The sequence below is a fragment of the Mustela lutreola genome, chromosome 3, assembly GCF_030435805.1.
Source record: "Mustela lutreola isolate mMusLut2 chromosome 3, mMusLut2.pri, whole genome shotgun sequence".
Lineage (NCBI taxonomy): Eukaryota > Metazoa > Chordata > Mammalia > Carnivora > Mustelidae > Mustela > Mustela lutreola.
This window is the reverse complement of record NC_081292.1, coordinates 41241067-41312971: the sequence shown is the minus strand read 5'-3', so window position 1 is coordinate 41312971 and position 71905 is coordinate 41241067. Positions and strand designations below refer to the sequence as shown.

The 71905-nt window shown below is 43.8% G+C and overlaps 1 protein-coding gene, 1 non-coding gene and 1 pseudogene across 2 annotated transcripts; 1 reads left to right on the top strand and 2 right to left on the bottom strand.

Annotated features, from left to right (window-relative positions):
- Positions 1–38998: 38998 nt before the first annotated feature.
- On the top strand, positions 38999–41273 carry LOC131827822 (RNA-binding protein 25-like; annotated as a pseudogene).
- Positions 41274–41398: 125 nt separating this feature from the next.
- On the bottom strand, positions 41399–69200 carry CFAP418 (cilia and flagella associated protein 418). The gene is made up of 6 exons (XM_059165982.1): positions 68712–69200; positions 65733–65820; positions 62567–62631; positions 61956–62021; positions 47035–47130; positions 41399–43749 (listed from the first exon to the last, which is right to left on the bottom strand). Exons 1-6 carry the CDS (start codon positions 68864–68866, stop codon positions 43596–43598), a joined length of 624 nt encoding a protein of 207 aa, XP_059021965.1. The 5' UTR covers positions 68867–69200; the 3' UTR covers positions 41399–43595.
- A 143-nt stretch (positions 69201–69343) lies between these two features.
- On the bottom strand, positions 69344–69425 carry TRNAS-AGA (transfer RNA serine (anticodon AGA)). The gene has a single exon. It is a non-coding gene; the product is annotated as a tRNA-Ser (tRNA).
- Positions 69426–71905: the final 2480 nt, after the last annotated feature.

The following is a 71905-nucleotide window of genomic DNA, read 5'->3' as shown; positions in this document are numbered from 1 at the left end:
GCTCTTTGGGACTTATAGATGCTGCTGCCGGCCACCCTCTCTCCCCACACAGATTGTGAGAAAGACTGGAAGAAACTAGAAAGGGGCTGGTTGCAGGAATTTAGCAGATGTGTCTATGCACGCCCCCTCCACATCACCCTCCTACTGGATATTCCCTCCTCTCAGTGTTTCCGAATAAATCTCCAACCTATTGTTCTAGGGATCTTCATCATTGAACTCTATTATTCTCCGTTCTCCAGAGTTTCTCTAAAATTACCATTGCTTTGCCAGACCTCCCAGAGTGAATCTCCAAGTAAAGAGGCAGAGCATTACTCCAGGATCTCTCTGCTGGGGCCCTTCCAACAGCCAGGCAGAGGGAGCTGGAGGGAGGGATAAGGTGGAGAGATTCACGTTTTCCTTCCTGCAGGGCTCGGCTCTCCTCTGCTGAATGGGCCACCCTCTCTGGGAGCCTGGAAGTGTTGCCTCCCATGAGCCCCTGGCAAAGTCTCCATCCATCGTTACATGACTGCCTCTCCTGATTTACACCCCGGTAGGCACCAAGAGCCACTGTGGGCTGCAGGCAGAGTGCTGAGTGGAGAATCAGGCGGTCTCAAGGGGAATTCTGCTTCAGATGCTTGAGTTCTTCCGGACAGGCTCTTGGCCTCTGTCTGCTATTCTAAACTGGGACAGGGTGACACAGGCTGATCGCTGGGAGCTTCCCAGTGGTGCCACCCAGACTCTGTGGGGTTAGGATTGGCTCCAGGACTCCGTCTGGATCTTGGAGTCTAGGTTTTGTTCCATCTGTATCTGTAGCCTTCTTTGAAGAGGAGAGGGGAACACGCTTCATGGCCCAGGGCTCTGTGTCTGTCTGGATTTGTAGTCATGGTGTTTAATTCGTTCCAGGACAGGTGTACGCCTAGGCCTTGTAGGGGGACCAGGCTCTCTGGGTGCCCTCAGCAGGGATGGCCGGGCAGCAGAGCTGAGGGAGAAAGGCTGGTAGGAAGCCGCCAGTGTCCTCCCTTTCTGCACAGCCTTGCTGGGTGGATCTGCGGCGGAGAAAAGCCTGAAGGGGTAAGCCAGGAAGTAACAAATCCCACAGAATGGGGGAGCTTAAATGAAAGAAATTGACTTCTCAGGGTTCTTGAGGCCTGCAGGTCTGAGACCACAGTGCCAGCACACGGTCAGGTCATGGTAAGGGCTGTCTTCCCAGGTCACAGACCATCTCCTTTCCTCTGTGTCCTTGCATGGGGGAGAGAGAACATCTCTTCTGTCTCTTCCTAGAAGGGTGCTGATCCCATTAATGGGGGCTCCACCCTCATGACCTTATCTAAACCTAAGCACCTCCCACAGTCCCCAACTCCAAGTGGGAGCGGAGGATGGGGGGCATATAGCAGGTGTTCTTGAGGGACAGTGATGTCAGCATCACTCCTGTTGCCCACAACGTCAGGTAGCTGCTGGCAAGTCTGAGCATCGACATGACGGTGGGTATGAAGGGGGCTTCCAACCCCCAAGCCCTTCCCTGGGGTTAGGCTTGCCTGGACAGAGAGTCTCCCATTTTACACATGACACACTCATTACATCCATTCTCTCTCCATGGGCCTGAAAACCCCTGAACGCTACCTGTGTGTTGTGTCCTGCAGAAGTAAGAGGTGAAGGCCGGTCAGATGTGGAGCCTGCCCTCTCTGTGCTCCCCTCCGTAGGGAAGACCAGCCAGTGAGCCTCGTGTGGGGGGTCCAGCAAGAGAAGCCTCTACAAGACTTAGACTTGACATCTCATATTCCTTCTTACCTCCAGGCCTTGACATGTTTCTTCTGCCTGAATTACTCTTTCTCCTTCCCCTATTGAGCTCCTATCACCCTTCAGGTGCCCACGAAAATCTTCCCTGAGGCCCTTTCCCTCATCTTTCCAATTCCTTTTGACATCTCAGAGCTTTGGTTCCTTTTCCTCTCCCTTCCTACAGGGCTGTGACTGTGTCAGTTGTGTTCCTTGCTGTACCCCAGGGCCTGGTCCCTAGTTAAGTGCTCAGTAAATATTTATTGGACCATTGGAAAAAACGTATTGCCTAGAAGAGGCACTGGTTAATTTTATTAGAAAGGAATCAGGGACAGCTTTCTGGAGATGGGGATGAGTAAGCAGGGGTTTAAGAAAGGAGTTTGCTGAGTTGCAGTGGGAACAGCATATGCAAAGGTCCAGTGATATTGTATGGAAGGTCAATATTGTTGGGATGTAGAGTGAAGGGGGAACAAGTGAGATGATGGTGCAGTAGAGGCCTGGGTGTGGAAGGCCCAGAAGGTCTATTCAGGAGGTGGGTGACGTGGATAAGAAGGAGGATAATGGGATTTCTGGGTGAGGTAGATTGAAGGCTCTCAGACTGGAGCTAGGAAGTTGTATGCTGGTACAGGAGGAGAGATACAATGAGGCCTGAACCCAAGCCATAGCTGCGAGGATGGGGAAGAAGAATGCATTTGAGATTTTAGGCTGGAGTGCCAGGGCTTGATGACTAATTTGATGTGATAGAAGAAGTAGTGGAAGGTAGTTACATGAGTCCACTAACCCAAACCACAAACATGAGAAGAAGAACAACTTTGAAGAAGTTGAGAAGGGAAGATCTAGATCAGTTCCCCTTTAAATACATTCAGTTTGAGGATCCCTTGGGACTTCAGGGAGCAAACAGTTTTCTATTTGGGTCTAGAGCTCAAAGGACAATTCAGAGCAGAAGGTGCAGGTTTGGATTCCTGGACATATGTGTGGCAGTTGAAATCATAAGGATGAGCAAGACTTCTGGAGAGAGGGTGTGGAGTAGAACCAGAAGTCTGGGCATACAATACTCAGGGAAGTAAAAATTCAAGGAGCCTTCAGAAAAGGGGACTTGGGAGTGGACACCAAGAAAGAGTGGCAGAAGAGTGAGAGAAACAGCAAAAGGAGTGTCATGGAAACTGCTGCAGGGACTCTGGGTTGTCTAAGCAACACAAGTCCCTCCATCTCCCTTGATAAGCATGTGGGCCTTCCTGCTCCAGAGACTGGATCATGATGGTGGAAGCCAGCAGTGGTAAACCCATTCCCTTCATCAGTGATTAGCTTAGGAATAAACATGTGATCCATTCTGACCAATGAAATGTGAGTGGAAGAGTTCTAAAGGGTTTCAGGAAAAACTTTTCTATACTTCAGACAGAAGCCAGGATGAGATGGTTCTCTTTAAACTTTGAACTTGGTTGAGTTGGCAGGTTCTAGAATAGTTGCAGTTCTCTTGTGACCACATGGAAAAGCAGCCTAGCAATCAAGTCAACACACCGAAGCTGATGGAGAAGAGAAGTGAAAAGAATAGGGGTCGTTGATGACATTGGCCTACTGTAGCAACCATCCCCGGATTCTACTCCTTCACTGAGCCCTTTCTTATGTGATTATAATGAAATGTATGTTTGTTTTAGCCAGTTTGGATCAGGTTTTCTGTTACCTTCCATTAGGGTAACCAAGGAAATATTTCAGCAGAGTCACACTCCTCAGAAATTCAGTTATGAAGATAATAGTGTTGATTGGATTTGGCAACATGGCGGTCATAGGGCACATTCAGTAGGGAGATGGATGGGCTAGAAGACTGGCCATAGAGACTGAGGGTGACTGTGATGTGTAGAAGTAAAGACCAGAAGTGCAGACAACTCTTGTAAGCTTGGTTGAGGAAGGGTAATGGAAAAGCATCTTGTCAGAAGACTTCAATGTTTAGTCAGTAATGGTTAGGCTTTGCTGTGCTAACAAACAGACACCAAATCTCTGTAGTTCAACATAAACAAGTTTTATATTTTGTTTTTGTTTCTCACTTGGAGGCAGTCCTCTGAGGATCACACAGGGATTTCTAGCAATGACTCAAGGATCTGGGTTGTTTTGTGTTGTGGTTAAGCCTTCTCAGTGTGGGAACTTCACAGTCACCATGGCAAGTGAAAGGGGAGCTAAGGAAACTTGCTGAGGTTCTTTCCTGCCTTATCCTCCTTATAACATTTGGCATTTTGGCTCTGAGTCCATTGACCAGGCTGGTCATAGACGGGATCCTCAATATGCCTACTTCTTAAATCCCTGGGACCTCTGATGGTCCCCTTGTATGGGGGAAAAAAAAAAAATGATGTTGCTATCATCCAGATGAGATTAAGTTAGATTTAATCCAGATGTGGGTAAGGATCTCAAAATGGGAAGGTTATCCTGGATTATCCAAGTGGGTCCTGAATGCAATCACACAGTATTCATGGAGAGGCAGAGGAAGATTGAATACAGGGAAAAGAAGGGATGCCTGACTGGTTTAGCCAGTAGAGCATGCAGAGCTTGATCTCAGGGTCATGAGTTCAAGGCCCACTTTAGGTGTGGAACCTACTTTAAAAAAATGAATTAAAAACAAAACAAAACAAAAGAGAGGAGGAGAAAGCAATATGAACACGGGTACAGAGATGGAAGTGATGTGGCCACAAGTCAAAGAATGCCCATGGCCACCAGAAATTGGAAGAGGCAAGGAGTGGATTCTTCCCTTCCCGAGAGCCTCTGGAGGGTGTGTGGTTTTCCCAATTCCTTAATTTCAGCCCAGAGATACTTATTTCAGACTTCTGGCTTCCAGAACTATGAGAAAATAAGTTGTTGTCCTTTGTCGTGAGTTAATTTATCGTAATTTGTTATGGGAGCCACAGAAAACTGATATGCCAGATTTCAGGGGATGGCCCAGGAACACCTCAGTCTTTGGTCCTCTGACTTTTCCCATTTGGGAGGTCAAGAAGAGTTCCTATGGGCCCTTGTGCCCGTGGCAGACGGGAGGAAGAGGCTGAGCTTCACTGTTGTTGGACTGAAGGAAGAGCTTCAGAAAATGGCCTTGAGACACACAGGAATCCTTTATGCACCTGCTATGTGGCAGACCGTCTTGGAATACAGATATGGTAACACTGGGAGGTGGGTGTGGATGGATTCCTGTTGTCCAGGCTGAGGCTGGTCTATCCCCAGGCCCAGCTGTGGGCTGGAGCTGTTGGAGCACAGGACTTACCAGGCCCATCCTGCTGGCCTTGCTAAGCAGTCAGGTGCCGCAGTGGGAAGGGACTGGAATCTGGAATGTCCTGCACCCCGAAGAGGATGTTAGGAGGGTGCCGGTCCCAAGGGCACATGCTGGGCGCAGGTTTCTCCAGGAGGCAGGACCAGGGCAGTAGAGTCCTGCCACACCTGTGAGGAAGTTCATGGGGTGAAGTGTGGAGCTGCCAGACCGCGGGGGGCCTGAGAGGTGTATAGCCCAGGAGTGGAGCTCCAGGGCTGGAAACAGCCATCCAGAGGGCTGCCAGCCACGACAGTTTCCAGCAGCTCTCTCCAGGGCCAGAGGTAGGCCTCGATGGGAGCTGTGGTTTGCGTCACTTTTGTGCCTGCTTGGCCCGAAGGAAGGGATGGATGTCTCTGGAGGACAGAGGGGCCTTCGGCCTTTCTACCACTGGTGGGACTCTGGGCAACTCTGACCTTGGGCGCGAGGGTTTCTGGACCTTGGCTTCCGTGTGACATTCCACTGTGGCGAAGGGGCACACTGAACCAGAGGGCAGTACCTGCCTGACTTGCTGAGCCAGCTGATCGGGGTCATGGCATCTCATCTTCAACTTTATGGATGAAACAGAGTGCAGGGAAGAGGGAGTGGTCCTGTCAAATCAGGGAGAGAAAGACTGAGGGAAGTTAGCCAGGAATGGGAGCTGGGGATGCCGGTCAGCCCTCAGCAACCAGAACGTTCTGGCGCTTCCTGAAAAGAGGATGTCCTCCTCAGAGGAGAGAAGTAAGTACTCCATTCATGTTTTGAGGGGGCAGGGCACTTTGAGAATCTGACGTGATGAAGATAGTGGCAGCTTCTGTGGTGTTCTGTGGCTCCCTCTTCTCTCTCCATTTCTGTGTTCCCTTCCCATCTCCTCTCTTGGCTGCTCTTTTCTCTTTCCATCCCTTGTTTTGTCTCTGTGTGTCTTCTGACTCTTCCTGGATCTCTTTCTGTCTACTGCTGCTGTGACACACATCTGCACACACTCCCACCCACCCTGGCTTTATTCGGGTCACTTGGGCTCAGGGGCCAGAATGTGACAGGAAGCACCTGTGCCCTGACTCGACCCAAGCACATTTTATTTTCCTCATTTATACTTCCTCATTCATCCTTTCCTTTACAAATACTTGGTCACAATGTCATCTGTGACTTTCTGGGTCCCATCACATATCTTCATCTGTTTTTATCACCAAACAGCCAAACTTCCTAGTGTCTTCCTGGTATCCCCCAAACCCCAACCCTTTGGGCCCAACCAGCCCAGCAGAGAAGCCTCAGCTCCTTGGGGCCCAGGTTAGGTCAGGACCCTACTGTGGGGTGGGCCGCAGGCAGGCATGTCCAGAGAGGTCTAACTCCTCACCTTGACTCCTGAGAAGCCACTCAAATAAGAAGAGGAAATACAGCCTCCCCTCAGCTCTTAGCCTCCTGGGGCTGCTCCCCCAGCAGAGCAGAAGAGCACCTAGGTGAAGGCTGCAGAGATTCCCATTAGCACATGACTTAGAGCTAGGACACCAGACCTTGGTGACCTCTGGCAAGTTCCATAATCTTTTGGAGCTTCAGTATTTTTTTTTTTTTTAAGATTTTATTTGACAGAGAGAGATCCCAAGTAGGCAGAGAGGCAAGCAGAGAGAGAGGGGAAAGCAGGCTTCCTGCGGAGCAGAGAGCCTGACGCAGGGCTCGATCCCAGGACCCTGATATCACGACTTGAGCCAAAGGCAGACGCTTAACCCACTGAGCCACCCAGGCACCCTGAGCCTCAGTATTTTTAATCTGGAAAATGGGTATTTTGTCATCACAGATGCCTTCATGTATAAAGTCACTTAATTCTACCACAATCTCATGAGAAGCTACTATCATTATCTTTGCTTCACAGGTGAGAAAATAGAAGTGCAGAGAGGTTAAGCAACTTGTCTAAGGTTGCACAGCTGCTGAGCAGCTGAGCTGGGATTCAGACCCAGCAGTCTGGTCCTGACCTCACACACTGATGAATGCACATTTTCCTGTGGGCGGGGCAAATACTGTTCCTTTCCTATACTTCAGTAGCCTGGGGGAACACTGGCGGTGCCCCTCTCCCAGGGGCCCTGAGAAACTCTATATACAGGCCTGGCTCTGGGGACAAATGCCTGGGAAGAAGTGACCCAGTCTGCATAAGTGATGGTCCAGCACCTGAGGGCATGTGGCCATCTCCACCTTGGCCTTGTGAGGGATGTGCAGGGGAGGGGGGCATCCTTGGGAGGAGGGGGTTGCTCCCAGACTTCAGGAACCAGCTGTGTTTTTAAGCGAGGTTGCTTCAGGCTTTGTCACCACAATACGTTTATTTTTGGAGAATTACTATTCCCAGCTTGGCCTACCAGGCCTCTTATTCATCAGCCCCATCCCTTCTGGTTTCTGTGTAAGTGCATTGTGAATCAGCTTTGCTGCTGCTAACTTTGCTTCTCTTCTAAAAACAGTATTCGTGTGGGAAGCTCTGTGTATTTGCTCACTTCAACAAACATGACTTCCGCCTACAGGACACCATGATGGCTGCTCTGGGGACATCAAAGATGAGATCAGTGTGGCCTTTGCCCTCAAGAGTCTTACAGTCCACTCACAGCACTATAACACGCACAGAGGTCCCTGTCATGGAATGTGAGTGGCCTCCAAAGTGCCACCAGGACATCCGACAGGGCTCTCAGGGAAGCTTCCACAGGGAAGACTGTACAAAAGTAATTCATGCTGCAGAGATTCCAAGACACTTTGACTCGTACAAGGACAGTCTTAAGATATAATTTTATTCCTCTCTCCTACGACAGTGCAGATATTGTGGTGGGACAACCTCAGCTCCATGAGGTCATTCAGGGACCCAGTTCTGCTCTATCCCATTGCTTTGCTCCATTGTCCTGTTGGGTATCCTCTTCAACCATATGGTTAATGCTTGGTTGTTGCCACATGAATGTTCCAGCCTGTAGGAAGGGCAAAGAGTTACAAAGGATGCTGGGAAATACAGTCTATAGCCAGGTAGACAGCCCAAAATGTAATGTGGAAGAAAGGGACGATGGGATAAAGGCGTGGGCCTTGGCATATGGATAGGATATGCTGGGTGGAAATTAGAGGGGGAGGATATTCTAGACAGAGAAGATGGCAGAAGCTTGGGAAGGTGCAGGGTGGATTAGGGGCAAGTGAGTAGCAAGCATAACTGAGTGTGGGGTTTAGGTAGAAAAAAACTGGGGTTTAGGAAGAAGAGATTGTGGCCCACCTATGGGCCACCTATGGCCATCTCTTTAACAGGCTAATCAGTCTTCCCATAGAAGGTGACCCTTGTCACCTGCTAGCCAAAAACAAATCTTTGATCAACCACACAGGATGTGTGCATTTGGGGCCTGACTCAGGAAATTTAATCTTGAACTGATAGTGATCTAGATCCTATCGATGGGGCACCTGGGTGGCTCCGTCAGTTAAGCGTCTGACTCTTGATTGCAGCTCAGGTCATGATCTTGGGGTCATGAAATGGAGCCCCGCATGGGGCTCGGCACTTAGTGGAGTCTGCTTAAGACTGTCTCACCCGGGGCGCCTGGGTGGCTCAGTGGGTTAAGCCGCTGCCTTCGGCTCAGGTCATGATCTCAGGGTCCTGGGATCGAGTCCCACATCGGGCTCTCTGCTCAGCGGGGAGCCTGCTTCCTCCTCTCTCTCTCTCTGCCTGCCTCTCTGCCTGCCTCTCTGCCTGCTTGTGATTTCTCTCTGTCAAATAAATAAATAAAATCTTAAAAAAAAAAAAAAGACTGTCTCACCCTCTGCCCCTCCCCCCATCCATGTGAGCTTGTGCGCATGCTCATGCTACATCTCCCTCTAAATAAATAAATAAAGGCACCTGGTTGGCTCAGTTGGTTAAGTGTCTGCCTGCAGCTCAAGTCATGACCCTGGGGTCATGACCTTGGTTTTGGCATTGGAATACATGCATTTTAATCATGATGTTATTGTTTTAGCTCAAACCTTGTTTTTGTCTTGCTTTCCCAAAATGGCCATGCTGTCTTTGTGAGCTTTCACAATTTCTGGATTTTTTGTGTGATTTACTAAACAAAGGAATTTTTTTCATGCATAGTTATCCCTCCTTCCGATATGAAATGCCAAAAGCAAACAAACAGAAATCATGAAGAAAAATAATCACCAACTAGGTATATCTCTCTATATCACGCTGTTCTGTCTTTGGCATTCGACACTTCAACAAATGCTTATTAAGGCGTTATTGGCAGGTACAGTGCCAGGTGCTGGAAATACAGAGAAGAGAAACAGTCCCAAATATCAGGGAGCTCAACAGTCTGGGGCAGGGTGCAGGGCTGTGTGGCGTGTGGCATAGATAGATAAATAATTATTTATGATTTAATCTAATTTATGTATTTATTGTGTATAACTTAACAAGTATATATTATATAATCCACAAATGTTGCAAGAGACATAGGACAAGACCATATGGGACCCCAAGAGAGAAGCCTGAAGGGGCCTCAGAAGGGGCTGATCTCGAAGACAGAATATGGGTTAATAACGTGAGGAATGAATAAAAGAATGCTCCCGGTGACGGGAACAGCTTATGCAAAAGCTTGGAGAAATGAGAACGGGTGGGGCAGGAATGGTTGGGGAACTTCTGGTAGCTCCACGGGGCTCTGGCTCAGGGGACCAGGGGCATTGGGCTAGGGAAGCAGCTGGGGCTATCCACACGGGCTTTGCAGCCACGCCAGGCAGGTGGGTTTCAGGCCCAAAGGCTCTGTGCAGTCCTGCACATGATCAGGGCAAAGGCTGGGAAACAGCAGCCTTGTCAGCACAAATTGGGAAAGGAAGAGACTGAGAAGGGAAGCTGTTGCATTACTTCAGGTGGGACATGCTGTGGCTTTCAGTGTGTGCAGACGAGGTAGACATAGGGAGGCCAAGAGAGATCTGGGGGATATTAAGGAAGAAGCACCTCTTGCATTCGGTGACTGGTTTGGAGAAAAGGAGTGGTATCTGTAGATGTTTGGACGGGAGTGGCCGCTCCCACAGATGACATTACAGGAGGAGGAGCAGGTAGGAAGTGGATGGTGTGGAGTCTGACCCTGGCCACTTTGAGATAAGGGTAAGCAGTCTGAGACGCAGGAGGAAGTTGGAGGTAGAGGATGTACCAGTGTGGTGATGCTGGTTGAAGACAGGAGTGTGTTTAAACCTGGTGAACACTCAAGGACGCACCTGCTGTGTTGTCAGCTACTTTCACTCAATTAAAAAAAGCCTTTGAGATGTCCGCTGTGGTCCCAGAACCTCTGCATTGACTCTGTTAGCCCTCTACAGAAGCCTGCAAGGAAGCGTTTGTTTCCCGCTCACGGGCCAAGCTGAAGAAAGGGTGTAGGTACGGGGAACAGTCCGATTTTACGGGAAGGTGCCGGGAAGAGCAATGAGCTTGCTCAAGTTGAGACAGCACAGAAGGTAGCAGAGGGGGGATTTGGAGCAGGTCTTTTGCAGCCTGGTCTTTATCACAACTGCTTTTCATGCTGTGGGTGAACTTGGAGCAGAAGGCGCTCATATTGGGGTAGGATGTGGTGCCCACAGGGGGTTGCATGAGTAGGTGGGATGAGGGCGACCTGAACGTGGCCTTGACTCACGTTCGGGTACTGAATTCTGTGAGGGCACATCCCAGGGAAGACTCACTCAACCCAGTGATCTGGTAACCTTCGCAAAGGGTTTGGCTCTCCTTTTATTATCCTTGCTGGAGCAGGAGGCTTTCTGCCTCTCAGGCCTCCACATCTGCCATCCAAGTGGCTAGAGGTGAGGTCTGCAATGAGCCAAAACAGACCCCAGGGCAGGCCTGTCTCTGGTGAGAGGAGACGTTCCCTAGCATGAGGTTTGAAAAGGTTTGCACAAAGGGGATGAGGGGTAGGGGGCAAAGTGGGAGGAGGTACTTAATCACCCACATTTCTTTAGCACGAGGCTGAGGTAGTGGGTTGAATTGCATCCCTCATCCCCCATAAATATGTCCAAGTCCTAACCCCTGGTACCTGTAAATGTGTCCTTCTTTGGAAAAGGGGTCTTTGCAGATGTAATGACCTTACTGAGTGTGAGATGAGATCATCCTGGATTCAGGGTGAGTGCTAAATCCACGAATTGGTGTCCTCATAAAAGAAAGGGGAGGGGATCTAACACACGGGAAGAAGTCCCTGGGAAGCTGGAGGCAGAGAGCGGAGGTCTGCTGCAAGCCTGTGGCCAAGAGCATTTAGAAGGAGCGTGGCCCTACGGACATCTCGATTTTGACCCAGGAAGACGAATTCAGATTTCTGGCTTCCAGAACTGTGAGAGAATAAATTCCTGTTGTTGTAAGCCACCCAGTTTGTGGTAATTTGTTGTCATAGCCCCAGCAAAGCAATTCAGCCTCAAACAACCGGGCAGGCAAGAGCCTCCTATGCCCGAGGCAGGCATCAGTAATCACTCTTAGCATTCTTTCCCTTGGAAGCTGATGGAAGCAGACCCTGCCCCATCCCGTCCAGCTGCAACCCTGTGACTGGAGCTGGCAAGCCCCGTGAAACCCATCGGCATCCTTGGTTTGGTGCCTACGCCTGGGTGACACCCTGGCAGTTTGGGAAAGGGTCTGGCAGGCCTCCTCCAGCTCGCTGGCTGCCCAGCTGTGGCCCTGCACACGGCAGCCCAGCAGCTGTGGCTTACCCCCACGAGGTGAGTAAGTCACCCACCAAGCATTCAGCAGTGAAAACCACGTGGTAAATAAAATGCACCAGTGCCTAGATTTAAGGGCTATGAAATTCCCAAGGAGGCCTCCTTAACTTGGAAAGGAGAGAGCACAGAGGAGGCGTGACCTGGGAGCTGGGAGCTGGGTCTTGAAGGAGGAGGAGAAATTTATCCAGGTATGGAGAAAGAGACAAGACCTCGTTAAGGATAGAGGCTTCCTTACGCATCATGGCGGGCATCTCTTACCCTTCTGTCAAGGGCGGATTGCTCACTCAGGGTACATTCCTTCCTTCTTCCCTTCCTTCTCTCCCTCCTTCTTTCCTTTCTCTTCTTCCTCCTCCCTTTTTCCAGCATACCGATGAAGCATTACTTTCCTCAGAATCACTGACTATAGTTACAAAAATGCAGATTTCCTGAGCTGTAGCCCAGACATTAAGGGTTGGAATCTCTAAGGATAGACTTAAAGATCTTCGGTATCTGCATTTTTAAAACATTTTATTTATTTATTTGAGAGAGAGATAGCATGAGCAGGGGGAGTGGCAGAGGGAGAAGCAGGCTCCCCACTGAGCAGGGATCCCCAACACAGGATGGGGATCATGACCTGAGCCAAAGGCAGATGCTTAACTGACTGAGACACCCACGTGCCCCTTAGGTATCTGCTTTTTTAACCCTCTTCCCAGATTACTCTGCTGCACCATCACCTGGAAATTCTTGACCTAAAGGTACCTCCAGTGCAGCCCACAGTCGATGGACTGATACAAAGCAGGCGTGTGGGCCTTTGTCTGGAGTTCCATTCTCTCCTCCGGAAACTGGTCGTGGGATATGGAGGCTCCTTGGTTCAGAACAGCCCTGAACTGTGGACCAGTCTGGGCAGGCCCTGCACAGGGTTGTAGCACTTAGCGGCTAGCCTGTGATCCAGGGAGAAAGGCTTTTTGCTACTTATTACCTGGGTGGTCTTAAGCAAGTGGGTTCACTTCTATCTCAGTTTGCACATCCTGTAAAGTGGGGCTACCAATAGAACAAACCTCAAAGGGCTGTTGAGAGGACTAATGAGGGTGTGTACGTAACGTGCCTCACCCTGGTAACACTGTAGAGTTTAATAAAGCAGAGTCTTTGTTTGTGTTTGTTTTTAAATAGTGGTGATGAAGAAAAGTAACTCATATCTAGGAGAGAAAACTTGATTGAAATCATCATTACAGACCCCAGGTGAAACTTAGCTGTTTAGGAGCTACTACTGATCAAATTGCTGAAAATAGTGTCAGTGATGCCTGAAGATAAGCAATGATTCTCAACAGACAGCACATCAGATCCGCTGTGTTCAAGAACAGTCTAACCTTGACCCTGCCATGCCCACTCTGTGGAACTGTAATCTCTAGTGAGGAGGCATCTGCATTTAAAAAAAAAAAAAAAACAAAAGAAAAGAAAAGAGGGGCACCTGGGTGGCTCAGCCTGTTGGTTAATGGTCTGACTCTTGATCTGAGCTCAGGTCTTGATCTCAGGGTTGTGAGTTAGAGTTAGCCCTGAGTTGGGCTCCTCGCTGGGTGTGGAGCCCAACTTAAAAAATAGATAGATAGATGATAGATAAGTAGATAGAGCAGGCAAGCTTTCCTACAGTAAGTGTCAAGTGAAGGCACTTGTTGAAAATCTTTCCTGATCTTTCATGATTGCTTGACTGTTCCAGGAAATCTTGCTTCAAGGCATTGGGGATGGGTTCTGGAATTTGCATTTTTTAACAGGGGCTTCTTTAGAGAAGTTAGGGAAGCTCTGGTCGAAAGCAAGTTTGACCTTCTGTAGCAGAGAGAACTTTTGGTGTTATCTGACTGGTCAGAAGCCTCCTCCTTGACTAACCACACTTCTTTGTAATGGTCTTTCCCTGCAACCAGGACTCCGGAAAGTGCTCAGGACAGGGAGAGGGAAGAGTTGTCTGGAGGTTACAAAGCAGAAAACCTTAGTCAGTGCACGTATGTGTTTGTGCAAACCCGTGCACACTCAAACACACTTGAGGAAACTACCTAAGACGATGGTAGAAAAAAGAATTGGTTAAATCATTGAATTTGGGCACAGAGACTGTGCTCAGAGAAATATTACCTCTAATTTTCAAAACAGAAGGATGAAGAAGGGATATTCCCATGGATAGCTGGGGAGAATTTGGGTCTCAGCCCTGAATGGAAGGTCCTGTCCTGAAACCCAACAGTCTCTGCCTCTGTCACTTTCCAGGATGGTTACAGCTTCACCGACCGTTTCCTCCTGGGAATTCCAGGAGGGCTAACACCTGTGTGCTTTATGCCTAGAAAATGCTAGAACCTGACCTACTAATGGTGCAAGAGGGAAAGGGGCTCTTAGCCAACCTCAGTGAGCCAGGAGTCAGGATAGGCAAAGGCTCTGGCTCCCTGCCTCCCCATTGTATAAGGCACTTTTAGGCAATAGGCTTAAGCAATAGAAACCAGAGTAGGACAAAAGGGACCACAGTGACCACTGAGCTGAATGCAAACAGTCTCACTGAGCGGCCGACTTCAAAATAGCCATAGGCCCTAACTAAGCGATGGGCCACCTGTAACTGGTAATCCTAAGATTACCAAAAAAGGGAAAATTCCATAGGTCCCCATACTCCCTCAGTATGGACCCTCAGCACTGCCTCATGGCCAACAATCTCTCCTCTGCTGTTCTGCCCGCTGCTCCCTGGCCGTGTTTTCAGAAAACTTCTGGCTCTTTTGTTCTGCCTTGGGTAAATTCTTCCACAAACTGCGCTACTGGCCCCCAACCCATCAGAGCAACCCACACCCACCTTTTTCTAAGGGACACTCTCCTCAGTCTAGACTCTCCTGTTTGTTTCCTCCCCGAGGCGGGCTGCCAAGAGGATGGCTTTGCTTGCTGAACCCCATGCGGCTGGTATGGTAGCTTTTCTGTGACTTTTCTAACAGGAGCTTGGAAATAGTATTTTGAACGTATCATGCTCAACTAGTCCCATTTTGAGGGACTATCCCCAGCAGACATGTTGAAGTTTGGGATGAACCAGTGCTGGATTAATAGACCAGACCAGGAACCACCGGACATGGCAGGGATCGAACAAGGCCTGGAAAATGGTTTATGAGAACAAAACAACAAACACGAGAATATGCGACTCTGAGTGTACCAAAAAACACCCAGTTGTCCTCTGTAAATGGGTGGATTATGTGGCATAAAACTGCTGCCCTCTCACCACCCCCCACCCCAACAATAATTAAACACTGAAAAGTAGATGATTTCCTGGAAAGGTAGTTTCTCATTTAAGACCTACTGACCAGCCTATGTGAGGCTTGGTTTTTCTATCCCGAATCCTATCCTGTTTAGAAATCAGCCTGTGTTATCCACCAGCATCCCAGAACCGGACCCATGCCCACCCCACAAACCATGCCACTATTAAAGAGAGTGAGATTTGAAAAATCCCGAAACAGCTAGAGAGGCTAACCATGGTGTTTCAGGTTTGGGTTTACAAGCTGAATCCTGACTCTTCCTGCTACTAGCAGCACTCCGTGAAGAATGACTACAGGCCAGGCGTTGAACCCTATAAGGCAGCAGGAGCTGCATTTCACGCCGGAGAAGACTGAAGCACGGGTTCCGGAAATTGCCCGGAGTCACTCAGCCGCTAAGTGGCTGGCCACAGCTCAACCTCAGGTTCTAACTTTGGTTGCACATGGGAAACATCTGGAGAGCTTTATAACCCACTGGTGCCTGGTTCCTGCCCCCACAGCTTCTAATTTTATTGATTTGGGGTGTGGCCTGAGCATCAGGCTTTTTTTTTTTTTTTTTGGTTTTGGTTAGAGCACACCAGGTGATTCTAATGAGAACCTATCTCCAGCGTCGGAGGACTACAAGATCAAGGCTGTTCACCCCTTGCAGGCGCCGCACCCACAACTTGAGTAGCTGATACTGACACAGCGTGGCTCAATTCCTCCATCTGGGGTTAATTCAGGGAAGAAGAATATAAGTTTCAGACCAGTGGCTGTGGCTGCAGAACCCCGCAGGATTCCTTAGGCCGTGGCTGATCCTTGACCTTTGTTAGCCTCCCCTCCCCACAGCAGGAGACCAGGATCAAGTCCAGTCCCACTCCACCCCAAGCCCTCTCTGCCCACGTCTCACCCTGGGTGGGGCGGGGTGGGGGCCGGGCAGCTCTTCAGCTCCAGAGCGTGTGTCCATAGCAAGAATTCTTGATTGTTAACCCACCTAACCCAGTGCCAAGTTTCAGTAACTGGCTTCTGGACTCGGTCCTGCGTCAGCCCTTGTAAATCTGGCTAAGGTGACACTGCTTCTGCCAGCTTCTTGCAAAGTTCCCATCAGGAACACTGCTCCTGTTTGCATGTGCTGCCCTTGTTTCACTTAGCAAGGGTCTTGGACCCAGAGCTGCCCCTTTGTAGTAACGGCCCCAAATCCCTATCCTGCCACCATTCCTGAGTGGCTCTCCCTCCATCTAATTTTGTGCTGGCTTCCTTTCGAGTCCTGGCAGTCTGCTGCCTATTAAACGGTCCTCTTAAAGACCCCACACTTGCCCAGGACTTATACTTTCCATGGTTTATGGGTCTGCCCTTCAAAAATAGAGATTAGAGTCCTCTGAATTTAATATGGAGATTTGGTTGGAAACACGCAGTTGAAATACTCAAGAAGACAAAGCGGGAAATGAGCCCGAGAAAATGATGGCCCACCCTTAGGACCTCTCTGCTGCGGCCAGGCGGTGGGGGAGGGGGTCCTCCTCTTCCTACCCTGTCCTCAAGGCTGGACTGGCCCTGCCCCGCCCTCCCAAACCCGGGCTGCCTTTCTGCCCACCCTTGCCATCAGGAGGCAGCTGCTGCAGGGAACCTTTGTCTCCCCAAACCTCACAAGTTCAGCAGGACATTGGCTAAACTCGATTGAACAATGTGAGACCCCTGACTCTCATCGTTGACCTCTGTCCTGAGTACGGACCCCTCCTGTGGTCTAGCACAGGATGCTCTGACCTGCAGACTCCCAGCTTCTCACGGCTGAGCTCCCCCTTCTCAAGGCTTTCAGGTCTGACTTTTAGAAACACTTCCGGTACTGACACCCTCCCCCATGGCTTCAAGCTCTTTGCAGAACCTCCCTCCTCCTCCTCCTCCTCCTCCACCCTTCAGCTGAGGAGCACAACTGCCTAGAGCCCATGTGAGTGGAGGCGCTTTGTTCTTACACCTCCAATTTACCTTAGGCCTAGAAGCCACTGTTGATGTTCTTGTAGCTTCTTGCTGTTGACAGGCAAATACGTGCTCACCTTCCTTTGAAATCTGTGCCATCCTCCTACGCCATCTATAATGTGGAGGCTTAGCTCCTCTACTGACAGAAAACCTAAAGTAACCATGTCTCAGCCACACAAGATTTTTATTTTTTAAGTCAAAGAAGTCTCCGAGGTAGACAGTCCAGGGCAAATGAGTTGGCTTTGTGAGGTCCTCAGGGACCCAGGCTTCCCTCTGCTCACTGGTCTGCCATTGCTAGGTTGGGACCCTCATCCTCACGGCCCAAGATGCAGCTCAAGCTTCTGTCATTCCACGAGATTTCCAGGTTGGCCGTAGCGCGAAGGAGACGAGAAGGCTTCCAGAAGTACCAGAGAGCAGGCCCATGGCCACCCTGAGCTGCCAGTTAGGCTGGGCAATGTGTTTAAACAGTCTGGGTGACAGTGATTCCAGCTAAAAAATCAAACTCCTTATTGTTGAGGAAGAAGGGGTGGGTGTGGGTTTGACAGCAATTTTCTGTCCCTTCCAGGCCCTTCCCTGCCAGCCTTGTTGTGCCCTCCATCTACCGCTTGGTTCTTCTTCACAAGCTCTGAGGGCTTTAATGCTTGCATCATTTGGGGAGTCCTCAGCACCCCTGACCCACTCTGTGACCTTCCCAGGCCAATAGTCGTGACCTCCCTCCAGCTCCCATCCTGGCGGCCACAGCATGGGGCTCGTCGGTCTACCTGGGTGAAGGGTGCAGTGTCCTCTCCATAACCCCTTATCCTTCCAGCTCCCTCCTCCCTCCCACCGATTCTATTCTGGGACCTCGTCAGGATCTTGAGTTCTCTGACTCTGCATTTTTAACATCGTCAGTTTACCTCCCAGGGCCACATGGTGTCCTGCCTTTCTTCTGCCCAAAGTCCCAGTTCCCTTCCTCCCTGACGAACCCAGTCCTGTCTGCAGAGCCTGCCCCTATGGACACCACACAGTCCAGACTCGTGGTGTCCAATGGCAGCTGCCTCCACACACTGCTTTCAAAGCCTCTTCCATGGGCTTTGAATTTCCTTTGCAGAGATTTCAAACCCTGATGACTCCCTTAAGCCCACCCTGCCCCCCAGTAATGACTCTGCTTCTTCTCTTTTATTATTATTTTTTTAAAGATTTTATTTATTTGAGAGTTTGGAGGGTTGGTAGGGGCAAAGAGAGAGGGAGAGAGAGAATCTGAAGCAGACTTGCAGCTGAGTGTGGAGCCCAACGCGGGGCTTGATCTCACAACCCTGAGATCATGACCTGTGCCGAAATCAAGAGTTGAATGCTTCTGATCTTTCAGAAAAGGGGTCCTCAGGTATAGTCTCCTCCATCTCCTTCCCTCTCCTCACACCTGCAAGCTTCTTCAATCCAACCTTTTCCTTCTGCCCCCATCACCAAGGGGGAGGGATCTCCTCACCGAGCCAAGGCCCAACCAGCTACAGATAGCTCCACCTCTCATCTTCCTTTGAGTAGCCGCTCCATTTCCTGTACCTTCAGTTTCTTTGTCTTCCTTGGCTTCTTCCTCCCTGTACAGAAATATGAGGCTCTCTTCCAAACTGAAAAAGCCCTCGTGTATCTCACTCTACTGATCTCTACAGAGACCCTTCCACAGCCCGGTTTGTGGAAAAGTTGCCCACCCTCCCTTTCTCCACTTCCTCCCTTTTGGACTTCTGCCCTTTCCTGTCTGGCTCCTGCTCTTACTATTTTTCCTGGAAACTAGGCCAAGGTGCCCACTGATAAGGCTTTTTTGGGCCTCTCCTTGGTGGCTGCCTTGGGGCAGGACTCACTGTCAGCCACTCCCTCCCTCCTCGGAAATTCTCTGTCCTCTGGCCACCCTTTCTCTTGTCACCGCGCCCCCCCCCCCCCACCATGGTCATCTGTGCCAGCTACATTTTCTTGGGGCCTTGATACCGGTAATTCATCCATCCCAGGAAATGGAGGCTGCCCCCATGGCCTTGGCCACCTCACAAGTCTATATCTGCTGAACTGACAGAAGCGCCTCCCTTTGAGGGAGGAGATGTGACATGCAAAGTCAGCTTTCATTTACCTTTTCCTAGAAAACAGGACCTGCTGGCCTTGTAAGGAAGGCTCTGACCTTCCAGCCAGTCCCGCCCTGTTCCCCAGTTGTTGCTCTAGGAACACAAGCTCCCTCGGGAGAGTTCTCCAGTGCCTGAGAGGCACCGTGTTCCCCAAGCCAGGGGTTGTTTTCCCTTGAACAAAGCACATCATGCTCCTTACTGATTGTTTTTATTTTTGTCACTTGACATCATCTTGAGAACGTTGGATTTTCCCAGCGCTCCTCAGCCCCACTGCTCTGCTCAGGGGCCGTATCCCTGTGGGGAAAGAGAGTTGGAAGAAAGGCAGGCAGGGATGAGGGGTCCCCACTCTGAGAAACCACCCTGAATGGATTTTTATACCACCCTGGAAGGAGACCTCTACATTTTCCTGCCTGATAGGTAGATGACAAAAACCTCATTGAGTGACAGGCATGTGGAGTGTTAATCAGATTAAAACAGCCCACCAGGGAGCCCATACAAACCCCTAGATAAACTCCCCTGGCAACCCTCTCAGGTCCACTTCCTTGGGTCCCCTCCCTCTTCTGGGGGCTTTGTACTATGGGTCAATAAACTTTACTTTGCTGCTCACTGCAAAGTGAGGTCTCACTGCAAAGAGGTCTCTTTGCTCACTGCAAAGAGGTCTACCTCTTCATTCTTCCAAGCGCCATGACCAAGAACTGAGGGCACTGAAAGGGAAAAAAAAATCCTGTAACACCCAGGGATCTCTTTCATACCCAGGTTTCGACTGCTTCCTACATTCCAGCAGGACTCTGGTTTGAACCAAACAAAGTCCCCCAGTTCTCAGGCATGTTTGGACATGTCTGGGGGCCCACTGAATGGGATCGGCTCGGGTGTGTTTATCAGTGGTCTAGATGTCTCCTGGGGAAGAACACGGCTATTGTTTCAGTTCCCTCCATCGCAGATCAACAGAGGGATCACGGAGTTAATCCAACACCCATCTACAAGCACTCTTCTAGCGCTGGGAGGTGGGGTCAGCAGGGAAGGAAAAAGACAAAATCCTGTCTTCATGGAGACAGGCAGAAACAGCAAAATAAGGAAGATGTGTGTGAGAAATGCAAAGGAGAAAAATAACACGGGTGAAGGGATAGGAAGTGTGTGTGTGTGTGTGTGTGTATGTGTGTGTGTGTGTGTGCGTGGCTATTGACATTTGAGGAGGCATGATCACTAGGATGGTGTAGTGAGATCGAAGGGGGAGATGCATGGCCGTGTGCAAGGGAGAGTGCTCCAGGTGGAGGGAACAGCAAGTGCAAAGGTCCTGAGAGGACAGAAAAAGTCCTTCACTTGAGGATTGAAGGGAGCCCAGTGATTAAGGAACTGCAGCCTAGAGATAAGGTCAGAGCATCCTGAGGGTGTGTGAGTGTGTGTGTATGTGTGTGCATGGGTGTGTGTGTTAAGGCTGATAGCTCAGGGCTTGGTAAAGACTTGGGTTTTGGACAGGGGAGGGTTTTGAGCAGAGTAGTGACATGGTCTGGTAGATCGTAAAGGTTCGCTCAGGCTGCCTTGTTAAGAACAGGCTAAACGGCAGAAACAGGAAGACCAGGTAGGAGGCTGTTGCACTAATTCAGGCAAGATACGATGGTGGCTGAGTCTGGGCTGGGAACAATGGAGGTGGTAAGTGGTTAGAATTTGCCTGGATTTTGAGAGTAGTGCCAACAGAATTTGCCAATGGTGGACCCAGAGATGATATTATTTAAGAAAGAACGATCCAGACCCTGGGTACTGATTACTGCCTATATTGGCTATGCCTTCAGACTGTACCACACGGATGGGGTTAGGTTCCCCCTTCCAAAGCAAACTGATGGTTCCAACATCAGTCATTGTGGAAAGATGCTAATCCTGGTGTAGGAAGGAAGGCAAGCTTGGACTGGGGTCAGGGTGTGGGGATGCTAGGAACCTTCCTGGTCATGGAGGTGGTGGTTTTGGTTTGGGCAACAGTGTGGGCTGAGTGGGTTAGTCCTGACCTGTGCGGGGCTTGGCCTGCTAAGGGACTAGGATATAGCTGGTTCCTGTTGGTTTTCAGAGAAACTACTTCTCATCGTGGTCAGACTTCATTTACTTGTTGCACATTTATTCTTCTCAATGCAGACATGAGTGCCCTTGATGGCAGGAACTGGCCCTGTGGGTCAGGGCTAGTGTCATCGCTATTGGAGGGCCCTAGGCATGTCTGAGCCCAGGGGGCCCACAGTAAGCAGAACAGGGGGGGGGGGGAAACCACGGGTACATGTGGCAGCAGAGGTCTAGTTCATGAAGTAAGTTCATGTAAGGTTACCCCCCACACACACACACAAACCCAGGGTCCCCAGATTTCCCTGGGATGTGTGTGAGAGGCCCTGGAGTTTCCTAGGAGCAGGAGGAGATCCAGGCAGAGAAAGACCATCCTGGGTGATTCACTGTCATGCTATTTTCCACACCAGTCTCCTGTTGTCTGGGAAATGTGCCTTCTCCTCCTTGGCTGACTCCCGGTCTCTCCCTCCAAGCTTAGCTTTCCCTCTTGATATCTGTACCTCCTAGGCATCTTCTGATATTCAAGACCCCAAGCCCAACATGTCCCACAGTGAGCTCTTCTTCCCCTGCCAATCCCTCTCCCTCCGCTCAGCCTCCAGAACAATACCATCACCCAACCAGCTGTTGGCCAGAACCCTGGAGGGAAACTTGACTCCCTCTTTCCTTTTTTTCTGTCACACCCACTTAATCCTCTGGTCCAGTGTGTCACCTCCCAAACACCTCTTGATTCCCTCTTTTTTTCCATCTTTGCTGCCCCAGGCAGAGTTCTGGGGTGACCCTTGCAGGTTACCCTCCCACCCTCTTCACCCCCACAGCTCTTCCTGGTGACCTTCCTGGTCCTGTCACCACCCTGCTCACCATTCTTTGTGGCTCGCCATCACCTTCAGGAGTACAGCTCTCCCCAAGGCACAGCACCAGGACCTTGTGTGTGCCTGTGTGTGGCCCCAGGCTACCTGTCCACCTGTTCAGTCTTGGGCACCGCCCTCTGTAGCATGTCCCGTGACAGCTCTGAACACTGGGGTTGGGGGGGGGGGCTGGGGGGAGGGGCTGTTATTCCCAAAGTTTTCTCTTTCTGTGGACTGGAAGGAATATCAGACTCCCCAGAGGGAAGATTATAGAAGAAAAAGCTCCTCTCTCTGCCCTCCTGGGGCAGGGGATGGGCTATTAGTTGACCTGGGAGAAAAGGCACAGCACAGCGCTTTCAGCCGGATATCTTGCTCTTCCTGTCCTGAGGAAAGATGCGTGTGGTCCTGTTTCCCAAAGTTTGTTGACTGGGGTGGACTTTGTCTGGGAAGGGGGAGGTCTGTGTTTTGGGAGGGAGGAATTCAATTTATGGGGCACCCTTCGAAAACCCACTCCCTCCAAGGGCTCTTTCTTATTCCCCTAAAATCTTGTGAAGTGGGCTCTTTCAAACCCTCATGCTTTAGCTTTTGCTCTTTCTTCCCTGAGAGATCCAGCCAGTGTAGTGAATTTCTTTCTGGTGTCCAATCTCACTCAGGTTCTGCATGAGCTGCGGTGGTCACCCCTAACCCCTTTCTCCAGGCTGACTCCTGGACACCCTCCTTGTGTCTCCACCACACTTTGTTAATCCGTCTATCGTTACAGGTCCCTAATTATACTGCAAGGTCTGTATGTTTAATGCAGGGTTTGTTTTTTTTTTTTTTAAGATTTTATTTATTTATTTGACAGAGAGAGATCACAAGTAGGCAGAGAGGCAGGCAGAGAGAAAGGAAGGGAAGCAGGCCCCCCGCTGAGCAGAAAGCCCAATGCGGGACTTGATCCCAGGACCCTGAGATGGTGACCTGAGCCGAAGGCAGCGGCTTAACCCACTGAGCCACCCAGGCGCCCCAATGCAGGGTTTTTTTGTTTGTTTCTTTGTTCTCTCTTTTTCATCTTTGTACCTCTTGTTCTTGGCACCAGGTCTGGCACGTAGGATTTTGCTTGGTAAAAGTTTACTGAATAATTTAGTTCAGCCTAGTGTGTTTAGCATAGATGACGTTCTGGGCACGCTAAGCACTGGGATACAAGCTGTGAATAAGATGGGGACCCCTGGAGGTAGGTGCATGGTCTAGTGGAAAAGGCACACACACATGCAATTAAATAATTATCAAATAATATGCTAAATTCCACAACTAAATGTACGTGAGATGCAGCTTTTAGGTGGTTAAATACTGGGTCTGGAGTTAGGACCCAGACTTAAATCCTAGCTCCACAGCCCACTAGCTTCATTGTCACAGCTGTGGAAGCGGAGGAACAGTACCCGTCTCCACAGGTGAAGGGTAAAAGGAGATGAAGTAAGCGAAAGTATCCGGCGTGGTTACTGGGCACAAGTTTGCAGAATTGTTTGTGCTGCCTCGTGTAGGAGCCTGGATTAGTAGGACAGATTACACAGATTACACAGAGGAGGGACACTGGTCCGGAGTTCAGAGACAGGGGCTCTACATTGCATTTCTGGAGAGAAGTCTTTAGCGGGGTGGGGTGGGGTGGGGGGTGGTGTAACCCTGTGACCCTCAGGCATGGCAGTGTCCAAAGAAGTGAGCTCAAGGGAGCAGCAAGAAGATCTGGGGCAATGTGTCCCCAGCCTGCCTCTGAAGCTGCTGAGTCAGGCCCAGGCCCAAAGGGCTTTGCTTTGTTCCGAAGGAGCTTGTGGCCAAAGGACAGGCCCGAAAGGGCCTGGCTGCTGGGACTTTGTGCCCAGTTATTTCATGGGAGCAGCTCAAAGCTCTGCCCTGCTGGGGCCCCTCCCATGCCCCCACCCCTGCAGGCTGGCCCCGGGGGAGCCTCAGCCCAGATTCCTAAAGGGAGTTCCAGCCTGGATTTACAGAGGGAGTGTTTTTGGCTTGGGGCTTTGTTCTAGATGCAGCCCCCAAAGCAAAGAATTCCCGCTTCAAGAGGCAGGTTTCAGCCAGTTATGAGATCCCAGCTCTTGGAGACTGTAGCCTTGAGCAAGTGGTCTGGGTTCCTTAATAGCTCCTTCCTCTGTCAAAGAAATGAACTAGAGACTCACTTCTGATTTGATCAATCTTGGAGTTGCCTGGAAATCAGGGCTTCTCGAACGTTCACATGGCCCAGGGATCTGCAGGATGGATTCTGATCCAGCAGTTCTGGGATGGGGGCTGCGGGTCCACGTTCCTAACAGTCCCCCCACCCCCACCCCCAGCTGAGCTGACTCCTGATGTCCTGTCACCACCGCACGTGGGCAGCTCAGGGCTCCTCCTCTTCAGGTCCCTCAGGGTTCCCTGCCTTATTCTCCTAACCAGCCTGGCTGCCTCCAGCCTTCCCCAACTCCACACAGGCCACTAACTGTCACCGGACAAGTCTTACCAAAGTGCAGGAGAAGATGTTTGATGTTCAGCCATGATGACGGCAGGAGCTGCTGCTTTCTTCAGAGACGGGGAAGGAGCGCATCTTTGTCTCAGGAGTGGATGGGCTTTTATCCAGCAAAACACCTCGGATGCTGCCTGGGTGTGGGAGGTGAATGACCCAGGGCTAGTTTACAAGGAGACCTTAAGTGGTGTGAGGTAGAGCATGAAAGGGGGCTATTTCAAGTCCTGACCTTTCTCCATGTGAGGGGTGATGATGTTGGGCTCTTTGCTGGGACTCATTTTCTCTGTTGGGAAAAGGCTTAGCAGGTGCTGGTAATCGCGGGCCAGTCGGCAGGGAGGAGCACCTGCTCTGGGAAGGATCAGATGAAAGGTCTAGAGCCCATCCTTTCCATCCCCTCTCTGCTCTGCTCCAGTGTCTGGGGGCGTGGGGGAAGAGAAGGCCTGGGTCAGTCCCTCAGCCTTTTAGGAACATGTGCATAGGCATTCGTATAGGATCAAGTCCTTCTTGAAAGAGCTGGTGGTCATCTCCATAATGTGCTTGGAGATACTCTGGAGAAAAGGGAAAAATGGGCAGGCGGGTGCTGGGGAAGAGGGTAGGTGTCCCAGTTGGTGGCTCCCAGCGTCGCCAGGTGCTGGACCCCACAGGAACCTTCCCTGCAGCCGAGAGGACTTCCCTAGTTTTCTGACAGCTGCGGTGTCAGCCAACGAGAATCCCTGCGCTGCCTTCACGTGGTTCTAATGTCAAGAAATAGAAAATTAAGATTTAGGAAATTGGACAAATCTGAAGGAGTCGCTGTGCACCTGGAGGAGCCTGGAGTTGTAGCCAAAGAGTCTGCCACCGGGGGGTTGGAGGGGCTGCTCTAGAAGTTCAGATTCTAAGAGCGGATCCGGAGGCACGCAATTTTCTAGCTGACGAATGAGAAAACGCAGATGGCGATTACTGCACAGAAACCGCATTCGGGACATGGGGGCCCCCGCGAGGCTTTTTGCACGTTTTTGGTCTCTTTGCACAAAAGAGATGATTGGCGTGAGCCTGGCGGGTCTGTTAGCTAAACACAGATGTGTGCTTGCAGCTGCAGCTGGACTTGTCCGGCGGCAGGAAGAAATTGTGTGCTGTGCAGGGGTGAGCAACGGACAGAGCAGGCGAAGCCGGCCACCGGCCCATGGCGCCCCTGATTCTGCCTTGACGGCCTGGATGTAAGATAGGGAAACGCTTTAAAACAGGGGAAGCCCTGGAGTTAATCTAGCAAATTACTTTACACCTATGGTGGCTCTGTGGACTTAAAATAAAAAAAAAAAACAAAACCCAAAAAACCCCAAATCCACTTTCCCAATATCTTTCTTTCACTTATTTATTAATCTACTTCCAGAAAGTGATGGAGGCAATTTTTAATTAAAAACACGCATCTAAACTGGGTAGCTTAGACATAAGTCAGAAAGGTCAAAAGCCAGAGAGGAAGCAGGGACAAAATTCTGCGCAGAACCCAAGGTAAGAGTTATTAGGCACTAAATGCAATCCTGACCCTCACTTGTCTTGTTTTCTCCACCTTCCCATATTTGTGACTCTGAAGAAGTTGCTGTTCCCACGGCTCCCTCCTGAAAGAAGCTACGGAAAATTTCTCAAGGAGTTCAAAGCTGGAGACTGGATCCGCTCTCAGCAGCTTTCAGAGACCACCGGTGGAGCTCAGGAATCCATCTTTCTGAGCCTGTGGCCCCCTGCTGCGCTGCCCTCTCCTTGCCCTGAAAAGTCACTGCTCACCTGCCATGTTTGTTCTTGACCCCAGACTCAGTGAAAGCCCCTGTCCTGGCCTCAGCTCACATGGTGAGTGTCCAGGGGTGAGGCAGCCGTGGCAAGTATAAGGAGACCAGGTGCTGCCTGGAGTGCCTGGCTTCTCCCCCTGCCTGCCACTATCTACTGCCAGGAGGTGCTGAGGACAGGTCTTCGGCTGGTGTCTGCACATGGACCCCTTCCCATCTCAATGTTCATCTGAGTTGGGGCTGTGTGGCCAGAAGTGCAGGGAGAGGCCAAGGGTGGGAGAGGCAAGAGGCTGGAGAGTGGATAGGGCACTGAAGACCATGTTGAACTGGAGACTGTGTTTTTTTTTTTTTTTTTTTTTTTTTCTAAATTTATTTGACAGAGAGAGATCACAGTAGGAAAGAGAAAGGGAAGAGATCACAGAGAGAGAGGAAGGGAAGCAGGCCCCCCGCTGAGCAGAGAGCCCGATGTGGGACTCGATCCCAGGACCCTGAGATCATGACCCGAGCCGAAGGCAGCGGCTTAACCCACTGAGCCACCCAGGCACCCGGAGACTGTGTTTTAAGCATGGAAAAGGCCTAGTCAGATTAGATCCTCATGCCCACATAGCACTGGGTCCCCAGCTACTGTGACAGGTGACATTCAACACTCCTTTCATCTCTGCCATTCCTTAGGCCCGCTCTCTGAGCTCTAGTCATACTTTTGATCTTTAAGTTCCTCCAAAGGTCTTGCTCTCTCCTGTCTCTGGGCTTTCCCGTGAGTTTGCCTTTTTATGATTAAGAACCCACAACCTCCACTTGGTGGATGCCTGCTCCTTGCCTAAGGAACACGGGCCAGCTGCCTCACCCTGGGACAGGTGACCCATGGCCCCTTGTAGTTCCCCTTCGAAATATTCTCCTCACTTGTAATTACATGGATGGGGTGGATAGTCCCTATTTTTGTGGCCCAGCAGCCTATTTTGTATGTATAGCTACTGTATCTTTATTTTGTGGTATAGCCAAAACCTCGCTCTCTACCTCTGTGCTGTGGGTAAAGGTGCCCCCTCCCCTGGGGGAGCAGTGACCTAGCCTACACTAAGCAATAGTTCATCCCCCTTGGCTTCAGTGATGGGCCCAGGAATGGGCAGGAGATCTAAATGAGCCAATCAGGGCTAAGGTCACTCGATCCCTGAATACTCGTTTGAGTTTTGGGGATCATTAACTCATCAACTTCTAATGGCCCAAGTTGGTAATGATTGAGCCGCAGGTTGCCTGGGTCACCGTGACTTGCCTGAGAATTGAACTAACCAAGAGGGAGCAAAGGCAAGAGACGGCTCCTCATGACCGCGTTTAAGCTTTGAATCAAGCTGTTCCTAAAGCCAGCTCTACCCTTGCAGGCTGCATTTATAGGAACCAGTCGATTCTCTTTTTATTTTTTATTTATTTAAAGATTTTATTGACAGGGTCGGAGAGAGCATGAGTACATGCATAAGCAGGGGGAGCAGTAGGCAGGGGGAGAAGCCAGGAGCCCGATGTGGGGCTTGATTCCAGGAGCCTGGGATCATGAGAGCCGAAGGCAGATGCTCAACCCACTGAACCACCCAGGTGCCCTCCGTTCTTTTTTTTAAACACAGACCTGTTTGGGTTGGATTTGCTGTCAGTTGCAGTTAGAATCATATAAATGATAACCTTGATCTGTGTTGTCTTCCTTTTTCCATGAGTGCAGGGACTACATCTGTGTCCCCAGGGCCTAGTTCAGGGCCTGGTCCATAGGAATGTTTAAAATAAATGAATCAAGATATAAAGAAAGGGGTCTCAGAGCTTCTCCAACACCACCCCTTTGTCCTTTTAGACTTGAAAAGGAGGCAGTGGGTTGTGGTTCTTTCTGGGTGATGATCCTGTGACAGAGTCCCACCGGAACTAATTTTCATTAGAGCGTGGATCTCAGACTATAGGAAAGCAGCCCCTTGCAAGTCATTGCCAAGAGTGGCTCTGGGAAACAGCTGTTGCCCAATGAGATTTTTAGAGTGCCTGAAGTTCTACTGTCAAGATTTCTTTGGCTTACACTTCTGGGAACACTTAAGAATTCTCTGTGAATATATATATATATATATATACACACACACATATATGTATATATATACACATATATACATATATTACACATATACATATACATATATACATATATATATATATATCTGTATTTACTTATATGAATATAAAGAAACTCTGAAAAGTTATACAAGAAACTAATAAAAATGATTACCTGTGGAATTGGGATGGGGATTGGTTCAATATAAAGCAGGTAGAGGAATGAGGATTTTTGTATTGTTTGTATTTTGAGGCCTATGAATTGAGCCTTTTCAAAAATTAAGTTAAAAAAAAAGAATATACATAAATGCAGCACCCCTAGGAGCCATTATCAGCTTTTAACAGCTGGGCTGGGGGGCATTTATTTATCAGCTTGTTTTTCAACTTGGGAAGCTGGTTTAGTGGGGGAGGCCATGATGGTGTGGGCAGGAGTGGTTTGTCTTGGTTGAGGGAGGGGGCGGTAGAAAGAGGGGAACATTGGGAGAGGCCTGGCCTGGGCAGGTCACACATCTGACAAGATGAGAGTAAAGAGAATTAGGCCAAAAGGAGGGGTAGGGCATTGAAGATACTCTTTCCTAGGGGCCCACCTGCCTCTGGTGGGACTTGATAATTTCTGACTCCTTTCGCCTAAATAAGTTCCTGACACCATTATTTATGTGTCTGTAGCCATGTCCTCTCAACTTTCTGAGCCTGTTGACTTACCTTAAAATGAAGGGGCTGGACTCATGGTCTAGTCTGATGTTATTTCTGGTTCAAATGTTCTCATTCTAAGATGCTGTCTTCTCTCCTTGCAACCTGTCCAGAAAAGGCACAGGTTACAATAATCAGGGAACAATACATGTACCTTCAGGACACGCCAAGCTTAACCACTGAAGAGAGCTTGGGATTTGGAGTATCTGGCAAGGACAGTCACATACAGTGCCTTCCTGTATGTCGCTGTTGCTCATGCAGGTTAAGCAGACAAGCCAGCATGTGACAATTTAGCTAACTGTGCTGTGATGTGCTTCCTGCCACGCTCACCCTGCACTTCTGAGGCTCCCTGGCGGACCCCTTCATGCCCTCCTGATGCAGTGGACTACTTCATGGCCGGTGGACACCTGCAGAGCTGAAAACCTGACCCTAGGGAGGCTGCTGTCTCTTCCCCCTGAGAGAATAGGGAAGGCTCTCACCTTAGAAGCACAGTCATGGTAGTAGCTCTGGTTGTCTCAGTGGCCAAAGGGTAGTGAAGGAGGCACAGGTAGCATTTGGGGATGACCGGAAGAACACAGACCTGAGGTGGGGTGATGGTGGAGCATCCGGGCTATTGTGTGGGGCTGGATGCTGGACATGGACCCTTGGGCACAGGGTCTGTTAAGGGATGGGATGCAGGAAGCCCAGGGGAACATTCACCAAGGGCTCAGGTTTAGATTTGATATGATAGCAATAAATATGGGCACGGAGATACAGGGACAGGACTTAAAGGCTTCCTGTCCCTTAAAATTGGTAGCTCCTGGCTTTCAGCTCTTATGATGGGTCAAGCACAGCCGCTGCTCACAAGTAAGAGAATAGTGTGGGGTTAAAATTTATAGAACCTACAGTGCTTCTAATACACTGGAAAAAATATGCAATACACCCATACAATATATATATTACATATTACATACAATATATATGCCATTAAATTCTGTACTCTTACGTGGCTTGTACTTTTGTGTTCATATAGTAATTTGCTCAATGTAATGATTTTGATGACGTCAAAAGTTTTGTGATCAGTGTCTGGAACATTCCTTTTCTGACTGGCTGTGAGGCGCAGCCCCTGGAGGCCTTCTTTGCCAGCAGGCCCTGTGGGGAGATGGCTGGTCTCTCTGAGCCGTCCTCTGCAGATGGTGGGCTTGAGGTTGCCCAGGCTGCCAACACGATGCCATATTTTTTTGTTGTTGTTGTTAAGAAAAAAAAAAAATCAGTAAATGTCTCATCTGCCCATCCAGAAAGATGGGCACCAAATGAACAGTGTTTACCTCTTGGGAGAGTGGAAGGATTTCTTCATTTTTATATATTGTGTGTTTCAGTGCACCAAAAAAGTGAGAGTTATGTTTTTTTCCTTTTGTGTTTTTCTGTACCTTTAAATAAATAAAATTAAAAATAAAGCCCAGTCACTGCATTCTGAGAATATTTGTGCTGAGTAGTCATGTTTTAAGGTCACGGAGATAGGGCTTTCCCGTCTCAGAAAGCCTGTCAGCACAAACGCACTGACCCCTGTGGCTTCCTCTATTGCCTCTGCCAAGCCCGGGACCCTGATTGCCCATCTTCTGTTGGAGGTGAGGAGTCCTTTCATGGTTCCTCTTGAACTCTAGATCCACTTAGGTGCCCTGAAGTACTTAAGGAGTCCTTTTTTGGAAGGGAGTTATTGAAATTGTGCCGATTTTTCCCCAGAGGCGGACCCTAAGCTCCAGATGACAAGTGCTTCCGTGAGGAGAGGGTTGTTCCGAGTCCAGGGCGAAAGGGATCTGGAGTTTGGTGCCTCTCCTTTTCTCCTAAAAACAGACAGATGGTTCAGACAACGGAGGGTTTCTATTTTTGGCGGGAAAAGAAACACAGAACTCCACCACTGCGGGACATCCTTAACAGCAGGCCGACTGAGGGAAAATGGAAATGGATCATATTTTAAAACAGTGTTATGGGTGTTGTTCCCAGACCACAGCCCAGCAGGGACATTTTATCCGGTCCTCAGTGCAGGTCTGCCCCCTATGGGCCAGATTCTCGATTTATTAGTTTCATCAAGTCTGGTAGGGCTCAGAAGATGCGTCTTTAAATTTTTTTTTTATTTTTAAAATTATTTTATTATTTTTAAAAGATTTTATTTATTTGTCAGAGAGAGAGAGAGAGAGAGATAGAGAAAGCATACAAGCAAGGGGAGCAACAGAGGGAGAGGGAGAAGCAGACTTCCCACTGAGCAGGAAGCCTGACTTGGGACTCCATTCCAGGACTCTGGGATCATGACCTGAGCCCCAGGCAGCTGCTGAATGGACTGAGCCACCCAGGTGTCCCTTTACTTATTTTTGACCACGGGTCTTTTAAAATCCCTAATCCCTCAGCAAAATTTGTGTCTTTCTTCTCCACTCTAACTAGCTGTAGCTCTGTAAAGAGTTCTTCAGGACCTCTTTCCTCTGCTGGGTCCGTCAGGCCTCAGGGACGGAAGAGTTGGGCTCAGAATGTGACCGGATGACTCAACAGCTGACCCGAAAGTACAATAAGAATTTTTAAACTGTAGAAGGGGAAGTTTAAGCAAAGTACTTTCCTTACTCTCTGTCTGGGAGAAGTGTATGTTTCCAGCACAAGTACCGACACACAGATGAGCAGTTTCCATTTTGGTCATGTTATAACCCAAGATAAGCCAATGCGGGGTGTCCCGTGTTGAATTTGAGTAGGCTGTGAAGAGCCTGATGTACAGATTCTGCCTGTAGATGTCTGTATTTAGATGTTTGGGATTCACCAGAGTCAGACACTTCATGTAAAGGACTGATTATTATAGTTCCTTAAGAAATAGTCCATGTTTTACCAACTCTGCTCCTGTGTGATGACTAGGACCTCTGGGCCTGCTGGCCACGCAGGGAACACAGTGCGGGTGGGCGCTTTCATTTTGCGAAAATACTCTTGCGATTTGACACTCCCTTGAAACGGGTCATTTTGGGTCTGTGTATGACATGAAACTTGGTGGTGGTGAAACACATTTAAGGCAAAACAGAATGCCAAAGGAGAAAACCGATCTGGTTTTGTGGCAGGAAGTTCTCTTGAAGGTATGCACTTTTATATTGACAGAACTTAGCAGAGAATTCACACTTACTGAGCACTTACTATGTGCCAGGTGTCATGCTAAATGCTTTCCATGGATTATTTCACTGGTTTCCTCCCGCCAGTTCTGTGAGGTCGGTGTTCTTACAATCTCTTTTCCAGTGGTGGGGAAGAGGCGCAGGGAGGGTAAGTGACTTGCAGAACATCATGTGCCCTGAAGTTGTAGGTCAGGACTCAGATCCAGGCAGTCTGACTCCAGGTCTGTGCTCAGCCCTGCTGACCATCAGGTGCAAAGGCCATGAGGGGCATGGGGCTCCTTCACTGGGGACACAGTGAGGAGCTTCCCTAGCACACATACCCATGCCTTTCCAGGTGGGGTCACGCAAATCCCTGCCTTGTTAGTCCCTGGGTTTTTTCACTAGACTTGGGATATTTCAGAATAAATTTGTGCTGGTAATTAGATTAAATATCCAGTGTTCTTCCATAAAAGCTGAGTGCAGAGAAGCCCTGGTAGTCTCGAGTATACAATAAACAGTGGAAGGAAATCAAGGCCAGAGAGAAGGGACTTGGAAGGAATTTGCTGGGTCTTTCTTAGCATTAGATGTTGAGGTGGAAGATGATCGTAATATGCTATGCCTCAATCTACTGGGAAAAATCTTGTTTAACCTCCATCCCTCAATAAAAAAATGTCAAAAACAAAAGTGCATTACATTCTTTGAGAGCAAGTCTTTTATAATTTTCCCTACATGTCTTGTGGATGTCAATTAAAAACAATCTTTGGAGTGTGGGTTAAGTGTCTGACTCTCGGTTTCGGGTCAGGTCATGATCTCATGGGTTGTGAGATCCAGCGGGATGTCAGGCTTCCCGCTTACAGGGGCATCTGCTTGAAGATTTTCTCTCTCTGCTGACCCCTCTTAAATAAATAAATCTTAAAAAAGAATCTTTAATATAAGAACTAAAATGGCTCCTAAGTTATGTATAATTTCTCTATTGACTTAAAATTGTTTTCAGTCAACTTTCTAGAGTCCTGATTTCTACTTGGTATTATTAGTTAAGTGCCGCTCTTTGCAGTGGAAGGTGACACCCATGACTGACTTTGGGGAGAGCCACATGCTTTGAGATGCTTCTCCTAGTGGGAAGGATTTGCATCATTTCCATCTGGAGGTTGCAATTCTTTCCCATGGAAGGCAAGTAGCTTATGATGGGACTCAAACCTTAATACCAGCATTGACACCAGGTTGTTTCCAGGGACCAAGAAAAACACTAATGATAATATATTCTGAATCCTAAATGAAATAATTATTTTAGAATGATTACATCATGAAAAAGACTCATAAAAGTGTTTAATCCTAGAAGGGACATTAATAATTACCTACTATAAGCTCGTATTTTTATACCTGCAGTAAGAGCTTTTAACAAATAACTTTTCTTTTCTTTTCTTTTTTTAAACAGACAAGGACAGTAAGCCCAAAGAGGAATGTGATGTGCCCAAGATCTACTGCTACTAGTAGATATTGGTCCTGACTGCACACTGGAATAACTGTTTTTTTTAAAAATGCTGATGCTTGGGCCACACGGCAGATGGACTAATTAGAATTTCGGGGCCTTGGGCCTGGTTACTAGCACTTTTTAAAGCTGCCATGTGACTCACTCTGAAGCCAGAGTTGAGAACCACTGAGCAAGACAAGAACCTGGGGTCATCACATCCATCGTAGTCTCTCATTCCTCATCCCTGGGACCATGGCAGACTTGACTAGTGGATTATGGAATGCTTTCCTGTTGTGCCTAACCTGACCTCCTCCCCATATTGTTCCTGGAAGCTACCACCTGTCCATCAGCAGTGGGTGACAACTTGAAACCTAGCTACAACTGGTTACTCACTGTATCTTGCTTTTTCTAAACAAAATTATAGAAAATATCTGAAAGTATTTTTCTGGTAAAACTGATAGTCTGGGGTATTCATCTCAGTCCATTAGGGCTCTCTACTGGGGAAAACCGGGGGTGAAAAGCCCTGGATTACTCAACGAGGTTCTGCTCTAGCTCATTCTGCGGAGAACAGCTTCTCCTTTACCTCTACACACAGACATAGTTGGGTTGATCTAGGTTTGCATCCTAATCTGCTATTGACAACCCATGTGTCTTTGGGCAAGTTCTCTGTGCCTCAGTTTCCTCAACCGTAAGGAGGAATAATGAAACTATCTTATGGGTTCATTCTTCTTGCCTTTTTTTTGGTATTGACCTCCAGCAAACTGAAACCTTATCTGTCTGAATCCTCTTGGCTCCCTGATAACAACTTGTTCTAATGAACAAATTTTTTTTTAAAGATTTTATTTATTTGACAGAGAGAGAGCAAGAGAGGGAGGGGGGGGAGAGCGAGCATGTGTACAAGTAGAGGGAACAGCAGGCAGAGGGAGAGGGAGAAGCAGGCTCCCCTCTGAGCATGGAGCCTCGTCTCGTGTGAGGCTTGATCCCAAGACCCTGGGATCATGACCTGAGTCAAAGGCAGACACCCAACCCACGGAGTCACCCAGGTGCCCTAATGAACAAATTCTTGATAGAAAAGGTTTGGTCCTTAGGCCTTACTCACTAGTATTGAGTGCCTATAATGGCCTTCTGAAGACAGTGACTACGTTTCAACACATTTTTTCCTTGGGTACTTTGTACTTCCCTATCCAGAGATAAGCTTTGAAGTTTCCTAACAATCTGGATTTTATTAGAATCAATTCTATTCAAAACTGAGAGCAAAGTGTGTAGACTGCTGACCTGGATGCAGCAGAGTCCAGTGGTCTCACCACTCAGGGCCATGAGACTATGTCATGCATGGAAACCGGCTTGTTTCTAGTTGGTACCAGACTTTCAGATCCAGTCCCCCAGAGCTCTGATCCCTATTGTTTTTTGATTGAAATGTAAGTTCCTTCCAGGCTCTTATCTCAATCCTGCTCCATTCTTCTTACCCATCTCTTGCCATCCCCTGTTCTCCGACCTTCTGTCTTGGCCAACTTGGTTCACCATGCCTGTTCTATGGTGAACTCCACAAGCCCTCCCTCCACCTTAACTGAACATGGCTTTCTTGGGAATGCCTCCTTGAAGTCCTTTCATTCTCAGAGTGTGGGATGCCATTCTTCACCCCCTGAGTTCAACAGGTGAGGATGTGTGGTCCTTCTGGAGGGAGGAGAAAGAGTAATTGTGAACAGTAGCACTACACACATTCTTGTCACTCAGAGAAAGTGTTTGTCAGCCTTCTCTCTCAACTGCTTCTTCCTGTTAGCTCAATTTCTATTCTAAGGGCTACAGGGGACAGGTTTCCTAATTCAATCCTACTTGCCTGGGCAGCTCCAGATCTTACTACTCCATTCTTCCACATTCATTACAGAAAAGTCAAATCAATTTACTTGTCATTCTTCTAAAATATTAAGACAGTTTAAGAATCATCTTCTACAAGGAGGAGGAACCTTATCTCCCAACCTGATTTAGATGCCTCTTCCCTGTAAGGACCCTGTTTATGGTTGACTTCTTTCCCCTACTGACTGAAAGCTCTAAGAGGATGCAGGTATTGTCTTTTTGAAACCCCGTCTCTCTGACCCCAAAATCTGGGTGCTTCCCCACAAGCACCTTACCTCTCAGTGTATGGATGGTACAATACTGGGCCCAAGGTATTGTATGAGAAGTAGAAAGTTTGAAAGCAGATGAAAGGGGGAAGAATCACATCTTCAGGTCAGGTGGCATGTGTGTAGGGAGGGTACAAAGGATTTGTATAACAGTTCTCAACCTTTTTGGTCTCAAGACTGTTTTACACGCTTAAAAATTATGTGAACCCCAAAGAGCTTGGTTTTTGCAGTTCTATCTATTGATATTTACCATATTAGAAATTAAAAGAGAACATTATTAAAGACTATTAAAAATAATAAACACATTACATGTTGTCACATTTTTATAAAAATGATTATTTTCCAAAACAAAGGTAGTGAGAAGAGTGACATTTTATGTTTCTGTCAATCTTTTTAATCTATGACTTAATAGAAGACACCTGGATTCTCATATTACTGCTGATTTGCTCTTGGAGTCTTGTTTTAGGTGAAGCCTTAGAAGAAAATTCAGCCTCATGCAGACATGTAGTTGGAAAAGGGAAGAGTATTTTAATAGTGTTTTCAGAGAACTGTGGATCTTCTTCAATACTACATCAAAACTTGAAAAGTGCTAGTTCCTTAAAAGTTAATTGCACTGTGGAAACTGAAATCGTATCAATGAACATTTTGTACTCTGTTACATTAAAATCCATTGGTCTATTTTGCATTTTATCTTATTTTAAAATATTTTATTTATTTATTTGATAGAGATCACAAATAGGCAGAGAGGCAGGCAGAGAGAAAGGAGGAAGCAGGCTCCCTGCTGAGCAGAGAGCCCGATGTGGGGGCTCGATCCCAGGACGCTGGGATCCCAGGACCCTGGGATCATGATCTGAGCCAAAGGCAGAAGCTTAACCCACTGAGCCATCAAGGCGCCCCTATTTTGCATTTAAAACGCATAGTTTTGTAATATCATGTATTGGTTGTTTAGCAATGCTGATTTGCTGAATTATACAGATCTTCCAAATATTTTCACACTGCATTATATAATAGGACAGAAAAAAATCACTTGTTCATATCACCACTAGTCTTGACAGGAATGTCTTAAGTATTGGGGAGGATGTCATACTCAAGAGTGGTTGATACATTTTCCCAAATCCTTGTTTTTGCCTGAAAACTTGAATTTTATCACTGGCAAAAACAATGTCAGTTATTTTCCTGCATATGACTCACTCAGTTAATTTTTGCAAAAATGGATGCCAAATATTCAAGTCTGAATACGTAGTTTGTTGTTCTTTCACGCAAAAATGAATTCCTTAAAAAAAGTGGTCTGGGGGCACCTGGTGGCTCAGTGGGTTAAAGCCTCTGCCTTCAGCTCAGGTCGTGATCCCAGAGTCCTGGGATTGAGCCCCACATTGGGCTCTCTGCTCCGCAGGAAGCCTGCTTCCCTTCCTCTCTCTCTGCCTGCGTCTCTGCCTACTTGTGATCTCTTTCTGTCAAATAAATAAATAAAAATCTTTAAAAAAAAAAAAAAGTGGTCTGTTTGGCTCGCAACTCAATTGCACGAGTGCTTTTTGCATACTACTCATTAAGTCACACAGCATACGAAAAAGATCTGTTCGTAAAAGCCCGGATCAATCAAGTTAGTAATTTTTACTGTCTTTTTCAAGGACATTCTTAAGTAAAACTGGTTTTCATACTGTCACATGCCCATGGCATTACTTTGAATCATGTTCAGAAAGGTGCCAGCAGGTTGGCCCACATTTGCACTGTAGCACAAATGTCAACACAGTGAAAAAGGAAGTTGATGTTCTAGCGTTACGCAAATAGGTTTGACCATGTGGACCTTCTTTTGTGGGGACTCCCCTGAGAGTGGACAACACTTCGACAATTATACAAGGTACAGGCTTTGACAAATGAGTCAGATTTTGATTGGCTAAGATGAGGGAGAATAGGAACATCAAGAAGGCGGTAAAATGTGAGGCATATCTAAGGAACGAGGGGTAGGATATACATCTGGTTGAAAAAGGAGGGAAGCAGAGGCAGATAGGCTGAAATACTGGGAAAGGCCCAGATGCCTTCATGACTATCAATTAGGTTTAAACCACACAGGAAGAGGAGACTAGGGTGAGTGGTTTTTTTTTTTTTTTTGTTTTGTTTTGTTTTGTTTTGTTTTTGAAAGCTTTAGTTTTCAAGTTATATAAAAATAAAGCTGGCCATGTTTACATTTACTAGTTATATAATGGAAGTGAGAACATAGCTGCTTTTCTTGTAAGTAATGTTTAGGGAATGAAAAAATAAACATGTGGTCAAATGCTTTGTTGTACTGAACATGATGCACTATTTGATTTAGACAAGCATTATTTTCAGAAGGAAGAAGAATGAGAACATTTATTAAGCATTTACTGTGAACTAAACACTACGCTAGTCACTTTTCATATAATGTAATCTTTACACAAGCTTATAAAAGAGATACTACCATTCATAGAAATGAGGCAAATGAAGCCCCAAAAGTTAAGTAACTTTGAAGGGACATGACTGAACTCTGATTTGGTAACATTTCATATTGCCATCTACTTTCTCATGGCATTTGGGGAAAGTCTGAAAACAAATTTAATTACCAACCATATATCCAAGCAACCTTTTAAGACAGGGCACAAAAGATTGCCACAAACCCAAATAAATATATTAAATCTCTAAAAAGAGATCACATATTTTGATTTTTTTGTTCCCTTCAAGGACAAATTTTAAACAATATGTGAAGCTGATTACTAGTAGTGTGTTGCCTGACAGAATTTTGTTCAACATAAAAAGTGAAGGGTGCCTGCCTGGCTCAGCTGGTAGAGCATGTGACTCTTGATCTCTGGGTTGCCAGTTTGAGCCCCATGTTGGATGCAGAGATTACTTAAAAATAAAATCTTAAAAAAATAAAAAAGTAACAGCTGAGAAAAGTCAGCATATGAGAGTTCTTCTAAGCTCATCGAGGTACTTATTGGATATAAACACCTTTTTATTCCATATTTTAAAATATCAGATCATGAAGAAAAGGAGGGAAAACATTTCAAAATCAGAGTCTGATGCCATCTTTTTTGACCCAAGAGAATAAAGGTGCCAAGTTTACTAACATCAACATATGGGGTCTGGCTATACACCACCGTATCCACATGGCTCGTTCTTTGGGCACTTGGACCTGCTCCTTTGAATACCAATGGTCCAGAAGCTCCCTGAACAGTGTGCTTGTGTCTGTGGCCTACATGAGGAGGTACTTTGGAACTAGTCCCCTGGTAAGCAGCACGCAGAAACGTGGAAGCGGTGGAGATTACTCATAACCTGGAGCCCAAAAGAACATGAAGACAGTGCCATTTCCTCTGTGGCAGACAGCTGCCCAAGAATATTTTTCCTCCCTCCTTTGAATCACCCTCTTCTGGAAATCCCAGCAGTCCCATCAGGGATCTGACCTCCATGGTTTCCTGACTCTCCACCTGTACCTCCAGGGACCACAGTGATTCCTATATCAGTGAGCATTATGGCAGCTGCTCCAACTGGCTTAGTATCCACTGTGTCTATGGTGGGAAAGCATTGGGAATAAGAAAGAATCATCCAGGCTTAAAGATGAAGGAAACTACTACTACAACTTTTGTTGGTAATATTTCTGAGAAAGCTTCAGACATGCCTGGTAAGATAACCCCTTGCTAAATGTGGCTTGGTTTTGAGCTGGAAGAATACAAAGTGCATCTGGAGAACTTCAAGCCTTATAAGGAGCCTGAACCCTACCCCTGTGCACTCAGGTTATGGTACAACCTGCAGATTGGAGAGCAGAAGCTACTTGTTAAAGTTAATGCAAGGATAAAGGCACAACTGGGTAAATGGAAGGCAAAGAAGAAAGCTTCTTATGGGAATGCCAGGCTAGGAACTGTCACTAATGATAAGAAGCCTCAGATGAAGAAACAAAAGAGATCAGATGATCAAAGGGGATTTTGAAGTTTCAATACACTTTAGTGAACTCAGTGCCCCCTCACAAAAATTTGACTGACCCCAGGAAGAAGAAGAAAAGAGGAGGACAGTTTCCACACACTTCTAGTGCTCCACTATCGATTATTTACTTACCACTAAGAGGAAGGGGGATATAATCCCTATAATAATGGAAGAACACAAAAGAGACCTGATATCCTGAGAAAGCAGCATATTCAGAGAAACACACACAAGAAACTGGGAAAAAGGCAACAAGGAAATGGAAAAAGACAGGAAATTGAGACAGAGAGAAAACAGACCAGATGTAAACGGGAACAAGAAAGGTGAGAATGGGAATGAGGAAGGGAGAGAGTGTGAGCGAAAGAAGGAATGGGCTCAGGAAGGCAATGGGGCTGGGATCGTGACTGTGATTAGGAAAGGAGCTCAGATAGGAGTAAGGATGGCAGTTGACTGAGAGGAAAGAGCAGGGATCACGGAAGGGAATGAGGATGAGAGAGAATGTGAATGGGGGGAGTGCAGAGAAGACAAGAAGCAGGTCTATGAAGAGGGTGAAAAAGATGCAGATGAACACACAAAATCTGAATGAAAACTCTGAGAGAAAGAAGTTTCTTACCAAGAGTGCCTTCAGAACTGGGAAAGCAGAGACCAGAAGAAAACCCGGGAGTAGGAGAAAGAGACTGAAAGAGAAGAGAGAAGAGAAATGGCAAAAGAGGCCAAATGACTATAATAATTCTTAGAAGTTATGACAATATAGATGATACCAAATCTCACAGAGGATGTGTTCTTCAGAAAAGGGTGCATGATAGGGAAAAGGAAATGGAAGCTGATGAATGGGACCGAGGAGAGAGAAGGAAGAATTAGAGATTCAGGTAGCACCTGCTGGATCCAGATGCAGAGGTTGGAACAAAAGGCTGAGAGGACATGGAAAACTACATGTAAAGCAAGAACCAGAACCAAAGGATGAGGAAGAAGAAAAGCAAGAAAAAGAAGAAAAATGAGAGGAACCCAAGAAAGAGGAAGAGCCAGAGCACAGGCCTTCTCAAACCAACTGAGGCCATCAGTTCTGTCCCATCTGTCTCCTTGGCCGGTGGCAATGCAGCCCTCAGCACTCTCGGGGAGGAGTCTCCCTGTGGTATCATTATTCCTCATGAAAATTCTCCAGACCAACAACAGCCTGAAGAGCACAGACCAAAAACAGCAATAAGTCTTAAGTGAGGTGCCTGCAATAGTCCTGGTGAGCCTTGTTCTGTGAAGGGAAAGAGACTTCCTGTAGATAGTGTTTTTAACTAATCTGAGGAGGAAGACCGGATGATATACCAGGAAAAAGGAAAATGGTTCCCTGGATCACTATGAGGATGATAAAAATGCTACCAAAGGTTCTGCAAACCCTGAAGAGAAGCATAAACATGTTAAGAGTATCATTATCTCTTCAGCCAAATCCGTGTTCTTTGGTTATCTCCTGGATTGGTCTATTGTGGACTCTCTACTGTTAGAATGACAGATTAGACCATGGATTAATAAGAAGATCACAGAACACACAGGTGAAAAGGAGCTATATTAGTTGATTTCATTTGTTCTAAGGTTATCACTTATAGATCACTTCAAATTATTTTAGATGATATTGCCATGGTACTGATAAAGAAGCAGAAGTTCCTATAGTCAAAATGTGGAGATTACTGACATATGAAACAGAAGAAAATTGGTCCTGTGAAATAAAACTCCTTATACACTTGGAAGAAAAATACCAATGCTCTTTTATACATGCATGTACACACACACTTACACCTATGGCATGTTTCTCCTTTCCAATGTAAATAAATAAATTTTCTGTTCAACTGAATGGTCTGAAATTCTTTCATTGACATTTTAAAAGAAATCACCAAAATTATTTCAAACTAATCCCCATATGAATATTTTACTACAAAGATAAAAAACTAAATACAGAATAAAGCTATTTATTGTTTATTCATTTCTAGGCAGGATAAGGGTCTGAGAGTATAATATAGTTCAAAGAAAGTAGCTACCGAGTTGACAAAAAACAGATGATTGCTAATGTAGAAAATTATTATAAACATTAAAAACAAATAGGCAAAACATCTAGGAAGTTTTATAGACTGCATTTTAAAATTATAGTTCATCAGAAGCTATGTTTTTCTTCTGTATTGTTATTAAAATGGTTGTGTTTTTGCTTAAATTTCAATGTTATAATTTATCCATTGGTATTTTTATTATTTTAAAAAAATATTTTATTTATTTATTTGACAGAGAGAGAGAGAGTACACAAGTAGGCAGACAGCCAGGCAGAGGTAAAGGGAGAAGCAGGCTCCCCACTGAGCAGGGAGCCCAACATGGGATTTGATCCCAGGACCCTGGGATCATGACCCGAGCGGAAGGCAGTTGCCCAACCAACTGAGCCACCCTGGCGCCCTCCACTGGTATTTCAACATAATATTCTTTCTACATTTTGGATTAAAAATTGTGCAATATTAAAAAGCTTATAAAGTAAATTGCCAACAAAAACATGAACTCATATGTACATTTCCGACATTGGGGAATTATGTTACAGAATGCCAAACATGAGCAATGTATCCAAGATACAGGACAGTAATGAAATAATAAAAGAGAAAAAAATATTTTCAAATTAATGATTTAGTACATTTGCTCATTTGAATAAAAAGAAAACATCATTGTTGTGACTAATGATATCTCAATCAAATCCCCTTGTTTCTCATACAATTACACAGAGATAAGATTTTAGGGAATAAAAAATGTTTATTCAAAGATAAAATCTGTAAACATTGTCAATATAAAAATGTAAGCATCTGCCGCTGTTGAGTTCACTATGGGTTTTGCTGCAATGCTAGACTTACTAGCACATGTGTCACGGCTAGGAAAAGGATTTTAATGGCCGATCTTTCTTCTTACTTGAGTAAGGTGACTGGAATGGATTCATCATAAGACTAAGCAATCACAACTCTGCTTCAGTTACTCCCTTTCAGCATGCCTTGTGTCGTACATTTGAACTGTGTCTTAGACACAGGCAATAAAGTGCTTATGGCAGATTGGAAAGCCCCCAGAGTTTCTTCACGGTGCTGGGAACTGGTAATTTTGAGGTAACTGATTTCCTGAATGTGCTGCTATTATAGGGTTCCTCCAGTCTCAGAGATGTCAAGGAGAAGCACAACAGATTACCTGTTGGTTCCACTATGATTTATTTCTTCTTTCAAGCTCTCATCTGACAAACAATATGTCAGCCTGATCCCACCAGAAAATCAACAGGCTGCCTGAGCAAATATCTCAGTTGCTGTTCACTTGATGGGATTTTAGGCACTGGAGGCTAGAGAAGTACTTGGAAAAAATCCAATAATGATTTATCTGTATTAGGATTTTTCCTTGTGATTATAGGTACATCAAAAAATTTTTATATATAAATATTTACTAAAATAGCAAACTACCCTTTGATTATCTAAATGAACAAAAGGAGAAGAAATAAGCTAAAATAAGAATATATACTTATCATTACTGTGTGTAATATCATTTGGAATTACTGAGGTAAGGTCAACAGAGGCAGTCTTTTCATTTACAATGAACCTGTGCTCCCCCCAAATCCTTCAGTTAGCCACTGATCACATGGTTTCTGCCACATCTAAATTCTGATCTTTGGCAACAACAAATCTGACCAAAGGAGATGATGCCTACACCTCCTCCCCACCAACTCTCAGGGACCTCTCTGCACTGGCTAGTTTTATCCTCTTTAAATGCTATAAGTGAGGAATATTTAGCTATGTGTATTAGCAGTGACTAATTTTGCAGTTGCTAATGAATGCCTATATATTTGTATGAAACTCCATAATTAAACTTCCATTTAACAGGAGAGTGGCTAGCAAAGAATTTGGATAACTTGCTACCTTCCTAAGTGAAATGCAGCAAAAAGAAATAGTTCCAAAATGTTAAAGCACATTATCTTCTCAAGTCCATTAGGTCTTTGAAAATCTATACTATATAGTCATTGAATGAAATTTCTTGTCTTTTTCCAAAGGGCATGATACTGCTTTGTATCTTCGCTAAAAATGTTGACGATTACTGGAGATTGCTCTCATTGCAGGCATTAGTCCGAATATGAAAAGTCTGCATTCTTAATGTTTACCACAAACCCAACGAAGCTGTTGATCGGTCTGAAGGTCAGTCAGATCTTCAATACTTCTCCAGCTACACTGGCAGGCATATGCTCGTGTTCCTTTCTTCTTTACCAACTTTGTTTTTAATTTGTGGAATTCTGGCATGTTGTTTCTATTAATAAAAAAATGAAGATTTTAGCACAGTGGTTTTGCTCGAGCTGGATAACTTAGAAAAAAAAAGTTGTCATTGCTTTATTTTCCTATTTTTACCACATCTGAACACTAAACAACCGTGGCCCTCTCACCTAAACAACAGAAGATAGGCTTCTGTGCTCTTTCTGATGGTATTTCCTTCGTATCCAGTGCTTTTGAATGGCAGTCCTCTAGTTCTGTTTATTAAAGCTGTCGTAATAGAAAATGAGAACTAAAAGGCTGAGTGAAGAATTATTGATTTGTCCTATCAGAGATGACATGATATGAGAAGAGAGTGGGAGGATGGTGGTACATTTCCTACTCAGATACTCACTTATACCATACTCTAAAAGCCTGTAATATGGCCAATGGAGGGCATATAAGAGGCATAAATAGGGTTCTGATGGGTTAACTATAGCGTTTTTCATTAAATAGATATAAAGTGCCTGTTATTTCTATTTGTTGAACTAATATTATATCTTTCAATTGTTTCAATGGTATACTGATCAGCAAGATAAACTATTAGAGACAGAACAAATGTCTATCCTGCATTAAATGTCAATAATGTTAACATAATTAAATCAATGGGCAGGACCATAATAAAAAATGATAACTGTCTGACTTGATGCTACTATAGAAAGACTAGAGAAGTTAATTTAAATTTAATGAACTGAAAATCAATTATGATTTTCATGACAATCCATGTACTGAATTTATATAACTACTCTGTAACAGGAAAAGAAGGAAAAAATCCAAAAATGAAGTGATGAAAAAATACAAAGTAAAATTATAAAATACAAAGTAAAATGATGAAATACAGTAAATATTAAGAAAAGAGACAAAGTGCTGTCACTGTAACAGAAAGAAGGCTACAAAGTGCCCTCTGGTGGCCAGTGGGCATCACACAGTACTGTATTGTACAAAATACAGGCATAATTCAGGTTGAACCTAACAAAACCTAGATCTTCCAGGCCAACTGTTTGCTTTCAGTAAACTACAGGAAGAGATGGATCATCTAAGTTTTATCAGAAAGAAAAAGCCTCCACAAAATGGAAAACTAAATGTTCTTTATTCAATCTGCAATATATCGTGACAAATTTGTTTGATACTTGACTGAATCCTTAGAGATTTTATGAGTAGGATTCATGAATAGCCAGGACACTAATGAATGCATTTTGAGTTGTTTTTAGGATGCGCATATCTTAAAAGTTTAGAAAAATAATTTCCCATAAAGAAAATGATTTAGTAGGAAAATAAAAGCATCTTATGTAGCTACTATGGCAGGATGATCAAGTATAGCTTATATCTCTTTGAAAACTCTAGAACTTGTCAGAGCTAAGATACACATTTCCCTCCCTCATTTATAAGATAAGGACAATAAAGTAAGCCAATGTGCAGACTGATACCACTAAAAAGAAATGGCTCCCCAGGCAATTTCAGGCAATCAATGGCACCCTGCAAGCCTTTTAACTTGCCTTCTTTGGTGACCACCTACTTGTGCTTTCCTTTGGCTCTTACTCCCCACCTCCTCAAGTGTTTCATCTTCTCCCCGTTCCTTTACTTTCAGCAGCTCACATCCTCATTCACACAGCCCTGCCATCAGATGTGAAAATCTTCCATTCCCTAGCTTTCCTCTGAATATATCACCAGTTTACCTCCTACCCAGTTACGGAGAGCTCACCACAGCACTGACATTACATGCATTCTGTCATTCTCTACTAGTTTTCTCAAGATTGGTGGTTCACAGTGGTGACATAGGGGGATTAGTGACCACTCATTACATTAACCAGAGCAGAGGACTGAGAAAAGTCAGAAATGGCAAAACAGCCCTGAATGAAAAGTTAACTTTTCCAACTCTGGGATTAAAAGTGGGCTAACCTGATCTGGGATTTGGGGACTATACTAGGCTTCACTCGGGTTGGGAAATATGAAACCTCTCAAACTGTAATTTTTCCATGAATTTGTATATTTGTATTTTTGTGTATGCTTAGAAAGGATTCAAAGTTTTCATAAGACTGAATTTCAAAATGTGTGAAATTTTGATGTGAAAGAGTTTAAATAAACAATTCAAGTAAAAGAGACTCCCATGGATTTACAGGAGAATGGCTGCCAGAAGAGGTGTGGAAGAAACACCCTCACCTTTTCATCTATTAGAGAGAGATGCAATATATTCTGATTACTTGCATCAGAAAATACAATTCTTGTTTAGGCTCAGGTTTGGGGTTAGGGATAAAAATGCATGGTGTGTGCACTTCATTAATTTTTAGGTCTTAATTTTTATTTGAAAATATGATATATAATTCACAGCCCAATTTTATTTATTTATTTATTTATTTATTTATTTATTTAAGCAGGGTCCATGTCCAGCAGAGCCCAACATGGGGCTTGAACTCATGACCCTGAGATCAAGACATGCGCTGAAATCAAGGGTCAGATGCTTAACCAACTGAGCCACCCAGGTGTGTCCCATGTGATGTATAATTCAGATACCTTTTTATGACTTACAAATCTTAAAAACATTAGGTATGGAGTAAGTATATAAGAATGTATAAACTGCAAAAACATAAGACACTATCCTCACCCCAAGGAGGGAGGCAGACCTAAAATTTTCAATCTTCTACTCCAGTGAGTGCTAGACTAGGCACAAAGTGCTGTGGACACACAGGAAAGGATGAATTTACTTCCAAGTTGACAGAGAGGTACGGGAATCATGAAGGATGTGCAATGAATTGTACCCTGAGGGACAGGTCAGGTTTAGGTAAATAAATGCTGGGATAGTTGAAGGGAAGAGCTTGCCCTGTTCCAGGAACAGCAGTACTGAGTACTCTGATGCAGCTGTAATCTTGTGAAGGTGAAAAGCAAACTGTGTACGGACACACCGGGTGACAGACAGATGGGAGCTGGATGGTGAAGGGTCTTGAATGCTGTACTAAGGAACTTGGACATGATTCCACAAGCAGAAGAGTTTTGGGCATGTACAAGGCACACTCAGAGTTATGCATTATTTCTCAGAAGGGGAAGGGTCTGAAAGAAGTGACTGTAGGCGGAGAAATCAGCAAGAAGGCTTCTACTATACTCCTGTCCGGAAGTAAGATATCCTCACATAGGCTGACTACAGACAGATGGAGAGGAGGAGATGACAGAAATATGCAAGAGGTGGAGGACACATGATCTTGCCAAGTCCACCAAAAGACGTTATAGCAAAATAAATATAAAGTTATTGCTTGGTATATTTTTCACAGAGTGAAGTTCTTTGGAAACATACCTGAAAAACAGATAATCGCATGATTTGTCCCACATGTAGTCATCGTAGCTTACAACCCAGAAATCACACGCTATACAACGCAGATGATCACATGCTCTGTTCAGAGAAAAACAACAGTACTTTAAAGATTACTGGTACGTTTAAATGTGGAAATCTGGTGATTTATTCATAGGATACACTACATACTACAGATTATTGAGTAAATAACAGAAAAGTAAAGATTAATGTGACTAAACATTTTTGTATGAAAGGATGGATTACATATCTTTAGGTACAACTTCTCAGGTTAAGTTTCTGCACAAACTTACATGTTAAATTTCTGTATAAAGCTCCTTATTTTTCTAAGCTCTTACACACACACACACACACATATATATATATATACATATATATGCATACACACATATGCATACTATATAGATATAAAACAAAAGGGATGTGCAGATCTTTTAGTGCAGTGGTTTTCAAATTGGATCTGAGGGAGATCTTCACTTAAGATAAACTTCTTTAAGTTCCTTCCCTTCCTACTGAAAATTTCAGGGGTGCCTCTATCATAGAATTTGCCACATTATAGGAAATGAATCTGTCCCCCCATAAGTTACTTAATACTGGGACAGTATCTTATTTGCTTCTGCTTCCCTAGTATTTGGCATTAATACATTCATTCACTCACTTAGAAGATACTTCCTGAAAGCATATTATGTATGCTGGTGAGCTTCTGTCCTCATGGAGCTTATATTCTAATGAGAGAAGAAATGATACTCATAATAACTAAATTACATAGTTTGTTAGAAGGTGAAAAGTGGGGTGCTTGGTGGCTCAGTCGGTAAAGAGCTGCCTGGGGCTCAGGTCATGATCCCAGGGTCCTGGAATTGAGTCCCACATCGGGCTCTTTGCTCAGAAGGGGGTTTGCTTCCCTGTCCCTCTGCCTGCCGCTCCCTCTGCTTGTGCTTGCTCTCTCTTTCTCTCAAATATATAAAATCTTAAAAAAAAAAAAAGGAAAAGTGCTTCCAAATTTTGAAATGATAAGTAGAGTAAATAAAACTGGGAGTATCAAGAAGGAGTGGATTTCAACTTCAAGTAGAGTAGTCTGCACAGGCCTCACTGAGAAGGTACGTACATCTGAGCAGGTTCTTTAAATGGAGTGAGAAGGTGGTTAAGAACAGGGGTTAAGAGAAGGGAGGAAAAAAGATTATTTTTATGTTAATGGCAAAGCTGCAGTAAAAAGCAAAACACTGATGATATAGGAGAAAGGGGCGGAAGTGCTGGAATGTCACTTAGCACATAACAGGTCCTTACTGAAAATGTGACAAAATGAAATGCCACACAATTCTCAAAAATGCATAAGCTACACAGTAACTTTAGGAGTAAAGTAACAAAGAAATACTTTGAAAATAAGGAAATACTTATGAACTGCTCTTGTTAACAATTTGATTTATGTAATAACTGTGATTACTTAAAAAAAAAACTTTTTCCATTATTTGAAGTGCTTAAGAACTGAAATCAATATAGACATACATTGGATTATCTAAAAATTAAAAGGAAGAAGAGGTTTTTCTTTCTTTCTTTTTTTTTTTTTTTTAAGATTTATTTATTTTAGAGAGAGTGTGTGCCTGCACATGTGCGCATGTAGGGGTAGGGGCAGAAAACCTTCAAGCAGACTCCCCACTGAGCGCAGAGTCTGATGTGGGGCTCAATTTCATTACCCATGAAATCATGACCTGAGCTAAAAGGCAGAGTCAGATGCTTAACTAACTAAGCCACCTGGGTACCCCAATAAAAGATTTTAAGATTCAAAAACAAAGTGAAAATACCAGTCAGTGACAGAGTGGAAGTAAATGTTTTCAACACAGTCAAATACTTACACTATACCAAGAGTGCTTACAAATGACAACAAAACTCAAAACTTAAAAATATATTTAATCTCTCTCATACGGGTATCACAGAATAGCAGTTAAGAGCACCGACTGTGAAGACAGACTGCCTAGGTTCAAATGTATTCCACTATTTACCAGCTGTGTAACTATAGTCAAGTAACTTCTCTGTGACTCAGTTTCCCCTTCTGTAAAATGCAGGTAATAATAATACTTACATACCTTACAGAATTGTTAACGGACCTAATCGTTTAACACTGGTAAAGTGCTTATAACAGTGCCCCGCACAGGGTTTGTTAGTTAAAATATAATGTAATTAAAATATAAAGCAACCAAGAAATAAACGTTTTAGCCAATTAAGTTAGCAAAAATTAGGACTCCCAGACATTCCTGATGGGTATGTGAATTTCTATAATCTTCTGGGAAAAACCTTAGCACTATTTTAAAATTAAAATTATGCCTAGCTGTTGCTCTAGCAACCCCATTTTTGGGAACCAAAAATTACATACAAATAAAAACATCAGTCTATAAGCCATTTAGCTCAATAATTCTTACTGCACTGCTGAATTGCTGAAGTGGCAAAAAACAGGATACCACTTGGATACCTATGAAAAAGGGAAAAGGCTGAGTAATATGCAATATATATAGACTGTCAGGTAGCCAATAAAGAGAATTAGATTTATCTATTGACCTAGAGGCATGTCCAAAGCAAGGCAACTGTAGCATGAGCCTATTTTTGTAAAAACAACCAAAAAATTTTCCTGTATAGGTATTTGTAAGTTTGTAAGAACATGGAGAAAAATGTGGAAGGTTATATACTGTACAGCTAACACTAGCTGCCTCAGGGGTAGTGGGAATGGAAGAGAGAGAAGATTATTAGCTTTTTCTTTACACATTTTTAAACTGCTTTATTTTTTAAATAAACAATCAATACTTCTGCAATAAAAAAATAATTTAAAAACCCCATCATTAGATTTTTTTTTCACTTATTTCCCTCTAAAATTCAGATATGGTAACTTCAAAATTGCAAGTATATTTGGCCTGAAAATTTCTTTGAAAATAAATGTTTATTTTAAAAATTATTATTAATCATAAAAATAACTACTCAAAATCTACAGAAGTTTCATAAACAATTCCATATTTTCTTTTAAACTGAGTTATATTTGTACATATGGAAATTCAACACAATTAAATTTGTACACATCTGAACTTGGATTTTTAATGTACAAGTAAGGAAATGCAAAATGATGGTTCCCAAAGCTGCCATAACTTGCTTTCTTATGCATATGTAGTTTATTACATGATTGCACAGAGTGTTAACTTTAATGCTTTAATACATATGTGCAATTTGGCTAAATTATTGCTGATTTGGGAACGATAATTTAGAATTTCCTGACGTTTTATATGTATAAAATCTCAACCATAATGCTTTTTAATTTAATTTAAAATTTAGTAGTTTATTCGAATCTATTCACACTACTACATTTTCCTACAAACACTGCCCTGTGAGAAAAATAAAACTAACTTGCAGCTAAGAAATCATTCTGCTGCTACGATTCACTCTATTAGATCATAATTAGTAGGCATCTATGGAATAATACAGCCTTACAAGTAGTTTAAAAAATAGGAATGTAAAATTTGATTTGGCTTGAAAATAATGTCTTGATTTTATCTATACCGTATTATCTATACCTTATTAATGCCACCATGCTTCCTGCTACCACTCTTTCTCCTTTCCACCAAATGAGTAAAAGACTCACTTCTTTATACTCTAAAATCATTCAGCAGTACTCCCAAACCAGAGCTTTATCTGGAAATCAAACAGATAAAATACATAGAAAGTAGGCAGAATAGCCTAAAATTTCCTTTATGCCCTGGGCATGTAAATCAGTGCTTATTTTCAGAGCTTAAATGTATTTCTCTTCCATAACTATATGCATATAAGACAGTATCTTTAAAAAAGGGCATGATTCTAGTGAAAGATAAATTGTCAGGATTCTTCTTCTAAAACGTGGAGGGAAATGGGGCGCCGGGGTGGCTCAGTGGGTTAAAGCCTCTGCCTTCGGCTCAGGTCATGATCCCACGGTCCTGGGATTGAGCCCCGCATTGGGCTCTCTGCTCAGCAGGGAGCCTGCTTCCCCCTCGCCCCTGCCTACTTGTGATCTCTCTCTGTCAAATAAATAAATACAATCTTAGAAAAAAAAGAAAAAGGAAATGTGGAGGGAATGTAAATATAAAGGTGTCATCAACAGCTTTGTCCTTCTGTCCAGCTAATACATACAATTTTTACTATTTTTAAGGTGTTCATGATGGGAATGTCCAAAATACAGCCCAATATAGTCTTCTGCCCAGACTCTGGTTCTCAGTTAAACCCTGCCAGATCTACACAGCAGTCTAGGAAGCCTTACTGTTTGGACAGTGGGAAAATAACAGTAGCCTCAATAGCAAAAACAGCTAAGTTTCTTCCCTCTTGCACACATTACATGGTCTCTGTAAATTGGTATACTAGAAAGGGTAATGGACAGGAACAAGTTACATATTTGAGTCCTTGGTTTGTAATAACTTTTCTGATCTTGGCAAGACATATTACTTGGAAGTCATCCTTGAGAACATTCTTTTACTTCCCATAGCCATTTAAACACCACGTTCTGTCAATTCTAGATCCTAAACAGCACAAATATGACACCTTTTCCCTCCAGCTACTTTCACTCCTCAGGTCACAGCTACTATCCCCGTCTCTTTCCTGGACCACTGTAACTACTACCTGCTGACTATTCTCCCTCTCTTCTGTCTTCTCTTGTCTTGCCCCTTCAACTTCCAAACCATTTTCCACTCAGCAGCCCAAATGACTTTCTTTAGAAACACAAATTCGATTGTCATCCCATCTGCTGAAAATAAAAACCAAAAAACCCCCCAAAACAACTAAAGCCTTCTACTGCATATGACACACTTTTCCTAAAATCTGCCAGAGGATCCAGGACCCCCAAACCAAATGTCCCTTGACTACCTCTCCAGCCCCATCAAGAGCGATTCTTTCCCCCACTCACAGCTACTCCAGCTCAGGGATCATCTAACACTCTGTGCCCTCTGGCTCTAATGGTCTCCTCTCTTTGCCAACTCATTTCTCATACTGTAGTCTGATTAAATGTTATTTGCTTGGGAAAACATTCTCTAACCCTTCATATTAGCTAGTGTGCTGATTATTTAAGCTTATTGTACCCTGCACTTTCCCTTCACATTATGTATTATGTAGGAGCTAGCAAGCAGGTGGTTCATTAGTATGTGTTCAATGAATTTAACACCAGTGTCTCAATTTCCTCATTTATAAAATGGGGTTAAAAAGTCTTGCTCTATTTGCATCTTGCTTTTTTTCCTGTGGAGCTGAACCAATAAGCATATATAAAAAAGTGCTCTGGACAGGATAAAGTACTTCACATATAAAATGTTTTAGGTGCACATTGAACAAGTATATGCTTATCTTTCTGTGGGTGCAGATCTGTGTTATGAAGAGGTTTGTCCATAAGGGTATCTTTGTAATAGTGAGCAAGACAAGACTGTGAATGTACACATTTACCTGTGCATATATATGCAAACAGTATGTGTTTTTTTCTTCTTGTAGCTGTGCAGAAAGTAGGAAGGAGTTTGACGAATATTATCATGCTCATGGATCAATACTGTGTGACTGGATCCTCAAGCTATAAAACAGGCCATTCTTTTGTCTACTTAAATTCCACCTGGAGCAAGACTCTTCTGTGCTAGAACCAAATCAATGTACCTGTAAAAAATACTATATAAAAGGAAATCTTAAAGAAATATTTACTCTTTAAAAGTAAACCAGTATGGGGGGGAGGAGTCAAGATGGCGGAGAAGTAGCAAGCTGAGACTGCTTCAGCTAGCCGGAGATCAGCTAGATAGCTTATCTAAAGATTGCAAACACCTGAAAATCCATCGGCAGATCGAAGAGAAGAAGAACAGCAATTCTGGAAACAGAAAAACAACCACTTTCTGAAAGGTAGGACCGGCGGAGAAGTGAATCCAAAGCAACGGGAAGATAGACCCCGGGGGGAGGGGCCGGCTCCCGGCAAGCAGCGGAGCAACCGTGCACAAAATCAGGACTTTTAAAAGTCTGTTCCGCTGAGGGACATCGCTCCAGAGGCTAAACCGGGGCGAAATCCACGCGGGGTCAGCGTGGCCTCAGGTCCCGCAGGGTCACAGAAGGATCGGGGGTGTCTGAGTGTCGCAGAGCTTGCGGGTATTGGAACGGGAAAGCCGGCTACAGAGACAGAGCCGACAGTAAGCTCGCAGCTCGGTGTTACCTTGAACCGGTCGCATGCTCGGTGAGCTCGGAGCGCGGCCGGAGGTCAGGCAGACGGGAGTAACTGGGCGCTGTTCTCTGAGGGCGCACTGAGGAGTGGGGCCCTGGGCTCTCGGCTCCTCCGGGCCGGAGACCAGGAGGCCGCCATTTGTATTCCCGTCCTCCGGAACTCTACGGAAAGCGCTCAGGTAACAAAAGCTCCTGAAAGCAAACCCGAGCGGATTACTCACCCCGGCCCCGGGTAAGGGCGGTGTAATTCCGCCTGGGGCAAAGACACTTGAGAATCACTACACCAGGCCCCTCCCCCAGAAGATCAACAAGAAATCCAGCCGAGACCAAGTTCACCTACCAAGGAGTGCGGTTTCAATACCAAGGAGAGCAGCAGAATTCCAGAGGAGGAGAAAGCCAAACACGGAACTCATGGCTTTTTTCCTGGGATTTTTTTTAGTCTTGCAGTTAATTTGATTTTTTCTTTTTCATTTTTTTTTTTTCTCGCCTTCGGGTAAAATTTTTTTTTTAACTGTTACCTTTTTCTTTTTTAACGATTTTTTACTAGTTTATCTAATATATATATTTTTCTTTTTTACATTTTTCTTAGGTGTTTTCTTTTTTTAAAAATTCTTTTCTTTTCTTTTCTTTTTTTTTTTCTTTTCTTTTTGTTTTTTTTTTTCTTTCTTCCTTTTTGAACCTCTTTTTATCCCCTTTCTCCCCACTCACGATTTTGGATCTCTTCTAATTTGGTTAAAGCATATTTTCCTGGGGTTGTTGCCACCCTTTTAGTATTTTACTTGCCCCTTCATTTACTCTTATCTGGACAAAATGACAAGACATAAAAATTCAACACAAAAAAAAGAACAAGAGGCAGTACCGAAGGCTAGGGACCTAATCAATACAGACATCGGTAATATGTCAGATCTAGAGTTCAGAATGACAATTCTCAAGGTTCTAGCCGGGCTCGAAAAAGGCATGGAAGATATTAGAGAAACCCTCTCGAGAGATATAAAAGCCCTTTCTGGAGAAATAAAAGAACTAAAATCTAACCAAGGTGAAATCAAAAAAGCTATTAATGAGGTGCAATCAAAAATGGAGGCTCTGCTGCTAGGATAAATGAGGCAGAAGAAAGAATTAGTGATATAGAAGACCAAATGACAGAGAATAAAGAAGCTGAGCAAAAGAGGGACAAACAGCTACTGGACCACGAGGGGAGAATTCGAGAGATAAGTGACACCATAAGACGAAACAACATTAGAATAATTGGGATTCCAGAAGAAGAAGAAAGTGAGAGGGGAGCAGAAGGTATACTGGAGAGAATTATTGGGGAGAATTTCCCCAATATGGCAAAGGGAACGAGCATCAAAATTCAGGAGGTTCAGAGAACACCCCTCAAAATCAATAAGAATAGGCCCACACCCCGTCACCTAATAGTAAAATTTACAAGTCTCAGTGACAAAGAGAAAATCCTGAAAGCAGCCCGGGAAAAGAAGTCTGTAACATACAATGGAAAAAATATTAGATTGGCAGCTGACTTATCCACAGAGACCTGGCAGGCCAGAAAGAGCTGGCATGATATTTTCAGAGCACTAAACGAGAAAAACATGCAGCCAAGAATACTATATCCAGCTAGGCTATCATTGAAAATAGAAGGAGAGATTAAAAGCTTCCAGGACAAACAACAACTGAAAGAATTTGCAAATACCAAACCAGCTCTACAGGAAATCTTGAAAGGGGTCCTCTAAGCAAAGAGAGAGCCTACAAGTGGTAGATCAGAAAGGAACAGAGACCATATACAGTAACAGTCACCTTACAGGCAATACAATGGCACTAAATTCATATCTCTCAATAGTTACCCTGAATGTGAATGGGCTAAATGCCCCTGTCAAAAGACACAGGGTATCAGAATGGATAAAAAAACAAAGCCCATCTATATGTTGCCTCCAAGAAACACATTTTAAGCCCGAAGACACCTCCAGATTTAAAGTGAGGGGGTGGAAAAGAATTTACCATGCTAATGGACATCAGAAGAAAGCAGGAGTGGCAATCCTTATATCAGATCAATTAGATTTTAAGCCAAAGACTATAATAAGAGATGAGGAAGGACACTATATCATACTCAAAGGGTCTGTCCAACAAGAAGATTTAACAATTTTAAATATCTATGCCCCCAATGTGGGAGCAGCCAACTATATAAACCAATTAATAACAAAATCAAAGAAACACATCAACAATAATACAATAATAGTAGGGGACTTTAACACTCCCCTCACTGAAATGGACAGGTATTCCAAGCAAAAGATCAGCAAGGAAATAAAGGCCTTAAACGACACACTGGACCAGATGGACATCACAGATATATTCAGAACATTTCATCCCAAAGCAACAGAATACACATTCTTCCCTAGTGCACATGGAACATTCTCCAGAATAGATCACATCCTCGGTCCTAAATCAGGACTCAACCGGTATCAAAAGATTGGGATCATTCCCTGCATATTTTCAGACCACAATGCTCTAAAGCTAGAACTCAACCACAAAAGGAAGTTTGGAAAGAACCCAAATACATGGAGACTAAACAGTATCCTTCTAAAGAATGAATGGGTCAACCGGGAAATTAAAGAAGAATTGAAAAAAATCATGGAAACAAATGATAATGAAAATACAACGGTTCAAAATCTGTGGGACACAACAAAGGCAGTCCTGAGAGGAAAATATATAGCGGTACAAGCCTTTCTCAAGAAACAAGAAAGGTCTCAGGTACACAACCTAACCCTACACCTAAAGGAGCTGGAGAAAGAACAAGAAAGAAACCCTAAGCCCAGCAGGAGAAGAGAAATCATAAAGATCAGAGCAGAAATCAATGAAATAGAAACCAAAAAAACAATAGAACAAATCAACGAAACTAGGAGCTGGTTCTTTGAAAGAATTAATAAAATTGATAAACCCCTGGCCCGACTTATCAAAAAGAAAAGAGAAAGGACCCAAATAAATAAAATCATGAATGAAAGAGGAGAGATCACAACTAACACCAAAGAAATACAAACTATTATAAGAACATACTATGAGCAACTCTACGGCAATAAATTTGACAATCTGGAAGAAATGGATGCATTCCTAGAAACATATAAACTACCACAACTGAGCCAGGAAGAAATAGAAAGCCTGAACAGACCCATAACCAGTAAAGAGATTGAAACAGTCATTAAAAATCTCCAAACAAACAAAAGCCCAGGGCCAGACGGCTTCCCGGGGGAATTCTACCAAACATTTAAAGAAGAACTAATTCCTATTCTCCTGAAACTGTTCCAAAAAATAGAAATGGAAGGAAAACTTCCAAACTCATTTTATGAGGCCAGCATCACCTTGATCCCAAAACCAGACAAGGATCCCACCAAAAAAGAGAGCTATAGACCGATATCCTTGATGAACACAGATGCGAAAATACTCAACAAAATACTAGCCAATAGGATTCAACAGTACATTAAAAGGATTATTCACCACGACCAAGTGGGATTTATTCCAGGGCTGCAAGGTTGGTTCAACATCCGCAAATCAGTCAATGTGATACAACACATCAATAAAAGAAAGAACAAGAACCATATGATACTCTCAATAGATGCTGAAAAAGCATTTGACAAAGTACAGCCTCCCTTCCTGATCAAAACTCTTCAAAGTGTAGGGATAGAGGGCGCATACCTCAATATCATCAAAGCCATCTATGAAAAACCCACCGCAAATATCATTCTCAATGGAGAAAAACTGAAAGCTTTTCCGCTAAGGTCAGGAACACGGCAGGGATGTCCATTATCACCACTGCTATTCAACATCGTACTAGAGGTCCTAGCCTCAGCAATCAGACAACAAAAGGAAATTAAAGGCATCCAAATCGGCAAAGAAGAAGTCAAATTATCACTCTTCGCAGATGATATGATACTATATGTGGAAAACCCAAAAGACTCCACTCCAAAACTGCTAGAACTTATACAGGAATTCAGTAAAGTGTCAGGATATAAAATCAATGCACAGAAATCAGTTGCATTTCTCTACACCAACAGCAAGACAGAAGAAAGAGATATTAAGGAGTCAATCCCATTTACAATTGCATCCAAAACCATAAGATACCTAGGAATAAACCTAACCAAAGAGACACAGAATCTATACTCAGAAAACTATAAAGTACTCATGAAAGAAATTGAGGAAGACACAAAGAAATGGAAAAATGTGCCATGCTCCTGGATTGGAAGAATAAATATTGTGAAAATGTCTATGCTACCTAAAGCAATTTACACATTTAATGCAATTCCTATCAAAGTACCATCCATCTTTTTCAAAGAAATGGAACAAATAATGCTAAAATTTATATGGAACCAGAAAAGACCTCGAATAGCCAAAGGGATATTGAAAAAGAAAGCCAACGTTGGTGGCATCACAATTCCGGACTTCAGGCTCTATTACAAAGCTGTCATCATCAAGACAGCATGGTACTGGCACAAAAACAGACACATAGATCAATGGAACAGAATAGAGAGCCCAGAAATAGACCCTCAAATCTATGGTCAACTAATCTTCGACAAAGCAGGAAAGAATGTCCAATGGAAAAAAGACAGCCTTTTCAATAAATGGTGCTGGGAAAATTGGACAGCCACATGCAGAAAAATGAAATTGGACCATTTCCTTACACCACACACAAAAATAGACTCAAAATGGATGAAGGACCTCAATGTACGAAAGGAATCCATCAAAATCCTTGAGGAGAACACGGGCAGCAACCTCTTCGACCTCTGCCGCAGCAACATCTTCCTAGGAACAACGCAAAAGGCAAGGGAAGCAAGGGAAAAAATGAACTACTGGGATTTCATCAAGATCAAAAGCTTTTGCACAGCAAAGGAAACAGTTAACAAAATCAAAAGACAACTGACAGAATGGGAGAAGATATTTGCAAACGACATATCAGATAAAGGACTAGTGTCCAGAATCTATAAAGAACTTAGCAAACTCAACACCCAAAGAACAAATAATCCGATCAAGAAATGGGCAGAGGACATGAACAGACATTTCTGCAAAGAAGACATCCAGATGGCGAACAGACACATGAAAAAGTGCTCCATATCACTCGGCATCAGGGAAATACAAATCAAAACCACAATGAGATATCACCTCACACCAGTCAGAATGGCTAAAATCAACAAGTCAGGAAATGACAGATGCTGGCGAGGATGCGGAGAAAGGGGAACCCTCCTACACTGTTGGTGGGAATGCAAGCTGGTGCAGCCACTCTGGAAAACAGCATGGAGGTTCCTCAAAATGTTGAAAATAGAACTGCCCTATGACCCAGCAATTGCACTATTGGGTATTTACCCTAAAGATACAAATGTAGTGATCCAAAGGAGCACATGCACCCGAATGTTTATAGCAGCAATGTCCACAATAGCCAAACTATGGAAAGAACCTAGATGTCCATCAACAGATGAATGGATCAAGAAGATGTGGTATATATACACAATGGAATACTATGCAGCCATCAAAAGAAATGAAATCTTGCCATTTGCAACAACATGGATGGAACTAGAGCGTATCATGCTTAGCGAAATAAGTCAAGCAGAGAAAGACAACTATCATATGATCTCCCTGATATGAGGAAGTGGTGATGCAACATGGAGGCTTAAGTGGGTAGAAGAAGAATAAATGAAACAAGATGGGATTGGGAGGGAGACAAACCATAAGTGACTCTTAATCTCACAAAACAAACTGAGGGTTGCCGAGGGGAGGGGGTTTGGGAGAAGGGGTTGGGATTATGGACATTGGGGAGGGCATGTGATTTGGTGAGTGCTGTGAAGTGTGTAAACCTGGTGATTCACAGACCTGTACCCCTGGGGATAAAAATATATGTTTATAAAAAATAAAAAAAGTATAAAAAAGAAAAAAAAAAAAAAAAGTAAACCAGTATGGATCAATGGATCATCTTAGAGACCATTTTTATTTACTATTTTTAATTTTTTGGAGACAGAGAGTGTGAAAGGGAGAGATCTGAAGCAGGCTCCTTGCCCAGCGTGGAGCCCAGTGCAGGGCTCAATCTCATGACCTGAGCAGAAATCAAGAGTTGGACGCTTAGCTGGCTGAGCCACCCAGGCGACCTAGGGCCATTTTAAAAATTAGAAGACCTGTGGGACGCCTGGGTGGCTCAGTTGGTTAAGCAGCTGCCTTCGGCTCAGGTCATGATCCCAGGGTCCTGGGATCGAGTCCCACATCGGGCTCCTTGCTCCGCAGGGAGCCTGCTTCTCCCTCTGACTCTGCCTGCCACTCTGCTTGTGTTCGCTCTCTCTCTAACAAATAAATAAATAAAATCTTAAAAAAAAAATTAGAAGACCCGTGTAGGTAAACACTGATACATATTTCCTGAGATAAAATGGGAACGTAGCGGAAGAATATAGGATTCCTGGCACAGAACTAGAACACAATGAGAAGGCAGCACTAACAGATGAAAAAGACACACGAATGACTGCAAACTACTACTTAAACTATCTTCGGCATCTTTCACACCACAGGCAGACTATAACATAGGATCCCATCTAATCCTCACAGGAGTTCCGTGGAGTGTGTTCAGTTTTTAACGGGTGAAGAAACCAGTTTTAGAAGATACATCCCTCCTCTCAAGGCTTCACATCTCATAAGTGGCACAGTGAGATCTGAACTCAGATTCTGCCATCAGAGCTCTTTCTCTTTGTGCTTTAAGTACTATCATTTGCTTTTTACCAGTTCCTTTCCTGGAGAGGGTTTCTTTCTTTCTTTTCTTTTTTTTAATTGATTGATGATTGATTGATTATTTATTTATTTATTTATTTTTTGTATCTAGTGTTTAGCACAGGGCCGGACAAGCTGGGCATTCAATGAATACTATAAAAAGAAAAGAAAATAGAATCTCAAAAAGAATGACAAAATAAGTTTGAAGATAAGCAGATAAGATAGTGAGGACACACATTAGAAAGGAGGGTCATTCCAGACAGGGAATAAATGCAAAAATATTCAGAAGCAGAAAAATGTAGTGGAAAGTAGAGGGTTAACAAATATTTTGGTGGAAGTGGACTACCTGACTTGGGCTCTCACTGGATGTGAAGGGACCAAGAAGAGAAAGAACACAATTTGGTAAAGCAAGTAACCCTAGAGTTAATGTGGGGCAAATGGCAACTCTCATCTTCCCTCTGAACAGGGGAGATGTGCTCAGAAGAGTATTAGGGGTATTATCCTTTCTGCTGTATGTGGGTGAAGCAAGAGAAGGAGGTGGAAGGTAACAGCGAATCTGGTGCAGTTCCTAGGTGACTGGAAAGAGCCTGTGATTGGAGGGGGTGTGGTCTGGAAACTCAGAGACAAGTCCCAGTGACTCTACACAGGTAAGTCAGGATTGACAGCAGCCCGGCTAGATTCCTCTCGAAGGGCTAGTTTGTGTCTCTAATCCTTTGTATAGACAGCCCTCAACACACAATGATTTACCTGCTATTAATTGTTATTTATAGCCCTTACAGCAGGCAGCACCCCAGTGGGCTTGTTAGCCGTGATGCAATACAGGCTTCCCCAGACTCCTCAACTTTCCTTTGGTCCCACAGCCTTTCTTTCTAGGCTTCCTAGGGTCCAGGCCATCACCACTACAATCCTCCAACAATGTCTTTTTAGATCCCACTTCTATTATTCAATATAACTGCTATTCCTCCTAAAACATGGTCAACATGCAATCATGTATCTCATTCTTCTCTTTCTTAAAAAATTAACAGAAAGTAAAAGAAGTGTTTTAGGAATAACTAGACAAAATATAATAATCTGGGTGAATAGGCCTCTGCAAAAATAGAATCAACAGTATCAGGACAACAGAAAGGTATGCTTAAAACCAATTTGTTTCTCCACATTATGACGATGATGATGGAATATGCTAGCAGTATGGGGTAGGTGGTATCATGACCACGAGACTTCCCTGAAAGGTAGTGAGTATACAGTGGGTGTAAGGGACGGGGAAGAGACAAAGAATGGAGGATTTCTGCGTTTTAAATGTGTAAAACCAAGCGACTATGTTTGAGAGCTCTTTGGTACCGAAAACCTAGCCTTCTCATGCTGTGTGTTTGGTCAAGACGGAGGATAACACATCATGTGGCTGCATGGCCACACCGCTTCACCAGTCTCACCCACTGGCTTCTGCTGCCCAGACGGCAAACATGGCAAGGCAGAAGCTCACTCTCCTGGCATCCTGTGGAAAGCAAGCTGGCACTGGAGTGACCCGGCACTTCAAGTGGGGCTTAGAAATGGGCATCAACACAAAGAACAACGCATACCCAATATCACAGCTTTTAAAAGCTATTGCCCAGAATAACAAACATTTCAGTACAGTGTTCTCAGACTGGCTAATAAAATACACCTCTGATTTTGACAGAGACGGATGCCAAGAACTACATCTTAACAACAGGGTATCAACTGCAAAAATCCTAATAAGAAAGATAATCTATTTCCTTTCTTTTTAAAAAAGATTTATTTGAGAGAGAGAGAGTATTTGTACATGCTGACATACAAGCAAGGGGAGGGGCAGAGAGGGAAGAGAGAGAGAGAGAGACTCCCAAGCGGACTCCCTGCTGAGAGAGGAGCCTGACATGAGACTCGGATCTCACAACCCCGAGATCATGACCTGAGCCGAAAATCAAGTTGGACCCTGAACTGATTGAGCCACCCAGGCACCCCAAGAAAATCTGACATCCTACCTCTGTGAAGTATTTGTTCCAATTCCACATGGAGCAGCGGTTCCACCAAGGTACACTGGGCTGCAACTAGATGTGTTTAATAGATGGAAGAAAAAAATTACAACAAATAAAATATGAGAAGTTAATTTGGTCTCATTGACTCGATATTCTTATAATCAAATTGTAGATTTTCCTGAGAAGGCCAATTATTTCAAAGAAGAGGCATTTATTCCAGGATAACTGCATTATTGGATATAACCCGTACATTCAGGAACACTCAAGGAGTTAAAATGAGTCACAGAAAAATGTGTTTGCCAAATAATATAACGGACAAAGTAAACACTGAAGAATGTAACAGAACATTAATTCTGAGAAACTGTTCACACTTATTTTTTTTTCATGTGGCAGAAAATTATTTACAATAGCAATAATCTTCCATTCAAGTTGTTTTACACCAAGAGGTCACAGACCATGAGAACACTGAAGATATTGCTATTGGTCTTTCTTCTGAAAGCCAACCAGTGCTTTGTTGTTCAATGTCACTGTTGTTTAAATGGTAACAAAATATACTAGACTTTGCTCATAGTGTTTGCTCACTAGTGTGTGTAATTCACTAAAGCATCTCAACTTACCTTTTACCAAGGCCTTGAATGGACGCTCTGACAGATGTGTTACCTGAAGATTTAGATTTTAATTTCTGTTTAAAAAACAAAAACAATAAAAGGCCAAGGGTAATTTAGAGAATTCTAGCATAAAAATTAATACTTTTTATTTTATAACAACAATATTTTTAAAATGACTTAAATAAAAATTTTTTATCATTTTAAAGTTTTTGAAATAAAAACAACGATCAAAACCTTTTAAAGGCAAAAGGGAAGTAGACCTCCCTGAGGAATTTGTAAATTACTCAGCTAATTTTTAGTCTAGGAAATTGATATACTGCCATTATTAGCATGCTAAGATTTAGAGTCACTTTATAACTCTTCAGGTAATAGCACATTCGGTGATATAATATGAAGGATCTGCTATTTAAAACTTCATCCTGGAAAAATTCAATTAAGGAGAAAAAACCTCAGACTCATTTTTAAAGGCTGTGAATGGTACTCACCTGAACTAAAAATAAAACTAGCCAAACTCCTGGGTAACTTTAGGAATATTAATTTTGATCAAACGAAACAGTATCAACCAATAGACATGCAAGGAAATTGTAGAACTACATAGTCACAACCATACAGTAGTTCCTATATGGTTACATAACATGATCATCATTAGTAAGCATTTATTAAGTGTTAACTGGTATACGGTACCAAGCAGCATCAACCAACCACATACTAGGACCACCACCAAGGAAAGGAAGTTGGAGAAAACGCAATTTAAACTACGCAGAGACATGCCTTCATTTTACCTGGTAGGTGAGTAAATTTAATGGAAAGGAAGTTGGAGAAAACGCAATTTAAACTACGCAGAGACATGCCTTCATTTTACCTTGTAGGTGAGTAAATTTAATGGAGGCAAAAATATTTCACTTTACAATTTCCCTGAACTTTCTTATTTGATGTTAAACAGAACTGGAAGAACTTCTGGTGCACGTCTGAAAAAATAATAATGTATGTGTCTTTTTTTTTTTTTTTTGAGAAAAATGTTTTGTGTACCATCCACTTATGGCTTGAAGTTAGCACACTGTGTCATTTGTTGTCATTCTTGGGCTTTCCTGCGTGGGTCTGAGAGCAGTTCAGAAATCGAACAGAATGGGTGAGTGGTTGGGGAGGAAGCAGTACTCTCAGGAACATAGTCTGGTCTGGAAAAGGTGGGCATGCACCCCTCTTCACAGACACCTCTTTTCCTCACCGAATCCATGTTTGACACAGATCTGCTCTCCTCCAGGGGTTTATTTAGGTTGTTTTTTCCCTTGCAGTCTGGAGAACTGGATATGGTAACTAAAAAAAGGGAGCATACAGAAGAAGCACATAGAGGTAAACACCTCTTCATGATTGTAGGAGTTACTCTTATTTCAAATTAGTGTATCTTAAAGCCAAAGTAGAAAAATATCCCTGTTCCTTCTGAAATGTCTTGAAGTAAAGAGATAGTGCCTCACATATAGATACACAACCTATAATATTTAATAACAAATTGTTCAGATGATCCATGAATAACAAGATCATGTTATCTTCTCCACTATGAATTAAACTAGCGTTGCTATTTGGCATTTATGATGCATTGTTGTTTGCAGAGTATTTAACACTATTGTTATTATGTTGATAAATTAATCAACTAGACCATCAGCTTATTAATCTACCATCTGCTTATGAACTGAAAATGTTAAATTTAGAGAAGTAAAGATCATAAGCTCTCTATCAGTCATTTGATTTTTAGTCTGGCTGACAAAAATAAAAGTGGCTCATATCCATATCCTTACCACCAGCACTGCCTAGTGATTTTCAGTCTATCTGGCTTTAATCTTCCCCCTTTGAAAAAAACCCTCTTTGGTATTGTATTTATTCTTAGATTTTTGTTCTTTGTGGTCTCTGTAATTTAGACTTCCATTTGGTCTCCTCTTAGGTCTCACAAATATATTTTATATCCACCACACTGGTAAAAATTAAAGTATACACATTTTCATCTACTGCTGATGAGAAGAAAAGAAATGACAGTCACTCTGGAAAACACTTGGGCAATAGGTAGAAAAGTTGAAGAAGAGTACACCTAATGACCAAGCAATTCCTCCTCTAGGTTTGCACATTCTAGAGAAACTCCTGTATGTAGGTAAAAGAAGACACTTGAAAATATCCAATGAAACACTGTTTTTAAAAACAATAACTAGCGGGTACTGGGGAGGCTCAGTCCTTAAGTGTTTGCCTTCAGCTCAGGTCATGATCCTGGGGTCCTGGGATTGAGCCTGGCATCAGGCTCCCTGCTTGGAGCCCTGCTTGGTGGGAGACCTGCTTCTCCCTCTCCTACTCCCCCTGCTTGTGCTTATGTTTCCTCTCTCACTATCTCTGTGAAAAAAAAAAAAAAAATAAAATAAAATAAAAATAAAAAAGCCACAACTGGGTGCATTCCAAATGTCTATTACCAGGGAAGTGGATAAACTGTGGCAGAATTACACAATGGATTACTATACATCAGTTAAAATAGTTTATGATTATACAAGTATAATTAAAATATATAAGTATGGATGGAAAAGACAGGTACCTCTGGGAAGGAAGACAGTAAAGTAGGAGCTGGAGAGTTCTTTAACTATAATTTTAATTTTTTTAAAAGAAAAATCCAGAGACACAAATATCATAAAACATTGATATGTTCACTATGGGTGGTAACTACAGAGCTGGCTGTTACACTGTTTTATGGGCTTTTTATAAAGTTGGTAAATACAAAAGCATTTAAACATTAAAATACTAATGATTTACTCATTGGTTCATGGGATATCAGCAAGGCACTGCATCTGAGCACATTCCTATAATAAAAGCTATTTTTGGTCTCTAAGAAAAGTGTTCTTTAAATATGCAAATAAAGTAACCTACTTCATCTGTGATCTGACTTCTGCTCTAACAGCTTTTCTAATTTTTCATTCTTGCTGAGAAATGAACAGCAAACACATGAGAGTTTCTAATATTTTATTTCTTCTACAACTCTAAGTGGAATAATTCCCTTAAAACAACTGTATTTTTCAGAATTCAAAGAACTAGATATTTGTGCATTCTATACATTTTCAGACTCTTCTAAACATGTTTTGAAATAATGAAAGAATTACTTTTATAAATTACTTTTTATAAATTACATTTATAATACTTAACTTACAAAGGGTTTTTTGTCAAAGTTGGGTTCTTCAAATATTTCATTAATAAGACTGTCAAGATCATCTTCTTTCTCAAATGTTTCTGCTGATCTGAAAACAAAACAGCTGAAGCTTAAGTACAGATAAAGTCAGTATCAGGAGAATTTTGCTTAAATAGTCTATTATTAGAGTTGATAAGGGGAAAATGTGACGTTAATTAATTTTTTCCCTCTATGGACATAGTTGAAGATGTTGAGACAAAGATGTAGTTTATCAGGTAAAAATTCACATATGTACATTACTATTTCACACTTGAAATGAGTCATTTAAAACTATAGTTATATTCAAGAGAAAGCTAGGCATGCACTTTTCTAAATTATGGACTTATTTAAAGAACACAAAGTATGTACAGTTACAAGGAGAACCTGAGAATTATAAACAAAGATAATTTTAATGAGTCTTTCTAATTTTTTACCTAAGGTTTCCACTATAAGTCAAATAACCGTATCTTTTTACTACAGGAACTGAAGGTTATATAATCAGATGAGCAATAAAAACAAACAAACAAACAATATTCCCTTGACAGCATATCTCAATTACTCTCTATATAGAAGCTTAAATCTAGGTCTACAATATCCTGGTAGACTTGGAAATATGACCTTGGGCAAGTTAACTCTTTTACCAAGTCTTAGTTTGGTCAGTGAAAGGGGGATAATATTTGCGTCAGAGGGTCGGGGAGAGTAAATGAAATAACACATACAAAGCACTTAGCATATAGAAAGGACTCAATAAATGTTATCATAAATATTATCTAGGAGGTTATGATATTATTTGTAAATATTCCCATCTGCATCATCCTGAACCACTTTAGTCCTATTATTGAAGTTCAACTCACAGCAGTTTTTTTTTTAACTAATTACATACTTCTCTTTATTATTTTGAACACTTTAACAACCTGTATATGTTTTGATCTCTTACATTAGCAGTTGTTTCTGGCATCCAGATGTTGCACGGTCATTTATTTTATTACTTGCAGACCTATCATTTTAATAGACAACTTCAGTATTTTAATTCTTATTAGGGAAAGAGATAACAGTGGCATCACTATACAATTGGCAGATAGTCACCTGTTAATAAATTCATACTATAAATCGGTTCTTAATTTTTAAATATCAATTTTGGCGCATGATAAAATTTTTTATATTTGACATTATATACCAGGTAGGGATTGTATTTGGGTATTAGGTTTAGGGCCCTTTCTGCTGTTTTATTTTTTTGTTTGTTTGTTTTTTGCATAATTTACCTTTACAACTACATTACCAAATGAAAAGTTTTAACACATGAATAACAACAGTATTGGTTTGCTACAGCTTTTATAAATGTATTACTGAAAAATCTGAGGTAGTAAGGTGAGGTGGGATGCGATAAACATTATGGATGGATTTCAGTAGTGCAGTAACAGGCTATGGAGAGAGGCATAAAAGGACCTGTTCTTGAAAAGGATCCACATTTTCAACCCTTTCCATTTTGAGCAGCCTGCTTCAAGACATTCTAGCCCTCTGCACACTAGTTCTCCTAACATGAACAGGCTCTGGACAGCTCTTTGATTCATTCTCTCCATCCCCCAGTGAATGAATAAAAAGAACAAAAGAAATTGCAAAGTAACACTGATGTGGGATAGGGACAGTGGATGTCCTGGGAATGAGTACCTAAGGACCTCCAGCATGCAAGACAATAACATACAAATTAATGAGTGATATTTGCATAATCATTGTCAAGAAATCCCTAGCCCTTTCAAAGTGGTCATTTTAGTTGGCTCTTTAGCTGATTTTTAGAATGCTGCCCACTACTCAACTAATTTTTAGAACTCCTGTTTCTGAGCTTTAGAATCTTCTCAATATTTTATATTCCAAAGGTTAATTTTTATTAACAAATGCCATTAGAGGTTAAGTCTGATAAACTGGGTACCAATGTTGTTGGGTAAATACTTCTGGAAAATTATGCACATGAACACCAACACAAACAAAACCCAGTGAAACCAAAGAGGCAGGCATAAAATGACAAGAATGACTTCCTTGGGCTCTTCCAAATCTGCCTTTGTGTAATTTCACAAACATGTCCAACAGAGTTACTGCAGAGGCTCACAAGTCATCACTTGTAAGGACAATATTCATTCTGATGAAACAATTTTGACCTTTTGGGACTGAGGAGAAAAATGAGAGGAAAAAGAAAGTCCTATTATTTTATGATTATACGGAATCAAAGAGATTAACAAATTTGAAAGGTAGTTCTTTGGATCAAAAGCCAGAATACTTTAAAAAAATCTCCTCAAATTTCAATTCGGATGCCTGAGATTCCTTGGGACCTCACCTGGGGGTCATGGGGAGAAGGTAGGTGGTTTGGATTAATACAGTGTTTACAATAATGAGCCATTTATCATAAATGTAATCTCATTCAATTCTCTGAGTTAAAAAACAAACAAACGGCTAATGATGACAGAATTGTACGGAATCGTTTTCTCCAACAACCCGCCCAAGGATTATACTGCCTGGGAAATTGGGTCAGAGGCGAAAGGCTGAGGTTCTCTGTGGGAACGACCCCCTCCCGGGGCGGGCGGGGTGCGGGTGGGGGATAAGAACGGTTTTGGCTGTCAGAGCTGGTCGGAGAGGCCCTCTCGGGGCTCAGGGGAGGGCCCCCAAGCTGCCCCCCTTTCTCCCCACCTCCATGAGGTTCCCACGGACTCCGTCTGGGTGAAAGACACAGGGTGAGGGCTCTCACGGGCGGGGCTAGCCTCCTGGGGCTTGCCCGGGTTGCCGAATTGGGCCTTGGTAAGAGATGCCCAAATCCTCCTGGACAGGGAGTTGAGCTGTGCGCTGTCCCGGGGGTGGGGAGCTCAGGATTTGGGCCCGACCAGGGACGGCAGCTGCAGATCGTGGACAGAGGGCGGCTTCAGGGCGTGGAGCAGGCTTTAACAGGACAGCTCACCCCTCCCGCCTGTTAACCTGAGAGTCTCTTTCGCCTCGGCTCGGTTCCGGTCATTGCTGAGAATGCCGCCGCCGCAGCCTCTGGGCCGCTCAACCATGCCCAGTCTCGGTGGGTCTGGTCGGCAAAATTTGGACTCGACTTCATCCAAGAGCTCGTCCAGATCCTTCGCCATCTTGAAACGTTACGTCTTTCCCGGTGCCCGTCGCGGCAGCGCCGGGTGGTTTCCAGGGCAACGCGGGGACCCGCCGAGCGCGCCCGAGCCCGCGCATGCGCTCGTCTTCCCAAGGCGGCCCAGGCGTCGCGAGGCTTCGGGGGCTAACGCGCTCGAGCGAAAGGACGCCGTGGGTCCGCGACTTCTGGTGGCGCTGGGCTATCCCCGTGGCCAGGGGTCAGAGCTGTCCCTTGCTGCATGACCTCGCGACGGTTTGCTTTCCGTTCCAGATTGGCGTGTTTTGGCCTATCTCCCCCTCCTGGGCCCAGGTTGTAATCACAGTCACACGACACCGTAGTTCCCTCGTGCGTTCCTTTTACGGCCCAATTAGGGTCCCCGTTCTATTCCAACCGTTCATAAATCCCTTAAGTAATCTGCAGAAAAAGCTGGGGAGAACTCACCAAAACGAAAGCAAGTACCAGCAAAAGCTGACCTTCCCGTAGTCGGCAGGATTCGAACCTGCGCGGGGAGACCCCAATGGATTTCTAGTCCATCGCCTTAACCACTCGGCCACGACTACTGCTGATGTTAATTTTGGCAGTAAGATCTATGTAGACTCTGCATACAAGTGTCTACGCTGTAACAGGTATGTTTTGATGGGGAGAAAAACATTTACAAAGCTGTTTGGTCAGATAAGATCATATTTGAATGTTACGGCTCTAATAATTTTAGCTTTTTGAGATACTCTTGGAGCATATCCCGTGCGACCCAACCCTTTTCTATCAGGAAGAACTGAGATCTAGTCAGTTTTCTAGTTAGAGTCAGAAAACAGGAGGGAGGTAGGAAAGTCTGGTACTACCGTCCACTTGCTTTCTCAGCAACAGTGCCATTTCCAGGACGGAATCTGGAACCGAGGGGCGTCTGGACAGCTCTGGGCTTCCTTGCTTGGCTCTCACTCAATTCCATCCCTCCACCTCTCTCTTAGACCAACAGCTCCCGGGACTCTCTTTTCTTGGATAAGGCATTAAAATGCTATTATTCCCCACCAATTTAAATTCACTACGCAGGATCAGACTGTCCCATCGTGCTCTAAAGCTCTACTTTGAAAAGTGTAAAGCGTGTTACGAATGCAAGCTGTTATTTAATGAATGATATTCCTGTAAGTACTACAAACAGTGTAACCTGAGCTTTGAGTATTTTTAAAGTGGGGTAGCAAAGAGGTGGACACTTCTTTTTGCAGAATCCTGAAAGTAGTCTGATCCAAGTGATTTAGTAGCTTCATTTATTTGGTTTGATGTGTGTTCAAAATGTCTTTAATGCCCCTGAGGAGCAAAGTGCAGGCAGTACTGTATCTGAGCCAAAGGTGCTTGCTCACTAGAGCCCACCTTTATATTTTTATGCATTTTGGAAGCCAGTTGTTAAATGCAACCATTCATTAAAAGTAAATTATATAAACTTACAATTAAACTAATGACATTAAAAACAAAAGTAATATTCAGAATTCACCGTAGTCTAGTTATTTCCACACATTTTATTATTATTTATATTGTTGAGGTTAGTTATATCTATTGTGTCTGAAATACTGTAGAATGGGTTGTTACTGTGAATCTCTCCTTAACTTCCCATTCAAGGATGTCACTTGGGTAGTTTGAAATCAGCCTTCCTGTGTGTATTTACATCAGGGACATGGCAAATGCTAGAAAACATGTTTTTTTCTCCATATAAGCTGGTTGTCAGTCATCTACCAGCAACCACTAATGTTACTATCAGACCAACTTGGACTATTCTCAGGAAGGCAACACTCCTCTTATTTGTAGGGCTACTGTGTTGTAGCCTGCAGCTGTGTTTTATCCATAAGGATCTTGAATATTATCTGATTTCCTACTCAACTTTTTAAAGTTATTATTTTCTTCCCTCCAAGTTGACTTGCTGGGTGATTGTACTTGGAACTGGCCTCCAGCAGAAAGACAGGACTAAGCCATTTGATACTGACGTTGCCCTTGCAACATGGGTTTCAGGGGGCATAATGCATAGTTGCCATCCAGTTTAACAGGCTTAATTGGATTTTTCTCTAGAAATGGTGAAATCTGAGGTGTTATGGCTAGTAGTTCAGAAAATCTATTAGCGTGTAGAGGATTTGCATGAAGGACTGTGAAAAGCTAAAAGTGGAAATGCCTGTAGTTGTGTTTTGTTTGTGTGAATATAAGAAAACATTGGAGCTTGTTTCCTTCTTCCATTCCCATCATCTTCATTTTAGTAAAATACCATGTACAGATAGATCATCCAGGGGTTGGTGCTTTGAGAATTTTGCTTACAGCTCATTTGACTCTTCATTGGGCCTCTTGAGTGGTGTAGTCTTTCGGGTTTGCCTTCGAGAGAGAAAACAAGTTCAGTGTCTAAAAGGAGAAGTGTCGCATATCACATAGGTGTGTGGCTATGTGATAAGCTGTAAAATGATAGATAGTGGAGTATTAAAAATCTCTAGATGTCAGGAGTGATGCCAGGTGTGTTTTAGTGGACTGTAAACAATGGTGGTGGATATACTTGATGACTGTATCCATAGCTTTAGAAAATTCTGCATTCCTGCAAATCACATTAGAAGATTAAAAAAATACTATTATATATTCTTTTGGTCTTTTTATTTCTAAAGTGAGGGAGCTTATTTATTATCTCTATAGTTTCTAATATGTGTAGACAGTGAAGTAAATTCCTTGTCCTGCTAAGTCTTGCACAGTTTTGGAAAGCATGCCTAGTGTCAGATGTTTCATAAAGGAGCATAGCCAAGTGTTTTCAGATGAGACAATTATTAAACATGCTGAAAGGAGCATGCTGTGTATTATTATGTTGCTTAGTAGTCTAAGAAAGTATTTTAGGAAAAAGGTGTTCAGAATAAGAAAACAAAGCCCTGCCGGCTTTTCCAAGTCACTGCGGAGAGCTCCGAGTCTGTCTTCTTGCTAGCCCCATTCTAAATGAGTTAGGGGTGGTGATACAGCTGGTTCTGTTGTCCCACACAGCTCCAGGCCAACCCCTTCAGTTACAAGGTGTTTTATAATCCTCCTG

Coding starts and splice junctions, on each gene's coding strand:
- CFAP418 (XM_059165982.1), bottom strand. CDS start 68,866: ATGGCGAAGGATCTGGACGAGCTCTTGGATGAAGTCGAGTCCAAATTT. Junction 62,632..65,732: donor ACTTTGACAAAAAACCCTTT/GTAAGTTAAGTA, acceptor TTTTTTAAACAG/AAATTAAAATCTAAATCTTC. Junction 62,022..62,566: donor ATTCAAGGCCTTGGTAAAAG/GTAAGTTGAGAT, acceptor AAACACATCTAG/TTGCAGCCCAGTGTACCTTG.